We start from the raw sequence: 72,089 nt of genomic DNA on the forward strand, positions 1-72,089 counted from the left end.
AATCGAGAAGGAAGGTCACGCAGAGCAGGAACAGCTGGCTGCCCGAACGGCTCAAGCTCTTGCTGAGCACTCGCGATCCGGCTGGCCCATTGGTTCCATTGCAGGCACGGAACAGACGATCTGGCTGCTCTTGTCCTTGTGCTCTTCTTCTTCATTACAATTACTCCCGGTGCAAAAGCAGAGCCATCCTGGCGGCTTACGACGTGGAGACGAGCGGGTCATAGAATTGTTTCAGGCGGTGAACGTGAACAACATCCTGTCCACGGCGGCGCTTGTCGGATGTCAGTGTAAGCGGCTCTATCACATAGTTGACCGGAGAGGTGCGTTCGACGATGCGGTATGGTCCATCATACTGCGAGAGAAGTTTTGTTGAAAGTCCAGGCGTGGTAGCAGGCACGGACAACAAGACAAGTGTGCCGGGAGCGAAGTTCGGATTCGTAGCGTCGCCATCACGATTGGCTTTTTGTCGTTGTTGGTCGGCGGAGGTGAACTTTCGGGCTAATTGACGGCATTCCTCGGCGTATAGGGCGACGGCAGAAACGGGAGCACACTCTGACACGTCTGGTGTATAATGAAAAACCGTATCGATGGTATGGGAAGGATCGCGACCGTAGAGAAGAAAGTATGGAGAAAATCCTGTAGTACTTTCTGTAGCCGTATTATATGCGTACGTGACAAATGGGAGGATGATGTCCCAGTTTGTATGCTCCGATGAAACGTACATGGCAAGCATATCACCTAGGGCGCGATTGAAACTCTCTGTAAGCCCGTTAGTTTGAGAATGGTAAGCCGTGGTGGTCCGGTGAACTATGCGGCATTGAGCAAGCAGTGCTTCAACCACCTGCGACAAAAACACACGGCCTCTATCACTCAGCAACTCCTGAGGTGGGCCATGACGAAGTATGAAACTATGGAGCAGAAAGAATGCAACGTCACTGGCGGTCGCTGCAGGTAGAGCAGCGGTTTCAGCATAGCGTATAAGGTGATCAACTGCGACAATAATCCATCGTTTGCCAGCGGGTGTTAGCGGTAGCGGCCCGTATAGGTCAATTCCCACACGGTCGAAGGCACGAGCAGGGCACGGAAGCGGCTGTAGTAAACCGTGGGCTGGATGAGCCGGAGATTTGCGACGTTGGCATTGCGGGCACGAGCGGACATACTTTTGGACAAAAGTAAACATGCCTCGCCAGTAGTAACGTTGCCGCAGGCGGTCATACGTCTTCACAACGCCTGCGTGTGCACATTGTGGGTCAGTATGGAAAGACGCGCACATGTCGGAACGCAAAGTCTTAGGGATAACCAGGAGCCACTTGCGACTATCGGGCTGGTAGTTGCGTCGATACAAGAGGTTATCCTGGACAGCAAAGTGGGCAGCCTGGCGACGCAGGGAGCGGGAGATGGGAGATGCAGGCGAGCCAGAAAGGAGATCCAGAAGAGAAGCCACCGAAGGATCTTTGCGCTGTTCTGATGCGCAGGTGGCGATGTCGACCGAGGATACCGCCTCAATGGTGGAGAAGGAGGCCGTGTCGGCTGGCAGCGGAGAGCGGGACAGAGCGTCGACGTCAGCGTGCTTGCGACCTGAGCGGTAGATGACAGGTATGTCGTATTCTTGAATGCGCAGAGCCCAGCGGGCAAGGCGTCCAGACGGGTTTTTAAAGAGGATAACCAACAAAGGGCGTGGTGGTCAGTAACGACATGGAAAGGCCTGCCATATAAATAAGGGCGAAACTTCCCGAGCGCCCAAACAATGGCCAAGCTTTCTTTTTCTTTGACGCTGTAATTGCGTTCCGCTTTGGTCAGCGCACGACTGGCGTAAGCAACGATGTACTCGGAGTAGCCAGGCTTGCGCTGCGCAAGGCGCTGCGCAAGGACAGCGCCAAGGCCAATACCACTGGCATCGGTATGCACTTTAGTTGGGGCGGTGGGGTCGTAATGTCGCAGTATAGGCGGAGATGTCAGGAGACGGCGTAAGGTCACGAACGCTGTGTCGCAAGCAGGAGACCAGGAGGCTAGGTCATTGGCGCCACTTAAGAGTTGTGTGAAAGGTGACATAATTGAGGCAAAATTGCGAACAAGGCGTCTGAAGTAAGAATAGAGGCCGATGAAGGCACGAAGTTCTTTGAGTGTCTTAGGTTTCGGAAACTCTGTCACAGCGAGAAGTTTTGATGAGTCGGGGCAAATTCCGTCTTGTGATACGACGTGACCTAGAATCATGAGCTTGCGCACGGCAAACTGGCACTTTTTCAGGTTCAGTTGCAGGCCTGCGTTGGTCAGGCACGTCAACACTTGCCTAAGGCGAAGAAGATGCGTGCTGAAATCAGGGGCGAACACAGCGATGTCGTCGAGGTAGCACAAACAAGTGCTCCATTTTAGACCGCGCAACATATTGTCCATCATTCGTTCAAACGTAGCAGGCGCATTGCATAGGCCAAATGGCATCACATTAAATTCGTACAAACCATCCGGAGTAATGAATGCAGTTTTAGGGCGATCAACTGCTGACATCGGGACCTGCCAGCAGCCCGAACGTAAATCCAACGAAGAAAAAAATTCAGCGCCTTGCAAGCTGTCCAGAGCGTCGTCAATGCGTGGTAGAGGGTAAACGTCTTTTCGCGTTATCTTATTAAGACGGCGATAATCGACGCAGAACCGAATAGAACTATCTTTTTTTGTGACGAGAACCACCGGTGATGCCCACGGGCTATTGGGAGGTCGAATGACGCCGCGATGAAGCATGTCGTCCACGTGCTCTCTGATCACCTCACGTTCCTTGGCGGATACGCGGTACGGGCGCTGCCGCAATGGCGCGTTGGAGCCAGTCTCGATGTGGTGGCTTACGGTTGACGTGCGACCCAGAATAAGCTGAGCGATATCAAAAGAAGAACGGAACTGACTGGGCAGGCAGGTGAAGAAGCTGGGAGCACTGCTTGGAAGTAAGGTCATCGGCAATGAAAAGTGTGAATAAGTCAGGTGATGGCGGAGCAAAAGTGGAGAGTGCACAGAAGTCAATGAGTTCTGTATACGAAGCATCCGGTACGTCGGTTATAAACATGTCATGAAAAGGCTGAACTTGGGCAAGTGCTTTACCGCAAAGAGCCGTCAGGGGATTAGGAAAAGGATTGCAGAGAACGATGGCGCTGAGACCGGCTGAGATGTCAAGCGTGGCGAAAGGGAGGGGAACATCTTTGCGGGTTATGAGGAGTTCCGAAGCAGTGAAGAGGACAGTGCCTTCAGAGACAGCGCCACAGAAGACGGGAACAACGGCAGACGAGCACGGCGGTATGGCGATGTCTTCCCGAAGGACTAGCTTAGCGGTAAGAGAAGTGGCGCCGACAAGGGGTACGTCACACAGAGGCGATAATTCGACTTCAGCACGTGCAAAATTGATGACGGCGTTATTTAGCGAAAGAAAGTCCCACCCAAGTATCACGTCGTGAGAGCAGGACTGAAGAACCATAAACTCCACAATATAGAGAACGCCCTGAATAACAACTCTAGCTGTGCATGCTGCTTAAGGCTGCACTGGTTGGGCGCTTGCTGTGCGAAGAGAAAACCCAGAAAGTGGCGTCGTTACTTTTCGTAAGGCGCGAGAGAGGCGTTCGTTCAGGACAGACACCGCTGCTCAGGTATCACTTAGCGCAACGGTAGGGACGCCGTCAACCACAAGGTCGACAACGTTGGAAGGCGACAATGGAGGACTTGTACAGATCGATGGCGACGCAGTTCTTGCTTCCTGAATTGCGGCGCTTAGTTTTCCTCTTGCGTGGGTGAAGGGCGCCAACGCATGGGGGATAACGAGCGGCGACGCGGGGAAGGCGAACGACGTGTAAGGACCGGGCGCTCGGCTGGTGGCCTGTTCGACTGCCGACTAAAATAAGTGTCTTGAAAAGGTTGCACGTCGGCATAAGGAGGCGACTGCACCAACCCATCAGAGTGCAGCATGCGGCGGCGGCAGAGTCGCGCAAAATGGCCGGGAATACCGCAGGCATAACATATGGGCCTGTTGTATTGTGTGTGCCAAGGATTAGCAAACGCAGGAGCAGGTCGATGAACGGTATGACGAACGGGTGGTAGCGGCCGTGGATGTAGCGCAACGAGTGGTTGACGAGGAGGCTGCGCCGCGACGGATGCGTAAGTAGGTGGCGCGGCGCCAGGGTACAGCTGATGCTGCATTGGTAGAGCCTCAGCAACTTGAGGCTGCGCGGCGACGGATGTGTAAGAAAGTGGCGCGGCGACAGGGTACTGCTGATGCTGCATAGGTAGAGCCTCAGCAACTTGCTCTTCAATAACACGCCGGAGCGTAGGGGCGAGCTGCGTAGGAGGCTGTGACGGCAGCGGCTGCTGTTTGGGTAGCTCAGCGAAGGGCAGTAGAGAGAGCTGACGTGCGATTTCCTCCCACACGATTTGTGTGAGCAGGGGGGAGCGATCAGGGAAGACGGCCATGGAAGACAGGACCTCGTCAACCACTGAGGGGCGCCTGGTCAAATCGCGCTGCCTCCTCAACTCGTCGTAGCTTTGGCACAAGTTTATAAGCTCTGCTACAGTGCGCGGACTCTTGGCGATCAACATTTGAAAAATGTTGATCGCCAAAAATGTCATCGGCGATGCCTTTGACAAGGTGCTTCAATTTCTCATTTTCAGGCATAGAAGCATCTACACGTTTGCACAAGTCCAGAACCTCTTCGATATAACAGGTGAATGTTTCACTGGGTTGTTGCGCTCGCTCTCGTAACCGCTGCTCGGCGCGCAACTTGTGGACGGCGGGGCGACCGAAAACTTCAGCGAAACTGGCTTTGAACGCGGACCAGGACTCAAAGTCGGCTTCGTGATTTTTAAACCACAGGTGAGCCACTCCCGCAAGGTAGAAGATGACGGCATTTCACTTGGCGGTATCGTCCCATCGATTGTGCAAGCTCACCCGTTCGTATGTAGGCAACCAGTCATTGACGTCCTGCTCATCCGTACCGCTGAAAACCGCTGGATGGCGCTGCGGGACAGCGCCAGAGCAGGCAACGGAAGGTGGCGGCGACGTCGGCTGGGGAGAGTCAGGCATGACGGGAGGCAGAGTCCGAGACCGGAGTTCCAGGGTGTAGATGTTCTTGAATACCCCGCACCTTCCACCAATTGTAATGGAGTGCTTGAACAGTTCAGTTGGCAGCGTCTGTTCGTAATCGAGAAGGAAGGTCACGCAGAGCAGGAACAGCTGGCTGCCCGAACGGCTCAAGCTCTTGCTAAGCACTGGCGATCCGGCTGGCCCATTGGTTCCATTGCAGGCACGGAACAGACGATCTGGCTGCCATTGTCCTTGTGCTCTTCTTCTTCAATACATTGGCAAGATGATTGCACCTGATCTTCCGGCCGAAGCTTCTGATCTCCGCCATCTCTTGCATACTTGCCGCGACATTTTTGACCTTGACGGCGGTCGTTTAGCCCAGACATCGGTGGTCATCCATCATATTTACACCGGAGACGCCAATCCAATACGCCGCCGGCCGTACCGTGTTGAGTGACAAGTGATACAACGAGAAATCGACAAGATGGAGACTAAAGGCGTTATCGACGCATCTTTCAGTTCGTGCGCGTACCGTGTTGTCCTTTTCAAGAAGGACGGTAATTGGTGCTTTTGTGTGGATTACAGACACCTAAATAGATCCGTACGTAAGGATGTCTACGTCGTGCCGCCTATTGATGACGCCTTGGACTTCGTGCACAGAGCCAAATACTTTTCATCAATTGATCTCCGACCAGGTCATTGGCTAATCTCGGTAGATGACATGGACCGTGAGAAAGCTGCCTTCATAACACCAGACGGCCTCTACCATTTTAAGGTTATGCCACTCGGCCTTTGTGATGCTCCGGCAAGCTTCGACTGAATGCGAGACTCCTTACTTCGGGGCTATAAATGGCCTGTCTGTGTTATCTAGGTGGCGCTATAGTCTTTTCACCAACTTTCACGAGTCATCTAACGCGTCTATGAACTATACTTGCGGCTTTCCGACGCACCGGTCTGTAACTGAACTCATCGAATTTCCACTTTGGACGTCGTCAAATCACTGTTCTTGGCCATCTAGTCAGTGCTGCTGATGGTCAACCTGACCCAGACAAGATTCGCGCGGTCTAGAACTTTCCTGCTCCGTCTTACGCCGCAGACGTAAGGAGCTTTGTTGGGCTAAGCTCCTATTTGTCGTTTTATCAAGAATTTCGCCGAAATAGCTCGTCCACTCACCTACTTAAGAAGGATGTTCCTTTCACATGGGTGCTTGTTCAAACTAAAGCCTCCTTCGCCCTTGTATGCTTGCTCACGGCTCCCCCATTGCTGGCTCATTATGATCCATCTGCCAACACTGAAGTTCTCACAGCTGCCAGTGGCCATGGAATTGAGGCTGTACTTGTTCAATGGCAGCGTAACACCGAGAAAGTAATTGCATATGCCAGCCGCCTCCTGCCCCCCGCCGAGAGAAGTTTTTCAATTACCGAACGGGAGTACCCGGCATTAGTTTGGGCAGTTGCCGAATTCGATCCCTACTTGTGCAGCCGCACATTTTTCGTGGTTACCGATCACCACGCCTTCTGCTGGCTCTCCTCAGTTAATGACATCACTGGACGATTGGGTAGATGGGCGCTACGTCTACAAGAGTATTCATTTTCGGTCTTATACAAGTCAAGCCGTTTGCACAATGATACCAACTACCTCTCTTGTCATCCTGTCGACCGCCCTGAATATGATGCCATGACAACGACTCTTGCGTCCTGACCATTTCTGATCTGCACGACATGCGTACCGAACAATGGCGTGATGACTGCTTACGTGTTCGATCGTCTCAATTCTGGAGATTCGGAGCCCAAGCTGCGCGTGTTCCTGCTCCGCTACGACGTTCTCTGCCGTCGCAGCTTACGCCATGAAGGACTAGAATTGTTACTCGTTGTGCCATGTCCTCTCCGGACATCATCGTGACCAGTTGCATGACGCTCCTACTGCAGGCAACCTCGGCGCTTCGTGTACTTACGGCCGCATACGGCACCGATTGTGCTGGCCAGGCCTGTACCGCGCTGTGCACCGCTACATTGCAGTCTGTGTGCTCTGCCAGCGCCGCAAAAAACATGCTGTGCTGCCCGCTAGACGCCTTCGCCCCGTCGATGTGCCCTCAGAATAATTCCCTCGCGTCGGTGTCGATCTTCTCGGCCCTTAACTGACGTCGAAATCTGGCAATAATTGGGTCGTCGTGGCAACTGATTACGCGACCCGGTACGCGATCACGCGGGCCTTGCACACAAGCTGTGCAAGTGAGGTGGCACATTTGCACGTCATTCTACATCGCGGTGCGCCCGGCAGCTCCTCAGTGATCGTGGCCGCACCTTTTTGTCCCGAGTAATTGGACACCTACTTCGCTGCTGTTTTGCCGAGCACAAGCTTTCCACCGCCTACCACCCGCAAGCAAGCGGACTGACGGAGTGGCTCAATCGCACGTTGATAGAAATGCTGTCTATTACCGTTTCTGACAACCTCAGTGATTGTGACATTACGTTACTCTTCGTGACCTTCGCCTACAATTCGTCCCGTCACGAGACCGCTGGCTTTTCACCCTTTTAGCTTCTGTTCAGCAGACACCCTCTTTGCCCTTTGACACACTGCTTCCTTCCTCGACGAAATCTTCTACTGAACGCACGTAAGATTTCTTCACTCGGGCTCGCACGGCACGCCACATTGCCAGCTTCCGGCTCACTGAGTCTCATGGCACGCAGAATATTCGGTACGACAGCCGACATCGGGACGTTCGATTTCCTCCTGGCGCCGTTGTGCTCCTATGGGTGCAATGTCGCAGCGTCGGCTTGTCTGAAAAGCTGCTGCCGCGCTGCACAGGGCCCTACACGATGCGGTGTCAGCTTGGCGATGTCGAATACGAGCTCGCTCCGCTGGACACGCGTGTCCCAACGGACGTTGTGCACGTGTCCCGGCTGATGCCTTGCTTTGCCCCGAGTCACCTCCCTTATACTTAGCACCGAGGCGGTGCCTTCAAAGGCGGGGGTTAGTTGGGTGTAACTAAGAGTGGCGCCCGTCAGAAGACGATTTGACGTGTAGAGGTGAACTCGTTCTTGACAGCGTTCATGTTTATGCATCATTGCCTTTCATGTAAATGTTGTAAATACATTTTCATATGTGCCTTCTGCAACATAACAAGATTGACTACGTTGACGCTGCCACTTGTCGCGTTGCTTCAATAGCAATAGTTCTGACATGTAAGGCCACTTTGTGCCTCTTGAAAGTGAGAAGACAGGCCTAGTTCTGCTCTTCCTACGTTGCCGGTCTTCCGTGCTAGCGTCTCGATATGAAGGCTGTGTTATATAATTTCATAAGGTTAACATTTCGTTTTGAGGCTGCGGGCACGGATGTGCAATATCGTTACGTAAGACATTTTTTCGGGAAAAGAGACTTCTCTGCGGACCTCGATATGGTGATTATTTTGGATGTAAGGTAAAATTTCATCTTTTAGGTATATGTAAGAAAGTACTGGTTAGACAGGTAGGAGGGCTAACTGCTATAATATGCAGAAACCAGGCATTCATTTCACCACCATTGTTAACGAAGGTGGTACGTCAGCTTCATGCAAATTGTGATCTTCTAAAGACGCAGCCACATAAAGAGCTGCAATATATTTAAGAATTTTGAATACACTGCATTGTTTTTTGAGACGCAGTTTTGAATATGACGTTGATACTGTTTGGTGTCTATGTATGAAATTTTTTACCGCCGCTAAAGCTAACCTGCGCAAACGCAATGCTCCTAGAAGCCTAAAAAGCTGGCTTGAAGGTATGGTGCCGTTATCGCCTTCTCGGTTTCTGTGAAGATGGCCCAACGCTGGCCGCCAACTTCGAGGAAGGCCGAGAACCATAAATGCTGTGTTAAAAAGCCTTTTTAGCCTTATGTGAAGTTCTTTTTTTGTAGAAGTCTAATATCAGATCCCCCATATGCTGCGGCAAGACTCTACCAACAGGCCGCTGCCAGTCAGTACCAATGTACCAAAGTGATGCTCTAACTTCAAGAAAAAAAAAAGGTGCACTTACCTGATCAGCTGGAACGACCGCTCTTGTTCACTGTGGTTCCAGAAGTATGTGATGCTTTAAAAATAAAACGATAATATAAGGTGTGAATTATTGAAAGGTGTTGGAAAAGATGTAACTGTGCCATAGTAACTTCCATTGCACTGTACAGCGATTTGGAAATCATTTTTAACATGTAGTCCCAATAGCCATGGATGGTGGAAACGTCGACATACCGTAATGCCTCAACGTTACAAGCATTATGCGCATGTAGCCTGTCTATGTCGAAATTCCTGCTATTGTATCTTGAATATTAGCCATTAGGTAACCGTTCGAGCCGCCTTTTGTGTTCAACTCTTTAATTGTGTATCACGGGGTAAAATGTCCTTTAGTGCATGTTGTCCTTCCCCTGCCTTCACCATTGTACTTACTTGAGTTCACAAACTTTAAACTCTAGCGTCCCTGAAGGAAACAGAGAAATGGGTGTCAGTGCCAGGCACTCCCGCGCATCTCCGATTTCTTGAAGCAAACACATGCAAATGCAATGAATGGTATAATTCAATTCAGAACCGGGGCGCTATAACCTAAAGCTATTCCAAACTTTTCTACTCCAATTGTTCAACCAACCCTGCGCGATTGGTCAAAAACTTTTTTGGACCACCCCCACTTCACCTGTCTGTCACGCGACGTAATGAAAACCGCGATAGCTCGCCATCAGATATGATATGTACACCCTGATTATGCATGATTTACCGAAAAAAAGAAAAATTATTTCTGATTCGACGTCTTTTCGCGATTAGCCCTTGGTTAGTGGTATAAAGTTTTCGGGCTGAAACCAATTCACCTGCCTGTCACGCGACGTCACAGAACCTCAGAAACTCACCGCGTCAAGGTGACGTGTACGCGTCAAAGATGCATTAATATGCCGAACAAAACTGCATTTTCTTATAAACAGCCGCAGGCTGACCCGTTCTGAAAGGAATAAAAGACGGCTACCGCCCATCGCTCAGGCACTGGCTACTCACACCTGCCGGAGAGCGTGGGTTTATTTGCGTATAATAAAGCTTTTTGCGTGGCCGTATAACGTTTTCGAGCCCTTTCGGCACGTTTACGATCTCGTTCTGCCAATTCCTCTTTGCTGAGGATCCGTTTTAACGTTATTATTAAGGTTCCGTTGCATGCTGCCGCGATTTTCTAGCGCCACCGCAAGCTAAGTAAGGCAAAACGGACCAATCGCAGACGCCGGAACCACCCCTTCATCCGGTTATCCATTTTCAGTGCAGTGGCTTGGCGCCATTGAATGCCTCTCCACTTGAGCGTTCTCCTCGTCTCTTGTGAGCCGATTAGGTAAGACAAGCCGCTCAGTGTAGGCAATGTTATTCGTTTTTCAAACAAACAAAGAGACCCCCTATGAACGAGGAGAGAGTTTGATTGGTCTCTTCAGACAACTCTGCGGGTCACCGCGCGATGCCTGCGCCGGCAGTTGCACTAATTCTACGTCAGGAAATTGAAAAGAAGACATATTGGAATAGTTTTACGTTATGGGACCCCAGATGTCCTACCATAAGCAAAAAACATTATACTTGGGAAAATAGTCTATTAACACGAACACTCAGAAAAAAACTCTGCAATCGTACGCATATGTGGCAATCGGTGTTATTATGCAGTTTGATTTAACATTTACGAAAATGTTTAAGCGAATGTGCAAGTGCGATTCTAGTCAAAGAAATGCTCGGCAGTTTCGGTTGTAGACTTCTTTTCTTGTGGCCCCTTAATTGTTCTGTTCATTCGATTGCACACTGCATGACACGCATACACTTTCTGGGGTGTTTGCCCAGAAGAAGCGCCTACGCAGTGGGCCAAGTTGCCGTCTACTCTGCTTGATATTATCGGCAAAGTTGGAGGAAAAAGCAGCAAAGTGGACGCTATAAATATTGCAATAAAACAACAGCGTCGTAAATTGCATCTGGAAGAATCAAATAAAGCAGGCAAACGCAATGTGTGCATACAGCAGCAAAACTAATCTCAGTTCTCTAAACCGCAATAGGGTAGGGCGTGGAACGAGAGAATAAAATTTTATTCTGAGCAAGTGCACTCAGCGCTTGAGGCCGTCTCCGTGAGGTGCCGTACAAAGCTCAAGGGCGATAAAATAGTCGCCGCGCACCGTGTGCTGTATGTGCGAGAGAGAGAGAGAGAGAGAGAGAGAGAGAGAGAAAAAACATTTATTCGGACCATCGAGGTGATTGCTCTTGAGGTCGAGTGGGTGGTGTCCTCATTCCAGGACTTCACTGGCCGTGGCTGCTCGACGTACTTGCTGGACGAGAGCTTCGTGTCCCGCCAGGGTATCGCCGGTCAGCTGTACCTTCCGCCGCTCAAATGACGTGCTAGGAGTCTTTAAGTGTTGAGGTTTGCCCTCGCACCCCCACGAGATGTGAAAGAGTGTAGGGCGCGTGTCGCCGCACCAGGGGCAGATGCCGCGATATGTATGTGGGAACATTTTACTGTATCTGTGTAGGTTTGGAAATGTGTTGGTCTGTATAAGCCGGAGAGCTACGGCATCTTCAGTGCTGAGCTTTTTGTGAGGCGGAGTGAGGCGGCGATCGCGGCTCAATCTCGCGCATGCGAGGGAGCAAAGCGGTGGGGAAGCGCGCCGCCTTCCGTCGCGTGCAAGAATCCAGCGGGAAACTTTGGGAGAGGGGGCGCGTGTTCTACTCCAGGCCGCCCGGGTCATGGTGTCTTGAATGCCATCTGCGATGGGATGGCGTTCGGCCTGGGGGCGGAAACTTCCCATAATTCCCTTGGCACACTCGGTCCCATGCCGATACGCGGTGGCAGCGCCGCTTCCACTGGCGGTTGCCGGATATCAACCTCAAAATGATTGAGAATCAAATCAATGCCTCCATGACGCCACTGACGAGGTCAGTGGGCGGGCTGTCGGGAGGCTTCCCGCTCGTTTCCCGGTTCGCGTGCCAGCGAGCTGTGTTCGTGCGCTCTAGCATGTCCTCGCGGCGACGTTGGCCAAATCGCAGAACCCGCTGCCGTGTTTACGAAGCGTTTCTGCTGCGCTTACGTTGGAAGCTTCTATTCACTTTTAAAGCACTGCGACAGCGCACGTACACGGCAATGCCAAGCAACTATAATGAAAATATTGATATAGCAAACCGTCGTTATCTACCGATATTCGCAGGTGCTACGCTACATTTTGTTATTTCGTGAAAGTAGTCACTTTTAAATTCCTAACTTGTGGCTAAGTTTAGGGCTGTAGGTAAGCTAGTCCACAGACATACTGTAGAGAAAGTAACTTCCTGGCACCATAGATTGTTAATTTTGTTCGCGTGTGTCGAATTGCATGGATAAACTAAAGCTGGCCAATTTCTCAGTCAGCCAAAACTCAACACAAGTAAAAGTTGAACGTTTTTGTTTTTATTCACACATTCCTTACTGGAAAAAGACAGACGTCCACGCAGTGCGAAAGCGTCAATCTGCAGAAACAATTTTAATTCAGCTTGAAATTTGTACATAATGAGCGAACAAAGATTCCGGAAGATTCAAATCAAATGTGAAAATAAACCATCATGGGCTAGCTACACGGAACTTGACTATCACGTATGTTATGACGGCGACATATTTTGTGGCTTACAGAAAGAAGGTAGAGTACAATACATGTATTTCATTGACAGTATGAGAAGTAAGGACCCACAAAATTTTAAACTGGCTGCATGCATCTGCATGAATAGGAAGTAGCCTATAATTTCTGTCATTATTTGACCTACATGTAGAATGAGAGGGAATATTTTTATAGCGCTTACAAGCGCATATAACCTGCCTGTCGTCATGCTTTGCGTCATTTTCATATATACAGAAAAACACGGCGAGTACTCGGACGCGGTTTTGATACAACAGTAACGCAAAGAACCGACATTTCACATTCACACACAAAAAGCTTGATAGCATTCTTCATCGCCAAGGGGATTACCAAGTCGCACTTAATTAGCCTTAAATACTCTATAATGGCATTACTGGTAACATTAACTACATCTTCCCTGCAAAACAAATAACATTGTGCCTCGTCTATAATGCAGGGGCGCTATAATGTAAAACTATTCCAGACTTTTCTATTCCAAGGGTGCTATGCAGGATGCGCCGAGTTTGGCGAAACTCAAGATCTTCAAGAGCTCTGGCGACACCCCAAGATGAAAGCACGAATGGTACCGAGACACAGTTTATCTTTCGACAAGCCTCCGGTTTCATTGGTTTATCTAGATTCACTCTGGCTGGCTATCATTCCTTGGGCGTTGCCTTCTGGGCGGTCGACTAACTGGGGCTCACGTGATCATACCGTCGGTACATGGTCGTGCCTTCTTTCACTTGTTTGTCGTTCCACCGAGTGCATTACATGCACAAGCGAGTTATAATACAAACGTATTTAGTACAATATTATTAGTTAGTGTAACGTGGTTTAGAAGCATTTTAAAGCTTACAACATGTACACTGAATGTGCATTAGAATAATTTGTAATTTAGTACGCTTAGCATTATACCACGAGGGAACGCTGTGGTGGCGTCATCACCTCCATTCACCGGGCGAGCATGGCGGCTAAGCATCGGAGGCGCCCGGTGTAAACAAACTCGTACAACGAGCTTGCAGTGCGCGACGTAGTGATCAGGCTCGACGATGACCACTATTTCTTGGATAGTTCTGTTCCTCCGTGAGCAATCTTTCCGTGCACCCCGAAAGACTGCCAATAGCTTCGGCGATTTTACAGATCGCAACGCGCACCTACTGTTCACGGCGCAGTGCTGAAGAAACAACTTGTCCGGTGCTGCTTCTGCGAGCGTCACGAACATTACATAGTGTTACATTACATCTTATATAGCTACGATGCGACAAGGAGGTGGTACCGACGATGGATCTCGCTACCAACACAGTGAAGGAGACATCGACAAACTGCAGATAAGTATATTTCTACTGTTTGATATTTAGCATAATAAGAGTGCACGGATTAAGTCGCTTTCGTAGTAACGAACAGAATGTCCAGCAGTTTAAAGAAGGCAGTGAAAACCAATGAGTGTTCGTGCTTCTACATGCAAGTGGGCCCGCGAAAATATGGAAAAGAAAAAGGTAACCTTCACTAACTTGGTGAGATAACAGAAATTCATGAGTGACATTAAGCCCGCAAAATTTATGGAAGAGTATCATTATCCAGGTGAAATATCAATAGCAGGTACTGATATAAAGCAGGAAACTTATACAAAAATTTCACGGGTTGAACAGCACATGGAAGGCATTACCGAATCGTGATCGCCACGTTACCGATATCCTTGAAAAAAGTTTAGAATCATTGCATTCTACCGGTTATGCAACATGGGACATAAACCTGGAGGTTAACAACGAAACTTGAGATGTCAATGAGTGTGCAAAAAGCGAAGTAACAAAAATTGTTGGAGATAGCATTAAGGCAGGAAGAAAGTGGTGTAGTAAACCGTGGCAACTGATATGCTAGTTGAGATTAAGAAAAAAAAAAGGAATCAGCAGGTAGGCCATGCACGTAATCGATCACTTGTTGCCAATTCATAACAGGTGATTACATAAGCGTGACAGAATGGATGTCAAGGAGAGAGAACTACAGCCGAGGGTGGTAGAAAATTGCGTAATGGGACAAAAATATGATGTTTGTAGGCATAGGATGCAATCAGCTCGCATAAGACGGGATTGTAGGGTGAGACATTTGTTTTGCAGCGAGCAAAAATAGGTTTGTCGTGCTGACAGTAGAGACTCGTGAAGGTGCAGGGCCACCTTAGCTGCTGGCACACTAATCAACATGACAATTGGCTCTGAAAAAGAAAACCCCAGTTATGAAAAATAAAGCAACGTTGTCCCAACGCATTGTTTTATTATGCATACTACACTAGAGGTGTCCACAGTTAAGGGAACTTAGTACTAATAGTGCAACGAGCATTTTTCTTTGTAAATAATGGTTTGTATGCGGCTCATTCATTCCAATACACTTTTTTGCAGCAAAACATTCTGCTGCTGGAGGCACTCAACCGCCTGGTGGCAATAGGCGAGCACCAGGCACGTGCTGTTGAGAGTGTGCCAGAGGTCCAGAGGGCTGCTCTGCAAGAGTAGTATCGGTGCCCTCACTGCTCTCCTGTCGAGCCCACAGAAGGCACCTTATAAAGGAGCTTTCAGTTTAATATTTTGTTTATTATTCAAGAACATGAATAAAATTATTGCAGTAAACATTGTGATGTGCATATTAGGAGACTTGTAACATGCATTGGTGTCCCTTCAAAATAGGCAAAAACATAAGACAACCTGTGCCACTCTTGGACCATGTAAATCAGAAATACACTAATGCAGCATACACGTCATTGTGCTGTTTGTTCTTTCTATGTGCAAGAATACAGTGCGTGTTGATTAGCCACAAGATGAACGGTGTGTGTAATTCACAATGAAGACAGGAAACAGCAGGAGCTTAATAATGCTATCACCTATAGACTGTGCATATGACTGCAACACACCCCGATTCAAATGTGCCATTACATGCATGTTCGATACCACATATTCTTTAACATTGTCTTATAATTGCATGTACTGTATTTCACACATCTTAAGCCCTTGCATAGCACACTTCTGATGTATCCATTTCATAGGCCAAATAATTGTACACTTTGTCCTTTTGTGATGTATAAAAAGCAGCATCCTTTACAGTCGGAAAAAACTTCAGAAGACAGGAGGGGCCCCGCCCAGATGACCAAAAGGCAGCAGCCGATTGCCTCCACGTCTAAAGAAATAGTCCGTCTCCAACGAGCAGGTATTAGTCTGTCTGGCGGCACGATTTCAGTCTAGAGTGCGTGCCCATCGGTGCAGGCTTGTGTTCACCTGCCTTAAAGTGCAGATTCCGCAGCCTCCTAAAGTTGTATCCGACTATAGAAACACGTAATGCCTTGCACCAGTTGCATAGACTTCTGCAACTTGATAGCACACAATGATCAGGAGCAGAAATCTATAAAGGCATCCAAGCAAAGCTGGCTGGCCACACTTCCATTATGAGGGGCTGCAAAAGGTCTCGCCAAATATTCCCATGACGTCCTTGAAAAAGAGGTGGTGTTTGGCACTTCATTAGAATCAAAAACAGATTACAGTGAATGTTGTGTAGCACGTCAAAACAAACTGAGCTTGGTTGTCTGCACAGCATGTAATGGGAGGTTGTGCTTCACATAGGAAACAAACTGCTCTCTCCAGTACAATTTTGAGGCCAGTATGGCACCTGTTATATCAACAGTGTCTATATACAAATTACACTTTTCACAGGCCATTGATTTCACCATTATTTTGTATGATGGTTCTTTCAATCACTGCTTGTATAACATGAGCAGGTGGATTTGAAAGCAAAGCTTTGTTTGCAAACCTTCCGACTTCCATAATTGTGTGGCAACGCACTGGCATGTTGTCGAATAGCTCACACTTCCTCGGTCCTGCACCAAGGAAGCCCAATGCTCTATTTGAAGTGGGATCGCACAACAATTCAACGGCACAAAAAGAAGAGTAGCACACACAGCAAAGCATTCTGCTGTGTGTATTTCTCTTCTTTGTGTCCCGTCGAATTGTTGTGCAATTAAACTTCAAGCTACTATACCAATACCACCAGTCTTCAACATCACCAATGCTCTAGTTATTAGGCCACAATGGTGCACATATTTGAAATTTCCCAACACAAATTAGCTCTCCAAAAAATCACAAATGTTAAATTTTGCAGCACAGGTTTATGTATGCACGTGCCATATTCTTTACCACTAAACTCACAGGAATCAAAGGGGCAAGCATTAACCAGTCTTGCTGCTGCAAGGCTGGTTAATGCTTGCCCCTTTGATTCCTGACACCAAAGGAAATACAGTGTACGTTTAAGTAAAGGGAGTGCCGGAGGGAAAGGTGTGACAGCGAGGGCTTACAATAAAAATAATGGTTACGAGACATGTTCAATGCCAATATACGCTGCATGTCGCTCAGCCTACTTTGGCATTGCAGCAAGTGTTTACTCGTTTGAGCATATCACGTTTTGTGCAATCATTGCTCTAAAGCTGCACAAATGGTCTATTTGCTCTGCAATTTTATTTTTATCATGGTGGGTTAAAGACGCACATTTCATTGGCATCTGCCCCACATTTCTCCCTATGTGTAATTTTGCCTTGTTGGTTCATGACATCATGTACAGAGAGTTCTGCAGAGCATTGGATGCGCATTATTCTACTGCTTAAGAGTTAGAGCCCCATTATGAGACGAAAATATACAATTTATCCATCCAGAATAACGCCGCCCCTCAAAAATAAGAACATACACTGAACCTCTGGCACATGCATTGACGGTGAACAGTGCAAACAATCTGAAGTATTTTCTTCATGCAAGCCAACACACTAAGATTCTCAATGCATTTGCATTTCGCCACAAATGCATAGGCACAACCGGCTTGGCGCAACATCCACATCTCGCACTGCAACAAATTGTGCAATGCCTCGCTGTTTCATAGTGCGGTCGATAGATTACGCATGACCAAAATTCAGCATTGTGCATACTAAGTAACTTCACCAATGAAGAACCCCAAGTTCTTTATGAGATTAGGATTCATAGGTTACTTCACACAATTTGTGATATCCATTTATCTATTTATACTTAATTAACCTCTTTCCCGAGAAAGTGAGCCATTTGGAAGGCACCCTGACAGACAAGTAGTACAATCGGCAAAAAGTCATCAACCAGCGAAAAAGTCAGTATCATTAGCAGCCGCATGTGAGATGTCGCTAACACAAAATTTAAGTCGGCTACACAGAAGTGACGAATTTGGCAATATGGCGTGTCTAAACATTGCTTCAATGTTAATCACAGTAACGCTGACATTGAAGGTGCCTTAATTCCTACGTACGTTCCATCGACACACCCGACTACGTTCGTAATGTTCCCACGAAGTAGGAAGCATTCTTTTATATATGGCCGCTCAGCCGCAGTATTCTGGAAAGCTAGCCACCGCTTACGCACTGCCGCATCGATAAGCGCGTCAGACACATCTCTGACACAGTGGCGAACAGTAGTTTGATGGCGTCCAATGTAACGCTCGGCGCCGACGCTTCTCTGAAAACTCCCAGTCTCGTAGAAACGGAGCGCACAGATGACTTGCTCTACGACGGTGAGCGAATGAAGCCCGCCACGCTGTCTCCGCAGACGAGAGTCTTCGCCTAGCTCGTCGCACAGCCAGCGCACTGATGTCTTCGACAGGCGAAAATTACGCTGAAACTCCCCGTCGGTCATGTAGGTGAACGGGTCCAGACGCTCATACTGACGCTTGCTGCCGCTGGATGCAATGAAACAGGCTGCTGCTGCCGCCGCCATGTTCCCGAGTTGAACTCGGAGGGGGTTTCGCGATGTACGAGTTTAGCACGAGTTCGCCTGTCAATCAAAACCAGAGGTCACGCCCCGCGCGAGGCATGTAACTCTTGTGCGCGCACCCACTACAGTTGGGCCACGCCCAACTTATCTTCCGGCAACAGCGACGCGGTGTCGAGCTGAGAGGCATCAACAATCTTGACCGCCGGCATAAAACGCGCACAACGCACTGTCATCGGTGATGTACTGAGCACCACTATCGAAAACAAAGCGTTGACTGTCGCTGGCTTATACATCTCGGGCTGAGATGGCCGCACAACACGGTTTCATGGCCTGCATTGTGGCGCGTAGCGCACAATAAATAATTATCGGCACGTCATTGTGCTTACAAGGCGTCGATGCGGCGAGGGGGACGACGATGCTGAGGAGTGCGTATTGCAGCAGTCGTCTGAGATGGCTGCTCTGTCATCGGTGATGAAACGGAGCCACAGCGTCGTAAACACGTTCAGCGTCTGAGAATCGCTCGCTCTTCTAGACCCAGTGCAATGGCATTTCTTCATCACAAGCACTGCGCACTCAACAGTTCCAACACCTCTCTCCGTTCGAAATCTGATTTCATAACTGCACACAAGAGCCCTCACCTGCCAAAATGCGAGTGCTACGGTGTCGTTACGATATCCATCTGCGATCGCTGCTGGCTCCAGCAGAGGTAATCTGCAAGCACCTTCGACTGCACAACACACTCATATACTGCGTACATGCGCTCAGAGGCACCTTCACTGGGCAAGCGATGAATTGTGTCGCTGGGGAAGCACGCACTTTTCGCAATGCATCACAGAGGCTTCGCGCACAAAGATAAACTGGTACATTTTCACTGAACTGCGTCACTACGCACTCTACAATAACATACCGCCATTTCGCAACGACAGCCGTTGTGTCGTTTTTAGCTGGTAAACCGGGAGCCTTATTGGCCTAGTGAAGCGCCTGCGATGAACAGTCGTACCGCGGCACTGCGTTTTTATTCCCCTAATAGAGAAAGAGTGGCCATGACCCTCCATGGATCATGACCGACATTATTGAGAATAGCTCTGCAGCGCCCCTAGGCGACTTATCACCGCATGAACGCCCTCGTGCGCGCGACCCGCTTCAATGTAGCGCTTCTAAGCTTTCGCCTCACTGTCGCCACTCGCGGCAAGAAGTGCAAAATTTAATAATTTGCTCGATCTGCGTTTGTCATCACAAATTTCCAGCGTTGAAAACAAAAAACAGATACTTAGAGAAATAAAAATGTTCATTATTTTATTTGTTGTACTTTAACGTATTCGTTTGAGTGAAAGTGTGGGTGAGAGAATGCGCCGCATGTACCCTGTTCGCATTCGATGGAGGAAAGAAAGATAGCGCCCGAAAGAAAAGGCACGCCCTTGACGCGCCCGGGAAAGGCGTGGCAAGCGGCTCACGGCAAGTGTGCAAACAGGCAGCGGGACAGTCACGGTTTCGCTAAGTTGCGATAATCCGTTGAATACGTGGCGCTGGCGCGTTTCGTTGTGCAGCCTTCTGCGCTTGAAACGTGGAAGCAGCGTGCCGCGCAGGGTGCGCTCATGTTGTCATACGCGGCTTTTTGTCTACATATTTTTTTGCCTGCACCTTCGGCGCGTTCCGCGCTATCTCCGTTCACTGACTGCCGTCGAGCAAACTCGGGTAAAACTCGGGTGAACGAGAAACTCGGCGCATCCTGCATAGCACCCCAATTCTGCAATCAGCCCACCGCGTTTCGTCTAAACTTTTTTGGACCACCCCCATTTCACTTGTCTGTCACGCGACGTCACAAAAACCGCGATACCTCCTCATCTGATATCACGTGTACACACTGATTATGCATAATTTGACCGAACAAAGCAAAAATAGTTATTTCTGATTCGACGTCTTTTTCCCATCAGCCCTCGGCTGTTGATCAGAAGTTTTCGGGCTGCACCCACTTCACGTGCCTCTCACGCGCCGTCACAAAACCGCCAGAACTTACTGCGTCAAGGTGACGCGTACGCTTTAAAGATGCATTAATATGCCGAACAGAACCGAATTTTCTTCTGAATAGCCGCAGGCTGCCCCGTTCCGAAAGGAATAAAATATGGCTGCCGCCGATCGGTCCGGCACTGGCTACTCACCCCTGCCGGAGAGCACGGGTTTATTTGCGTGTAATAAAACATCTTGTGTGGCCGTGTAAAGTTTTCGAGAACTTTCGATACGTTAACGACCTCGTTCTGCCAACTCTTCTTTGCTGATGATCCCTTTTAGCATCATTCTTAAGCTTCCGTTGCATGCCGCCGCGATTGTCGACGAGCCACCGCAAGCTAAGCGAGTGAAAGCGGACCGATCGCAGACGCCGGCCCCACCCTCTTCATCCGGCCGGTTATCGATATTCAGTGTAGTGGCTCGGCCCCATCGAATCCCTCTCCAGTTGAGCATGCTCCTCGCCTCTTGTGAGCCAATTAGATAAGACAAGCCGCTCAGTGGAGGCAATGTTATTCGTTTTTCAAGAAAAGAAAAGTGACCTCCTATGAACGAAGGGAGCATTTCATTGGTTTGTTCAGACAACCCTGCGGGTGGCCGCCCCATGCTTGAGTCTGCGGTTACGCAAATTTGACGTCAGGAGATTGGAATAAAAACATATTGGAATAGTGTTATGTTATACGGCCCAAGGTGCTCAAAAAATTGCACACACCGAAGCTGAGTCTTAAGCAAGGTAACGGAGCGTATGATACCATCTATGCTCCAATATTCAGTTGAAATAAGGAGCTTCAACCTTCTTCAGTACGATATCTTTGTAATGGTGCATGAATGCGCAACAAGAAACACGTGCGTGTATCCTTTTGCCGTCATTGCTCTTGAAATTTGATAAAACATCACGGCTTTTTTTTACTTTAGCCTTGGCCATACGTGGCGAGAAAGTACAGACACCTCAAAATATACAGCCCGACAAACACGCACTCAAGCCCTTCAGTACAGGTATTTCACCGACAGTATGCAGACAGGCTACCATCATGACGAATGGGGCGAGCGACACTGCTGCTATGTCAGTCCACTCAGGCTTGCACACAACTGGTTTACTCATGCAAAATGAATACCTGCTCAGAATACAGAGCGAAATACTTGTGCTTACTTCCTGTCATTAGGAAACTTTAAAAACTTCGCAGAACTGGAATTCTCGGTGTTAGAACACCTCAGAACCCCGCAACACATGTGATGCCGCGTTTTAGCCATCTTCGTCTAATACTTGGTTGACCCTGCTTTCTGCGTCTTCCGTTCATTGCAAGCATATCAGGCTTCTCTGTCTTGTCTTTCCCATCTTCAAACTTGGGACGACAACCGAAGCAGAGATCAGGCGTTATATGGCTTTTCATATCACGGAGCTAGTGGCAAGGGTGAGAGGAAGTAAGCGCTACAGACGCACGAAGGGAACTTGCCGCGCTTAGCGCGATTTAAAATTCACAGAAAGAGGAATAAAAAAATAAGGCTATTCGGCAATAGCCTGGAGCGCGTATGTTCCTTGAAACCGAAAATATCATTCCCCTTCCGGGAGTTGGTTCGGCCGCGCGCGTTTTTCGCGGCTTAGTTCGCGTTGGGGGGGGGGGGGGTATGCGTGAAGCAATATGAATGTCAATTCACTCGCTGCTGCTTCCGCGCTTCCTCGCTTCAGTGTTCTGGCAGCGAGTTTGCGCAGTCATCGAGTGAGATGTATTCCTGCTTGCTTGTGCGCACGTTATACCATGCTTAATAATTTAGGCAGTATGCCTATGTTTACAAGTTTATACGACCATAAAAGCTACTATCTTAACTTGGTACATCTAAGTCTCGACTAATTTGCTATCACAATCGATGGTTCGCTTTTCGGGCTAGATTGTGACTTTTTTATGGCAATACAGCGAACATATGTATGCTGGGAGCACAATGCGGCATATAAAGGCCATTTCATCATCCTGTACACCAAAAAACAATAAACAGGGCCAAACGCGAGCACGAAAGGCCGAACTACTGTTCTGTTTCCTTCTTCGTAAAAAAGACTGTGCGCAGCGCAGGTGACGATTTCCCAACAGAGTTGCAAGGCGGTAATGTTTTCCGCGAACAAGGTATTTCAGCAGGCTTATTAAGGAAACTCTAGGAAATGAATTTTCACCAGAATCTTTGGGTATTCATTTATATGACACATCTCGAGGCAATCACATTTTAGTGCCCCCTCACTTCTTTACATGTTCAAAGGTGCACTTGAAGTGATCGTAACGGAATTTCAGCGTTCAGTCCAAGCAATATGGAAACCGATTGCCCCCAAAAGGCTTAATATGCAGCCCTGCTTTCACGTCAGACGGACATTGCATTAAGTTCGCGTAACGTTGCGGTAGATATGTCAAGCTTTGCCTGGTAAGCAACTGCCGTGACTTGACATCACTTGAACGTTGTCTTTCTATGGTTGCCAAGATTATCAGTACGACAGAACAATTAGCCCGAATTGCTGTCTCGGTTGTTTAAAGGGACACGAAAGTGAAAGTGATTTCTTCTGCATCAGTAAATTACTGTTCTACAACACCAAAAACACCACTCTTACAACTTTAAGACGTTTGGTAAGCCAGATAAGCGCAAGAACGAAATACGGGTTGCGACGCCGAAACTTAAGTTCCCGCACCTGGGGGCTGTGACGTCTTGGATTTTGATGGCATCTTCTAGTGCCTACTAATTATATATAGCGGTACAGATTGACTACATTGTGTTCTAAAGGAATCAAATATTAAACATGTCAAGTTTCGGGAACCTTTATTCAGCCAACGCGGCCCAACTGCAAGAACATTCTTTGGAATCCCTGACGTCACGCTGACGTACCGGCGCTGGAGTTTCGGCGCGAAATTCAAATACTGATACTTGGACCTTAATATTCTCATCTAATAATCAAACTATTTTTTGAACTGACTGCCTGCAGGGTTCTCAAACAATGATTCATTAGTCGAAACTGATTTATTGTTTCGCTTTAATGTCCCCTTAAACTTGTAATTAATGTAGCTTTTGTAAAGCGGCACATTAAGATGTACCATATGGATATTTTGTTTATCCATCATGTATCTATTATTATTACATGGATCCGTAAATAGACTTCCAATACTGATGCTATAAATTGCTGTAACACTGCAATGATCTAATGCACTAGACATAAAAAAATGTGAACAGCTTGTTCCACTTTATTTGTAGACACGGATAACACATCCATGCAAAAAAAAAAAAAAATGAATTGCCCCGTTCTCACTGGTACGATAACAGTTGATTAGGCAATAGCTTTCTGATCGAACCATCTACAACTAAAATCTCGCGGCATTACATAAAAAGCGCTGTGAGCGGCCATGTCAAGTTTCTCGCGTTTAAAGCAGAAATTTTATGTATCAATCTCAGCGTAGCAAAAATGATAGCGTGGACATTACAGGGTGACCACTCCTTGTCTCTGCGGATCTATATTTCGTGCTCACATGCACGCCTACTAAAGCGGTGCTGTGAGTGGGCGAGTTCGCTTACATCGCTCGAAGCACACTGGGGAGGGCAGTTGTTATGGCGTGTCCTATTCGGGGCATTGATCTTGAACAGCGTCCCGTGGTCATGAATTTGTTTGCTTTCTCCCGCATGGGCTTAAAGGTTACGGCACAAACGACGGCGGAAGACCGGGTGAGTGAAACGTGCTTCCTTTTCTATAGGTTTGCACACTTTCGCTGCACAGTCCATACTACCGGTGACGACGGACGTCATCTGGCCGCACCAGTTCCCATCACCAGCTTCGCTCTACACTGCACCACTTTATCTGAATGCATGATGAGTTTGCATAAACAGGGATACATTACTTTATCGACTTGAATAATGCAGACGAAACTCTTCTATAGACGTAATTATGTATAATGTTTCAAGTTTCAAGTTTATTCATCAACGATGTTAGATTTACAAGAATTGTATGCAAAATGAGCACTACACAGGGAGTCCCAAAGTTACAGACTGTCAGGGGGACTCCCATACATGAAAAAATAAAAAAAAAGACAATATAGATCAAGCATTGGTTACGGTGGCATTACAGACTAAATAAGAAACAGCGCGAAAAAAGAAGAATTCAAAACTGTTTAGTAAGACAAAAAATTGCGAAGACATCTTCTGTAGTGAACAAGCAATGCAAATGTACAATACAATAAAAATATGGGTAATATAACATGTAGTATTATAGCTAAGTCAATTATGATTACATTCACAAAAGTCAGTGGTTAGGATGAAGAGAGTTGCTGCATAAAGTACTTCTTAACCTGATTCTTGAATATATGCTCTGTGCGGGATGATTTAATGGTATGTGGAATAGAATTCCATAGTTTTATTCCCGCAAATGTGGTAGTGAACTTACCATAGTTTGTGCGCACTTTAGGCAGAAGACGATTATCGAGTTCAGAGAAGCTAGTAGTGTTAGTATTTACAAAAGTTTCAATAACAAAGCCATCTATGTGTGCAATATTACGAAATAAGTTATAGATCACGATTGTTAATCTTAACTGATGAAGAGGATGAATGTTTAAACTGCAATAAAGTGGTTTTGCATTCGATAGGAAATGGCTCAAAGTCACGAGGCGAATCACCTGATTCTGCATGCGTTGAAGTTGGCTGAGGTGAGCGAAGTATGTGTTTCCCCAGGCTGATATGCAGTAAGATAAATGGCTGTGAATGTGTGCATGATAAAGGGAATGGATAATATGTGGCTGAAAATACGAGCGGGTTTTGATTATGCGCGTATTCCAAACGATATCTTACGGACAAGTGACTGCGCATGAAGACTGAATTTCAGATGCCTGTCTAAAACTACGCCAAGAAACTTAGTGCTAACAGATATTGTTATTAAGTTGTTTTCAAGACGCACCGATATAGAGTTCGATATTAGTGTCGGGAAGGAATGAAAAACCATAAAAACCGTTTTTAGCGGATTGATGCACAGCGTGTTCTTTTGACACCAGGAAGTTATGTTATGCAGATGAACGTTAACATTTTGCTGTAGCTCGTCGACATTGTTCGCACAAGTAAAAATAGTCGTGTCGTCTGCATATAACATACAGTCCGTAGTGGTTAGAACATTAGGTAGGTCGTTGATAAATAGCAGAAACAGCAGCGGGCCAACGATCGAGCCCTGAGGAACGCCTCGATATATGTTCTTAGCAGACGAGAGTTTGCCGTCAATCTGAACAACTTGAGTACGGTTAGTTAGGTAGCTAGAAATAAGCTGAAGTGCTGGGCCAGTTATGCCGTAAGATTCAAGTTTATGTATTAGAATTTTATGATTAATGGTGTCAAAGGCTTTTGTTAAATCTATGAATACACTTCCAACCAGCAAGCCTTGGTCGATTGCCTTCTTGACTTTATCGGCGAAGGTTAGAAGCGCAAGCTCAGTTGAGCAACCTTGCGGAAAGCCATACTGTTTAGGTGATAGTAGATTAAATTTTGCTAGGTAGGATGACAAACGTGTATGAACTAGTCGTTCAATGATTTTAATGAAAAATGAAAGAATACAAATAGGCCTATAGTTATTCAGAAGTTCACGATTGCCTTTTTTGTAAACAGGTGTTATTTTACCAAGTTTCAGAGAACTGGGGAATATGCCTGCTTTAAACATTTTGTTAGCAATATCGGCTATGATAGGAGACAGTTCATTAGAAACTAACTTGATACGTGATGGGTGAACAGAGTCTAGGCCAGGGCCAGTAGACCTAAGCGAAGATATAACATGAAGAACTTCCTTTGCATTCGTAGGTCGCAAGTAGAAAGAATGAAGATGACGAGGCAATGTCGGTAATGGGGGATCTGTTTGAGAATCGCAAGTACTGCTAAAATATTCGCTGAAGGCATTCGCGATATCAGCTGGGTGGCAGTATGTATGTGTCTCAGTTTTTATTTTTGCTAAATGCTCACGGCATTCATTATTTAAGAATTCGTTAATGACCTGCCAGTTGCGCCTCGTATTATTGCCATTATTCAAAATCTTGTTCTGAAAGTAATCTCGTTTAGCACATTTAAGTGCTGCTGCAAGCGTGTTAGGATATTTTTTGAAACGAGATTTAAGTCCACAATTAAAGGTCATGTTTAAAAATAACGAAACAAAACTTATTAGGAACAATAATGATGACATGGGCGGTAACGTGTAAATAATAATTTCTTGAAAGTTACAAACTTTTATGCACTTCCCAGCATAGTTTTAGACGTCACCTTAGCACTATAACACAACTTACATAATTCGTTTATGACATAAGCACCTCTTTAGACGTAGGTGACCAAATTGATGCTTGCTTTTATAGACTTTGCAAAGGCCTTCGGCACAGTCTCACGCACGAAACTAATGCACGACCTGTTCGCTATACTAAAAAAAGTGCATCACTGGTTGGATGGATACCGGACTTTCTTTCCCAGTGTTCGCAATATGCAGGTTTCAAATGTACTAGTTGACTCTTGATGCCTGTTTCATCAGGGACGTTTCCCAAGGCTCAGTACTGGGTCCTTTTTTTATTCCCCGTACACACCTGAGTTAATATACGCCTTTTTGCAGATGATTGCGTTTTATATCACATTAATAAATCTCCTACTGATCATGTTGTCCTTAGCAATTGCTAATTGCTGTAACTGGTCCAAAGCATTGCAAATCACTACCAACTTTTCCAGAACTGACTTCATGTCTTTTACAAGACGCTCATCCCCTTCCGTCGTTGCCTTTGCCAATATTACTTCAGATAGTGTCTTCGAATTCAAATATTTAGGTATCCTACTAACACACGATTTGTCATGGTCGAAACGCATTGATGTCGCCTGTAACGAGGCCCTTATAAGATTAGGTTACTTACATCGTACGCTGCGTCTTGCTCTTTAAGAAACTAAACTTCCTACATATAAAACCATTATTCGCCCCACCCTCGAATATGGCGGCGTTGTATGGAATCCATAGAAACACTGTGACGTCAAGAAACTAGAATCAGTGCAAAAAAATGCAGTCTGTTTTGTTTGTAAGAGATATGACAAGGATTTTTCGCCGTCTAACTCCCTTTCCCTACTTGGTCTCACTGCTCTTGCAGAGAGTCGCAAATTTGAATGCATGAAATTCCTTCACACGTTAATCGATTCTCCTCGCCTCTCCTCTATAGATTACTATTTTTTCCGAACACTCATGTATGAGGAGTCACCATGCTCTAAATATCTCAGCATTTGTTGCCCGCACTGATTCCTTTAAACACAATTTTATTCCATCAACAATTGAAGTCTGGAATTCATTAGCGGGCAACATAGCTTCACTACTACTAAAACAATTCATGCAAGCTTGTTTTTAAATGTTTGTTGTTCATCCCACTCCTGCAATAGCCTAATGGAGGCTGCAATATGTGTAAATAAATAATGTATAAATAAATAAATAAATAAATAAATATATTTTTTTTCAAAACAGGCGCATGAATACAGGGTGTGTCCGGAAAATAATAAGACCGTTTTTCCCGCTTAGCAGAATAGCTGTATGGCGGCTCCTCCAGGCAAATTTGGTAAAAGTGAGTCTTAGCGACGCATGGGCTTCATGGCCATGGCAGGTGGTGGCGAAGCTGTGCAGGGAAAAAAATGTAATTGCTAAACGAAGCATCTCCTTGCTTCAATAAGAGTTGTATGGACACTTGAGGCGCAGTTCTGCCGTAGTCATCAGCGTCACGGTGAGATTCCGTATAAAGTCCAAGGGCGATAACATCGTCGCCGCGCGCTGTGTGCTGTATGTGCACGAGACAGCGTGTGAGGGGGAGCCGGCAGTCGCGGCTTAACCTCGCGCACGCACGTGACGGAAGCGCACCATCTCCCGTCACGCCCAAGGATTCGGGGGCAGGGTAGGGAGGGGGTGCGCTTAAAACCCCTTAAACTTCGTAAAACTGCCGCGCTTTGAAGAATGCGGCCTCCTTCTCGCGCCCTCTGGCCTAGGCCGACGCCGCCTCACTATTGGCCTAATAGCATCACGTGGGCCCTCGTGGCCATGCATCAGCGCCATTTTTGTTCGAGAAGCGTCTACGGAGTGGCGAGGAGCAATGTTGGCGCAGTTGCTACGGTCGAGCAGTGTAGACGGCGCCACGGTCGAGGAGGGAGCGTGAAAGAAAGGAGAAACGAGGAGGAGTGAAGGCGGAGGAGGAGAGTGTCGGTACTTTACTAAGTTTAAGGGGTTTTAGGTGCGCTCTCTACTCCTGGCGTTCCAGGCGGCCGCCGCTCCCGGCCGGGGCGCTGTGTCCCGAATGCCATCAGCGACGGGGACTGAGTCCGGCCACACGCTTTGTTTTCGCCATTTAGTTGGCGTTTATGCGAGAGGCAACGCGAAGGAGAGAGAGAGAGTAAGACATCGCTGCTGCGGCCGCGCTTCCTCGCTCCAGCATTTTGTCAGTGTTAGATCGAGACCGATGTCTTCATGTTTGCTCGTGCGCGTGACACCTTGCTGGTTAATTTAGTTAGTATGCCTGTGTTTACAAGTTTATACGACCGATAAAGCTGTCCTTACTTGCTATAGGTAGCTGTCCACTAATTTGCTATCAGAATCTATGCTTCGCCTTTTTTTTTCTTACCTCAGTCGGAGTTTTAAATGGTACTTGCCATCTTGGAAGGTATTAGGTTTTACATGGAACTACTTAGTCCCGTGAGAAATAGGGTCCACTGGGTCCGAAATGACATCCTCACTAATTGAATCTTCGTCACGACCACGCTGGAAGAACATGACAGGTTTATGAAGTGCCCTCTGAGCGACAGAGAAAGCTCGCCAATGCTTTTTGGGACAGATGGCGGGGCCCGCCCGTCGAGGTCCCGCCGCCATGGCGCGTGTGCACAAGGAAGGCATGCCCGAACATATGAAGCAGTGAAACGCATCCCAAAGCTTATTTTAGCACCGTTTCTTTCTTTCGAGTGCCGGTTATGGACTGTTCGTGCTGAGAAAAATATTGAAGCGGATGCAGGCACGCATAAATGGGCACCAAAGACATAGGTAATCAGGCAGCTGCTCCATTCCGTTGTTTGTACTACGTTAAATTACGCCCTGACGTAACAACAACGACCGCAAAGTGAAACTACAAACACAAATTCTAAGCAATGAGACGCCTATACTATACCATTAGTCGCACGAGGCTCATTCTTACACATATCAGTACAACGTGCAGATGCCATACGTTGCTCGTCTCTGGCGTGATGTGCTGCTGCAAGACGTAGCAAATGACGCTCGATGCAATTGTTTACGCGGAGACGCCTTATCTCTTTTTTTTTCGGTATTGTAACAGGTAAATTCATGGCCCTTTCACTTTTAGCGTTCTAGCGACTCCCGCAGCCTTAGTGCATCGAAGAAGCCTGGTCGGCATTTATTGATTTTGAGTATTTTACCCGTACTCAATCTCGTATTGTTGCGGGCATTTGAACTCCTGCATGTTGTTGACTGTTGCACGAGGTATTTGCTGTAGTGTCTTCTTCAGTTATGAATAATTCATAGCGTTATGAACCAAGTCATAAATTTTCATTTTCGCTAGCCACCTCGGGTCTGAACATTTTTAATCCTGCATGGTTACTCACGCATATTGTAGGAGAATGCGCCTGTCGTCACAAAGTGTTGCGTACGTAGCAATAAAATTAGCCCGTTCGGGCACTTTATTATCCAAGCCAAAGAGTGCACTTACGATGACGGAAGTACTACGAAAGTAAAAAAAAAAGTCCAATTGCCCACTTGAAATTTTCCAACTACCACCAACTGGTGTTGGGCCAATTGGATTTTCAACAACAATTCGACAATTGAATGCGAATTCTCAGTCAGCACGATGCTTTTCCATTATACTGTTCGAATAGAAGTTACCTGATTCGTTGCGACGACCTGTGACCACTATTTCCCGCGATCGTTTCTGGGGCACCTACGAGAGTACGGGCGCTTACTGAACGGAGATAGCACGAGTGTTCGAGGTGCACTCAGTGTTCGGACACCACAGAGCGAGCTGCAAAACATGTAGCAGAAGAGACTTTTATTGGTGTGACAGTATGTATTCGTATTCTTATGATGTGAGCGTGTCATCATTATAAGCAGAATCTAATTTACCCCTTCTCACATGTCGCTGCCGTGTCGACAGTCTTTCTTTATTCTATAAACTTTTCCATAGCCAGATGGGTATCCCGCCATACATTATTCCCAAAACACGCATATCTGATCGCACTAGTCATCCTCGCGTGCCCACATGCACCGCACCGTTACCTTTTCAGCGTCATTTTTTCCTCGTACAGCTGCTGACTGGAATGGCCTTCCAAGCGGCATCGCTGCCATGCCTTGTCCATCCACCTTCATAGAAAGCGTCACCAATCACCTTTCACCATAGTTTAACACATGGTTTCTGCTTATTTCTGTGTAACCCACCCCTTATGTAATACCCCATCACGGAATCCTTAAGAAATAAAAATGAAATGAAATGCAGATAGGAAAATAATTTTACGCCCTGTAAGAGTAATACTAGCTTGTTCTGTGCTTTCCCTTTACTGCTCATGACTTGGTGCTCGAAACGTTTTTCGCGGACACAGTATGTCGGCTTAAAGAGCCCCTCACCAGCACCGATAGCGAATGTGGGAGACACACTGTAAGTTGTTACATATCTTCTAGCGAGCGTTCTGCCACAAAATTTTTGTTTCAAATCGGCTCATTATCGCCGAGATAGAAATATTGCAGTGCTGCGAACCCATGATTTCAGCAGCACGCGCCGTGGTTGCTCGGTGGCTATGGTGTTGGGCTGCTGAGCACGAGGTCGCGGGATCCAATCCCGGCCACGGCGGCCGCTTTTCGATGGAGGCGAAATGCGAAAACACCCGTGTACTTAGATTTAGGTGCACGTTAAAGAACCCCATGTAGTCGAAATTTTCGGAGTCCTCCAGTACGGCATGCCTAATAATCAGAAAGTGGTTTTGGCACGTAAAACCCCATAATTTAATTTTTTAATTATTTCAGCAGGCAGGCTGCACTGTCAAGCAAGGCGCTCTCTTCACTCACCCCGTGTAGCCACCGCAAGCGAAATTCCTTCCCTGCGTTCCCCAAACCGGACATCGAGTATCGCGCGACGCATACGTCACAGGCCCCGCCTTCATTTTTTCTCCTTGCTTTTTTTTTTCGGCGCTACGCAGTTCTGCTGACAGTGTCGCGCGCGGGCTGTCTCGTTCGCGCAGCGCACGATTTTGGACGCTGTGAACAAGGACACATGACTAGCGGTACAATTCAGTCCTACACGAATACTGAGGCAGAGCAAGCGGATCGCAGATCATCATCACGCGCTGCAACACGGTAGAAAATGGCATAGTTTCGGCACCTGCGCACGTGACTGCACCACCACGGGAATAAGCAGACGAAGCGGAAGTACATCTCTCTTGCTATGGCGCGAAGTAAGACAAGATAGCACGCAGACATTCCGTTTGTGTGTTTTAGTATTTCTCTAAACTTCAATTCGCCAATTCAAGCAACAGACCACACAAGTAACAGATGGTGCCTTTAATAATTCTCGAAGTCACGTGTCACCACGAGCGACGTCACATTGCGGACCCCAGTACGTAGGTGCAGGGACGCGAGTACGTCAGCTTGGAGCGCAGCGCCAGCGAGGAGAAGGGAAAACGGCGTTCGGATTGAAATTTCAGACCTTGCCGCAGAACGTAGCGATGTAATTCTTTGCAAACACGATCGTTGAAGCGCATTGTATGCTCTGCGCTTGTCAGCTCAAAACGGCCAGACCTGTTGAGGGGCCCTTGAAGGAATCGGTCTTTCCTCGCAATTGCACGGACTGCCAGGACAATCGTCGTGTTTTAGAGAAAAAAAAAATAAAACCCAACAACAAAAACTTTTCCGTGCACGACTTGTACCACGTATTGCAATGCCGGACGAAGGATTTTTCCCCATTATGCGCCAGAAAGATCCACGCATTGCTGGGAAGGCCTGCACAATACGATTATGTGTTCTCACTTTCCCATTAGCTCGATGTAAAGAACGGCCACCCACGCGCCCCGAACTACTCGCGCCATCTAGGGGCTGCGCAGCAGGTGCTGCAGCAAGTTAGGCCCAACCACTGGTGTCGCGTGTCCCCCACAAGCGAACGCATCGGGAGAGGGGGACGCCGCCACGAGACGCGCACCGACGTTCGCTCCTCGGCTGCGGCGCGCGGTTGCGTGTTCGCCGTCCAAGTCGAGAGCGGAACAGCCTGTGCAAACTGAACTTGAAGCAATAGGTTAGTGGAATGTATGCTCTTTGAGATATACAATAGAACACATTTGATTAATAAATGTACGGGTTCCTTTTTACCTTTCAAGTAACAATAAAGCACAAGATATCGACATCAGCGCTCGCGCACCCGTCGTCGTCTGTCTACAAGATCGCTTTGCAAACACCAGCAGGACCATCACATATCATATCAAAAGCTGTCGAACGATTTAATGTTTGGTAGCTCATTGCACAGTCTATGTATACATGTAAGGATTATAGGGTAAACACTGGAAAGGCGGGAGATGGACATTCAAGACGATTAGCAAAACGAGAACAAGGTAAAAACGGGAGCGAACGTCTCGACAAGTTGACTTGCCTCTCTCAAGGCGACATACGCATTCCTCGGCAAATTATATATTGGTAGGATTCTTCTAAAGAAGAGAGGAGGTAAGGTGCGTGGGTGCGGCAACGACCGAAGTTGGGCTAACTGCGAGGGTGTAGAATTGAGAATAAAGGGGTGCTATGCACAAGGCCGGTGACACGGCCGTGTGTCAGCCAGCGTGTCAACGGCCGTCTGGACAGCACCCCTCCATTATCTGCTTCGCTAGACGTTGTGGGCCATCGTCTCTCTGAAAGGAATAATACATGGAGCGGCACGAAACGGTGTTCCTGAAAAGATTACTGAAATGGAATAAATATATAAGTAAGGTACAAAAAGAAAGGGAGGGAAAAAACAATAAGCAAACAAATGCAAATAACTAAGTTTTGTCGCCTACGCATGAGAACCCAACAAACAAACACGCCAAGGACAGCGTAGGGGAAATTACTTGTACTTACTAATTGAATTAAAGAAATAATTAATCGCAATCAAGGTGGATGAAAAAAAAACTACTTGCCGCTGGTGGGCAACGATCCCACGTCCTCGCATTACGCGTGCGATGCTCTAACCGATTGAGCTGTTCAGCAGGCGGGCACCCGCGGTGGCGCGTGGTCGCAGCCCGACTCCTCCGCTTGATTTCTGTCCGCGCCGATCTTCTGGGGATCGCCTCTCAAAGGCACATCACGATCCTCTAATTGGAAACCCTGAACGCTGTGGCTTTCCTGGCAGTGCTGCGTCCCGTATGCGTTGTCGTCTAGAATACCGTGGACAAATAGTTGTGATAAATGGCTGTCACTCAGATACACTACCCATCTCCTCAGGCGTCCCACAGGGTAGGATTCTAGGGCATTCTTTATTTAATATTTAAGTAAATGACATTGTAAAAAATAACAAAAGCGTGAAATTTATCATGTACCCTGACGACACTAGCATATTGATAGGTGGTAAAGGTATTGATCACCTTGTCGGCGACGGTAATTTCACGTACGTTAGCAAAAATAGATGAATGAACACGTAGAAATAACCTCCTGATTAATGAGAATAAAACAAAAGCTGCAACATTTTGAGCTAGAAATAAACATATTTCAAACAGCAAACTTATTAAATGCAACACCTGTAGAAATTACTTCGAGTATTAAAACATTAGGTGTCACTTTTCATGAACGTATGTCATGGGATGTTCATGTGGATGGCCTGGCAGTTAAACTTGCGCAAGGAGTAGGTTTAACGTACAGAATTCGGCATCTACTTCCACCGAAAATTATGATGTTAATGTATAATTTATTGTTTTCTCGCAAAATAAACTACTGCCATACGTAATGTCGTCTGACACAACACAGGGAAACTTAAATAGCCTTCATAAGCTGCAGCAAAGGTTTCTTAATATTGTTGAGGGCTTGCCATGTTACTGACACCCGCAGCATCTTTTTGACAAGTTCAACGTAATCCCAGTTGCCAAATTGTTCGACTACACCTTAGGCAAAGTCTTTAAAAACGAAGAAGTAAATAATAGCTCCATTTACAACGTTTAGCTAACCTACAGGAAAACACTTATAGAACAACGTATGGTCTACAGACACTACAGAAAAAACCAGAAAAAACTACCAAGTGACTTAATAGATTAAGTAATGAACACGTTAAACTTGAACATATAACATTCAAAGAGCTTCGACAGCACTTTAACAAATTCTAGGCCGTTAACTTTCTGAACTTTCGTTTCTGCAAACCACGTTTTTCTCTACCCCCTTATCCCTAACACTGTACATAGTGAGGGAATGGTGGCGTCCTCCCTTCTTTCAATTCACAATGTGCGCTTTATCTGTTTTGCTTCTCTCTACCATCATTGTATATGTATTACTGTTATTTTTTGGGCATAAGTGAAACTGCATTTATGTTGTTTCTTTTGTGACCCCTCCGTCGTTGATTGCGCTGTCTTATTAAATGAGTAAACTTGTAATTTGTATTTCCATCTCGCCTTATTTCATCACAATTTGTGTACTTTACATTGTACGCTCGGGAAGTGCTATTTCAAACGTGACCTTGTCTTATATGCTTTTTTTTGTCGTTATGTAATGATCCGTGTATGGGGGACCTACGGCTCTGTCAAGCTGTGATTCATGACAGCTTTTACTGCAGGTCTCCCATGTCGTGTATTTTTATGGGACACAAATAACGACTATATTATTATTATTATTATTATTATTATTATTATTATTATTATTATTATTATTATTATTATTATTATTATTATTTAGCATTCAGCTTGAGCCGGTGCTCCCTTCGGTTCCAAGCAAGGGGGCGCCTTCGGCAGCTCTTGTGCGGCGCATTTAACTAAGGCGCCTTTTTTTTTTACATGCGTACATGCCCCCCGCGTCCCCACGTACTGCATTTGGAAGAAATGTATACGACGGGACCATTATACCATAACTGGCCCATATGACATCGAGAGAAGTCATCAAGTGTTTTGCAGCACTCACGTACGCAATTTGTAATAACTTCCGAACACACCCTGTATGTGAAACGACTAAGTGATATGCGCGCTGAATGGAACTGAGAAAAGAACTGACATGCTAAAGGACAACAATCGTTGCTATAAAGACAAAGTACCATATTTTTACGAGGATGTTTTGAGTACCGCACAGTGTAGTAAAGTTTCACAGATGCAGCTTAAGCCTTTCTTCTTAATATGAAAGGTTTTTATTAACTCACGTGCATATTTCTGTTTTCGTTAGGCTTAAATATGGATCTAGTAAAACCGCGGTTGACATGACCAGTTATTGAAAATGGGCCAATTTTTTTGGTGGTTTGATGACGTTGCCTGTCCTAGTTTTTCATGTAGTGGCGTAGCTGTTGGTGTATTGTAGAACTTACCGCGCGACAGCAGGATTTCGTATACAACATTTGCAGGAGCGCTTCATGTAAAACATGCGGAAGAATATGCCAAGGTTCGTGTAATCATGGAGGTATCATTGTGGTATTTCGCGCGTTAAGAGGGAAACGCAGGAATAAAGTAATAATGGAGGACATCGTGCTGGCAACCACTGAATGCGACGTTTTACGACCAACAATCGTCCCTTTGGCACAGCCCCTAATTCATGAGGGACAGTTACGTAATAACTATTAAATTACTGAACAATTCGTTGACAGCAATTTTCTCGGCTGCAAAGGACGGCTAACGACCGAACACCATTGGCCGCGCGCTCATTGATTGTATCAGTTTTTTTAAAAGACCTTAACTAATGTTAAGTGTTACACTCCAGTATAGTTTTTGTACAAAATATTTCTCAACACATTCACAGAGCACAGCTTTTGCACGTGCACATGGATTCCTTCGACATTGTGGGCATAAAATGTGAAGATGAGGCCAGTTAAGGGACTCATCGTTCGGTTGACTCGCACAGATCTCCTGATCGACCGCACCATCTACTGCTCCGTGGTCCACCGCAAGGCCATCAACCTGTCCGTGTTCCTCCCCGAAGGCGTGTGCCACGCGTTCGTTGCGCTTGGCCTCATTTCGTCCGACGGCACCGTGCACGAAGGTACTGCGTCATCTGCGCCTCTGCAAAGCAACGAGCGATTGCAGCAATGACGTCCGTAACGGACAATAAATATTACAGGATGCGTTAGTGATTTGCCAAAGGATGGCGAGTCATACGATGATGACCAGCACTTTGATGACGGTTACACTGGTGCTCAGATTACCGCCGCCTCGGTCCTCCAAGAGAGCAGAATAAGACAGCGGAGAGTCTCTTTTTTATGGGGTTTAACGTGCGAAAACCACTTCCTGATTATGAGGCACGCCATAGGGGAGGACTCCGGAAATTTCGACCACCTGGGGTTCTTTAACGTGTGCCTAAATTTAAGTGCGCCGGTGTTTTCGCATTCCGCCCCCATCGAAATGCGGCCACCACGGCCAGGATTCGATCCCGCGACTTCGCGCTCAGCGGAGAGTTTCGTGAAGATATATAAAAACACTGCCAGTTTTCTTCGATAATGAAAATACTTCAAGCAGTTGCAAGGTTTAGCGGGTTCCTACTATACGTGGGTGCGCCAAAAATTTCTGACGCCAATAAAGTCTAACACTCTTTTTCCGTAATGCGATCGCATTGGCACCACTGCACTTCCCGCAAAGCGGCGCTAGTGAAAGTGCGTCACGTTCAGACTCTGGTCATTTCTGCACTTTTTAATAGCCTGAGAAGAAGAAGCATGCACTGTTAAGAAAATGTGCCATTGCTTGCGCGCTTCAGTTGTCAAAAACCTTTCGGCTGACCGCTTTTCACCGTCTGACAAGTGTTATCGTTAACAGCGGGACGCGCCCTGTCATATCGAAAGTTTCTCCAATGTTATCGACGGTTCTTTATGCTGTCTGTTGTCACCTAGCTATGTGTAATCTGATTTAATGTATGCAGGACGCCAATGGTGTTGAACTTTCTGGACGACACGCGGACACCAGCGATTACTCTGGAACCTTCGATAACTGATGTATAAAAGCCGACGCGCTTGACCCTCTGATCAGATTTTCGATGATCGCTGGCTGTGTTCGCCGCTGTCGCCGTTCTTTACTTCTTTATTTATTTATTTTCAATACACAAAAGGCCCCGAGGGGCATTACATAGGGGGGGGGGGATAAAATTCACACATCATATTTCAACGCAATAAAAATGACTGTAGGCAACAATCAAGCACAGATTTCGGTAGAAGATACACTTTGTAAAAAAAAAAGAAAATGAAAAATGAAAAGAAATTGGGGTAAGAGTACGTGGTACAATTCACATTTGCTGTACATGGCACTTTTCAGCAAGGCACAAGCGGCAGCTGGGTGTGGGGAAACTGCACATTTAAAAATTTATGCATATATATAACACAGGCCAGTCAAGAAGTGGCAGCTGAACATTTTATACATTTAAAAATGAGCACAGTGCTTATTGGAAGGCAGACGGGTCAGTGATTGTTACAATGTCTTGGGGTAATGCGTTCCATTCATTCACTGATAACACCAAAGGGGAATTTTGGAATTTTTTCGTCCTAGCAAACATGGGAGACACTTTGCATACATGGTCATTGCGGGTGGACAGATAATGGGCGGGTAAGGTGGGAGCAGATGAAAAAGACGAACCGCAATAGTAAAGGGAGCGAAAAAAAGACAGACGGAAATATTTCCGTTGTGTGTCAAGATCCGGAAGATTAAGGGTCTGCTTTAACGCCGACACACTTTGATATGGAGAGTAGGAGCGCAAAATAATGTGGGCAGCCTTATTTTGAATTGATTCGATTCAATCGGAAAGGTCAGCTGTGTGAGGGTTCCAAATAATTGAGGCGTAACCGAGGGTTGTTCTGATAAGGCAAGTGTATGCACTAAGTCTTGTGTCACTGTTTGCAAGGTACAGCCGGCACTTTAAAAAGCCAACTTTTTTGATTGCCTTGTTAGTAATATGCTCAACATGCATGTCCCAACTTAAATCAGATGTTAGAATAACGCCCAGATATCTAAAAGAAGAGGTTCGTTCGAGTATGCAAGTGCGTAGAGTGTTAACGTTAGACGGAAAGCTTAGCTTGGAAGCAAATGTCATGACCTTAGTTTTATCTGCATTAATTTCCGTCTTCCATACGCGACACCAGTCAGCTAATGTGGTTCAATCTTTTTGTAATATGGCAACGTAAACAGGGGTGCTTATCTGTCTATAAGTTACACAATCATCGGCAAAGAGCCATATTGTTGAAGTTATATTCGTAGCTATGTCATTAATATATATTAGGAATAATGAAGGACCTAACACTGTCCATTGGGGCACCCCTGACTTAACGCGGAAGAAAGTAGATTGGTTGTTATTAATAGTTACTAATTGAGAGCGACCAGATAAGAACTCGTTAATCCACTGGGTAGTTTTCTCATCTAACTTAAGGCTGTTTATTTACATGATAACCCGTTGATGGGGAACACAATCGATGGCTTTCGAGAAGTCAGTAAATATTGCGTCAGTATAAAGCAAATTGTGCAAAGAGTCATGTAGTTCAGTGGTTAGTTCGAACAACTGCGTTTGGCGAGATCATTTGCATCTGAAACCATGCGGATTTTTGAATAAGAGATTGTTTGCATTAAGATGGACCCATAATGTGGGATTAAATTATATGCTCAAGGAGTTTACAACAAGCTGCTGTTAGTGAAACCGGGCGGTAATTGCTTGGACATGAGGGCTCACCAGATTTATATATAGGTATGATGTGGCCAGACTTCCAATCATCTGGAACACAGCCGGTATCCCGTGATTGTCGGAAAACGAAACACAGGAGAAATGATGATACGTAGGCAGTTAGTTTTAGTAGTTTTGAGCTGATGCCATTCGGTCAGGGACTGGAGCTAAGCGGGAGCCTGTCAATAGCCCGTGAAGCACCTGCTGCAGTAACGGGGATGGGCTCGCTTGGATGAGTTATCGTAGAAAGAGAGACATTACAAAACTGGTCGAGTGGCGGTTTGTCTGTAAAAGCTTGACTGAAAGTGTTGTTCAAAAGGTCACCACATTCTTCATTGCGCACCATGCAGTCATATGCGTCCTTTAGGGTTATTACAGTGTCCGTATCTTTAGGGTTAATTTCACGCCAAAACTTTTTGGGATCAGACTTTAACAATGTGGGCAGGGTATTTTTGAAATAATGATCCTTAGCTTCTTCAATTGTTTTTTGTGATTCGCGAGCTGATTCTTTATATTTTTTTCCACACATAATCAGTTTTGGTTCGCGAGGCCTTATAATACGCTCTTTTCTTTTTATTCAGGCAATGATTCACTTTTTTCTAAACCGGGGATCATTTGTTCTTGATGTGAATGAAATCTCAAGGCTGCACGTATATTCGATTTTCATAAGAAAGTCACTGAACACTATCCAATTGTCATTAGTTGTACGATTAATAAATTCGTTTGAAGAGGAGCTTGCAAACTCGTTTAGCATGCTATTCATTTTTCCAAAATCTTCCTTTTTGTAATTGAGTATTTATTTATTTATTTATTTATTTATTTATTACAAATACCTACAGCGCCCGAGTTGGGCATTATCGTAGGGGGGTTAATTACAAACATAAATGTCAACTTCGCGAACAACGGCATCATATCATCTGTGGTATTAGAAATACAATAATCGTAATTAGTAAAGAAAGACAACACATCCAATACTAACAACATCCGATTATAAAATTTGCTACAGAATACATAAAATGGCACACTGGAAATATTGTCTAAAACAGATTCACATAAAGTTCTCTATAGCAGATGAGAAATTGGGTGCTGACACTATCTCAGCCGGGAGCAAATTCCACTCTGCAATTGTTCGCGGAAAGAGTGAAAGCTTAAATACATTAATACGACTTTGGTAGGCCCTTATTTTCTTGGAATTGTCGCGTCTTTTAGATTGATAATGAGGTGGTTTTAAATATATGTTCTTATCGATTCCTGTGTTACCGCTGTTAATGTTGTGTAAAAGCTTTAACCTGGTTATATTTATGCGTCTGGACAGCAACTTCCATCCTGGATTTTCCCTGATTTGCGAACCTCTAACTGTGTAGTCGTATATGCCCGTGACGAATCTTGCAGCCCTTTGCTGAACACGCTCTAACTTATCTTCAAGAACTTTTGTGAAAGGGTCCCAGGCTGCGCAAGCGTATTCTAACACCGGCCTAATATTTGTAAGATATAAAGCTTCCTTCAATGGTTTTGGCGCATAGTTGAAGTTTCTGTGGAAAAGGTGCAAAAGGCGGCACGCTTTAGCGCTTGTTGTGTCAATGTGGGATGTCCAGTCTAATCCCGCAGTTAACGTGACGCCCAGGTATTTGACTTCGTCAACGCATTGTACTAAAGCATTATTTATTGAGTATGAACTGGGCACCTTTTTTTTTGTTCGTAAATTTAACATGATAACACTTTGCTACGTTCAAATCCATTTTCCATTTAGCACACCAGGAACAAATTTTTTCGAGATCAAACTGCAACACACTCGTATGTTCGGCACAAGACATAGGATGGTACACAACGCAATCATCCGCATACAGTCTGATATTTGAAACACAGCCTTCGCTTAAGTCATTGATAAATATGAGGAACAGCAACGGCCCAAGGACCGACCCTTGAGGCACACCTGATAAAACATTAACCGTTCTCGACGTGGCACCGTTCAGAACCACTTTTTGCTGCCGTTTATACAAATAATCTTGAATCCAACCGCAAAGTGAATTGGGGAAGCCAAGAAATGATAGTTTGTGCAAAAGTAAGTCATGCGGTACTACATCAAACACCTTTCGAAAATCAATAAATATAGCATCAATCTCTGTACTATTGGTAAAGCCGAGTGCAACGTCATGTATGAATTCAGTAAGTTGAGTGGTACAGGATAATCCCATGCGAAATCCATGCTGGGTCGGGAAGAAAAAATTATGGTCATGAAGATGCTTAATAAGACCAGAGTAAATAACATGTTCTAGTGTTTTACAACAAACAGATGTCAAAGACACCGGTCTGTAATTGCTTGCCAAATCACGACGACCACTTTTAAATATAGGAGTTACATTGACCATTTTCCAGGTAATTGTTGAGAATTTATTGGCTTGGTAAATAATTCAACTAAGATAGGAGCAATACTGTGGGAACAGCGTTTCAAGACGTGATTTGATATACTATCCGGACCATGAGCAGAATGAGGATTAATGTGGCACAACAGAGCCCTAATTCTAGCCTCATTTAAAACGATGTCATGCATTTGGGGTAATTGTTCGTGTAATTCAGGTATCGGAGTATGACGACATGCTGTGAAGACGGAGTGAAAATATTCGTTAAAGCAATCAGCCTTCTTTGTGTCGTCAGTTAACATATCACTTTCATGCCGGAGAGCCGGAACGCCGACACTGTCTTTTCTGTTGCTTTTGACATATCGCCATAGCTCCTTAGGCTTAGATCTTATTTTATCAGCTAGCGGCGACAAGTATGTTATTTTTGCTGCCTTTAATTCTTGTTTCAAGTTTTTAGTTAGAGTTCTAAGCTTGTCATATAAGTTCTGACTTGGTGCTATCTTGAATGCCTTGTATACTCCGGCCTTCTTTCTTATTGACAGACGCAGTTCTTTGTTAATCCAAGGTTTATCCATTCTACGTCTAGATGATATCACTCTCGAGGGCATGTATTTAGCGACCAAAGACAGGATTTTGTCTCTGAACAGAGCCCATAATGTTTCTATGCTGTACTGACTGGTGTATTCCAGCAATACTGGCAGGAATAAGTGTAACTCTTCGTCTATGGTATTATAATTCCCCTGTTCATACATAAAATTTTTCTCGGGCCATTCTTGCTAACCTGTAACTTCTTGCACACTATTATTGCATTTACGACCTCATGATCACTTATTCCTGGTGCTGCCGTAACTGCTTCAACTAAATCATCATTGTCGCTAAATAACAAGTCCAACGTACTGTCCTTAGCTGAACCATAACGCGTTGGAAAATTTACAAACTGAGCAAGTTCATTGTTACGTTTAGTTCAATGAAGGCCAAGTGAAGTGCCGAGGCGCTCGTCGCTACAGGATAGCGGTCACGCCATACAACGTCAGGCATGCTAAAATCGCCCCGAAGTAGAATAGTTTCCGATGATAAGACCGACAGTGATCGTGCAAGGCTGTGAAATGATTCTACGCTTGTTGAAGATGGTGGCCTGTAAAACGATCCCACCACAAGGCTGTTACCACCAGAAACCAATATTCTGCACCAAACGCATTCTGAAGAAACATCACAGTATAACGGTACACTTCTGATTCTGTCATGTACAAGAATGAACACACTTCCCCCCTGGTGATTACGGTCTTTTCGATAAGCTATGTATTCCGATGGAAATACTTCACAATCCGATATGCCAGGGTCGAGCCACGATTCTGTTTCGATGACAATATCTGGTTGTGAAATGCGCAGAAAGCTAGAGAATACGTCTGTTTTATTCTTCAGGCTCCTACAATTGATAACGATGACGGACAGGCGATCCGCTGAGTTTCTGCTGAGTCGCGGCGGCTCACGCTTTGTTTGCTATTGAATGTACTCGCCGGAAGAAGTAAAGAAAGCCTTAGGAGATATGCAAAGGGGGAAGGCAGCTGGGGAGGATCAGGTAACAGCAGATTTCTTGAAGGATGGTGGACAGATTGTTCTAGAGAAACTGGCCACCCTGTATACGCAATGCCTCGTGATCTCGAGCGTACCGGAATCTTGGAAGAACGCTAACATAATCCTAATCCACAAGAAAGGGGACGCCAAAGACTTGAAAAATTATAGACCGATCAGCTTACTGTCCGTTGCCTACAAAGTATTTACTAAGGTAATTGCAAATAGAATCAGGAACACCTTAGACTTCTGTCAACCAAAGGACCAGGCAGGATTCCGTAAAGGCTACTCAACAATAGACCATATTCACACTATCAATCAAGTGATAGAGAAATGTGCAGAATATAACCAACCCTTATATATAGCTTTCATTGATTACGAGAAAGCGTTTGATTCAGTCGAAACCTCAGCAGTCATGGAGGCATTACGGAATCAGGGTGTAGATGAGCCATATGTAAAAATACTGGCAGATATCTATAGCGGCTCCACAGCCACCGTAGTCCTCCATAAAGCAAGCAACAAAATCTCAATAAAGAAAGGCGTAAGGCAGGGAGATACGATATCTCCAATGCTATTCACAGCGTGTCTACAGGAGGTATTCAGAGACCTGGATTGGGAAGAATTGGGGATAAAAGTTAATGGAGAATACCTTAGTAACTTGCGATTCGCTGATGATATTGCCTTGCTTAGTAACTCAGGGGACCAATTGCAATGCATGCTCACTGACCTGGAGAGGCAAAGCAGAAGAGTGGGTCTAAAAATTAATATGCAGAAAACTAAAGCAATGCTTAACAGTCTCGGGAGAGAACAGCAATTTACAATAGGCAGCGAGGCACTGGAAGTCGTAAGGGAATACATCTACTTAGGGCAGGTAGTGACGGCGGATCCGGATCATGAGACGGAAATAATCAGAAGAATAAGAATGGGCTGGAGTGCGTTTGGCAGGCATTCCCAAATCATGAACAGCAGGTTGCCGTTATCCCTCAAGAGAAAAGTATATAATAGCTGTGTCTTACCAGTACTCACCTACGGGGCAGAAACCTGGAGGCTTACGAAAAGGGTTCTACTCAAATTGAGGACGACACAACGAGCTATGGAAAGAAGAATGATAGGTGTAACGTTAAGGGATAAGAAAAGAGCAGATTGGGTGAGGGAACAAACGCGAGTTAATGACACCTTAGTTGAAATCAAGAAAAAGAAATGGGCATGGGCAGGACATGTAATGAGGAGGGAAGATAACCGATGGTCATTAAGGGTTACGGACTGGATCCCAAGGGAAGGGAAGCGTAGCAGGTGGCGGCAGAAAGTTAGGTGGGCGGATGAGATTAAGAAGTTTGCAGGGACGGCATGGCCACAATTAGTACATGACCGGGGTTGTTGGAGAAGTATGGGAGAGGCCTTTGCCCTGCAGTGGGCGTAACCAGGCTGATGATGATGATGATGATGATGATGATGAATGTACTCCCGTACGGAATCCGTTGTATCATCGCAAACATAAGTCTTGCCCTCATAAGTCATCTTGTTGTACTTCAGCTTATATCTAGCTCCAGAGTTCTGTTTTCGCGCATAAGCAATCAGTTTGCTTCTACATCGCCGAACTTGCTGGGAGTAGTCTTCACTCAGTGATATTCTGCTGCCTTTCAATTTCGAAGCCGCAGAAAGAAGACGCTGTTTGTCCTTGAATAGCCCAAACTTCAAAATAATGGGCCTTGGTTTATCGTTATTATGTTTCCCCATCCTGTGAGCTCTCTCAATTGTTTACGGTTCAACAGTAATACCCAGTTTGGCCGAGCAGACAGATATGACCTTCCATTCCGATTCATCCCATGTTTCCTTCTCGTTTTCATCGTCTATGCCGAAAAACAGTAAATTATTCCTACGTGAACGATTTTCGAGTTCGCCCTGATTGATCAATACGTTTCGCATAGCTTTTGAGAGCTGGTTATTCTGCGCTTGCACTTCTTCTCTGTCCCCCCAAGCGCAGACAAAACAGATAAATCCTCAGCTAATTTGGAAACTTTTGACGTTAGATTCCCAATTTTGTCTTCGATTTGCTTGCGCTCAGTTCACAGTGTTTCTAACTGTTTAATTATTTTGTCTTGACCTGCCAATATCTTTGGTAACGAACGTATTGCTTCCATTAGTTCACGTTCTTGCTTTTCCGACAGAGGGCCAGGGTTCTCTTCGACGTCACCAGCTAATAGTAATCTTAGTCTAAACAAAAAATCTATCGCACCAGTACAGAGACAGATACCTGCACGAACAAGAACAAACCACCGTAATGACCAGGTGGGCTCCGGTACCGAGTTTTCATGCGTGCTAGTTGGCTTATAACGGTAAAAAAGACCAACCTGAAGAAAGAGCAGCTGTGAGTGTTTCGACCGCATCTCGGCACGAGAACCCGAAGGCGTTGTCTGTAGCAGGCGTTTAAATAGTCTTTCCTCGAACAGCGAGCGCCCTCGGTAACCGGTAGTGACAACTGCTATCACGCTGGGTACTGAAGATGCATCCAGATATGGCCATAACCACCAGTCAGTGATTACAGCCGGGCACTGTCCTCCGGGGAAGTCGCGGATGTCGTTAGTTGTGCACGTGTGTGTAAGCACCTGTTGTTCCTGTTGACGTTCCGTCACTTCATGCAGACGAGGCCACGCAGTCACTATGTTTACATTTGTGCATGCGTTGTAGACCTCGCCACATCTTTCTAGGTGTCTTGAAACGAAACCAGTGCCGGACGTTGCTACGAGGATCTGAAACAACTGAAGAAAGAGCAGCTGTGAGTGTTTCGACCGCATCTCGGCACCAGAACCCCAGCACCAGAAGTATGCGTTTTAGCTTTGTTGGTTATTAGGAGTGTAGGAGTTTATTATTGAGTGTAGCCTGCTTTTGAGGGCACAAGTTCGCCCAATAAAACGCTAGTTTCGTCATTCCCAGTTTTTCTAATTTCTTCATCGTCACTACTACGTGACATCTCATAGAGGTGCTAGTGCGTTCATGTACCGAACGCCCCCGCAAAGCCGTGATCCAAGCCCGGAGTCCGAGGTCAACAACAACGTCGCCCAAGACCAACGTGCTAGCCGAAGACTGCAAGGACTGCCCCTGGACGACCAGGAAGACCACAGCTAGCTCAACAACCACAATGGCAGCCCCAGCGTCACCCATCGTGCTCCAACAACCCAGAGAGCCCCCTAACTTCCGTGGAGCTACGTCGGAACATCCGGGAACGGGGCTCAAAACCTTCGAAAGGATCTCGAGCTTCAACAACTGGACCTTTGAGGATAAGCTACGCCATGTGCATTTCTATTTGGAAGATGCCGCGAGAACTTAGCTCGGGAACTCGATGTCCCCCCTTACAACATGGGACCTGTTCCGCAGTAACTTCCTGTGAACCGTCACTAGCGTTGTCCGAAAAGAAAGGGCCGAAATACTGCTCGAAACCCGAGAGCAACTACTCAATGAGACCATCGCCATCTTCACGGAAGAGATGACAGACATTTTCCAGCACGCGACCCGGAAATGTCCGAAGAGAAAAAAGTCTGCCTCTTGATGCGAGGCGTAAACCAAGACATTTTCGCCGGGCTGATGTACAATCAGCCTCTCTACATGGCTGTCATTGATTTTGAAAAAGCATTTCATTCAGTAGGAATACTAGCAGTCATAGAGGCATTACGTACATAAGAATTACAGACCGCTTAGTAAATATCCTGGAAAACATCTACAGAGATTCCACAGCTACCTTAATTATGTACAAGAAAAGCAGGAAGATACCTTTAATGAAAGGGGTGAGACAAGGAGACACAATCTCTCCAATGCTATTCACTGCGTTCTTTGGAAGAAGTATTTAAGCTATTAAACTGGAAAGGCTTAGTAGTAAGTATTGACGGTGAATATCGCAGCAACCTTCGGTTTGCCGATTACATTGTCCTATTCAGCAATACTGCAGACGAGTTACAACAAATGATTGAGGACCTTAACAGAGAGAGTGCAAGAGTGGGGTTGAAGATTAATATGCAGAGAACAAAGATAATGATGAATAGCTGGGCAAGGAAGCAAGAGGAAGCAAAGAATACGTTTACACAGGTCACTTAATCGCAGGGAACCCTGACCACAAGAAGGAAATTCATAGAATAAAAAACGAGTGGTTTGATTGCATACGGCAGACATTGTCAGCTCCAGACTGGAAGCTTACCATTATCATTGAAAATGAAAGTATACAATCAGTGCATTTTACCGGGGCTGACATATTGCGCAGAGGCTTGGAGACTGACAAAGAAGCTTGAGAAAAGGTAAGGACGACGCAAAGAGCGATGCAACGAAGCATGCTCGGCATAACGTTAAGAGACAGAAAGAGAGTGGTTTGGATCAGAGAGGGAACGCGTATAGCCGATATTTTAATTGACTTTAGGAGAAAAAAATGGCGCTAGGCAGGTCATGTAATACGCAGGTTTGATAACCATTGCATCATTAGGGTTACACAATGGGCTCCAAGAGAAGAGTAGCGCCGTCGAAGACGGCAGAAGACTAGGTAGGGCGATGAAATTTGGAAATTTGCGGGTGCTAGTTCGAATCGGTTGGCGCAGGACAGGGGTAATTGGAAACCTTAGGGAGTGGCCTTCGTGCTGCAGTGGACATAAAATAGGAGGGTGATGAAGATGATGATAGGCAATTTTAGAGGTTGGATTGCGCAACATTTTGACGAGACACACAGAAGAGAAACACACACCACAGAGCGCTGTTTCTCTTATGTGTGTCTCGTCAAAATGTTGCGCAATCCAATCTCTAATATGCTATACCAACACGCCCACTCGTCAACCTTGATGACAGGCATCACACCGAAGAGCGTAGCTGAGTTCTTGACAGAGGAAACGAAGATTGAGAACACTCTAGAAATGCGCTCTAGGCAATATACAAAGTGCGCACGCCGCATTGCCCTAACCTGTCCCATGCTTTCTACGCCGATGATATCACCCTCTGGGTGACCACCGGAAATATTGGAGAGATGGAGGCCGTCCTCCAGGCGGGCGCGGACGCGGTTGCCGGTCATGGTCGCGCAGTCGGGCTGGCCTGCTCCCCGTCAAAGTCGGAGCTTCTGCTCCTCCCAGCTCGAGGCACGGCCGCCGCCTCATCTCCCACCCTTGGCATCATTATTGACGCGCACCCCGTGCCTTCTGTCTCCTGCCTCCGCATACTGGGTCTCCTTCTCCAATCCAATGGCAAACACACTGCCGTCCTTTCCCGCCTAGCTACCACTGTCCACCAGACCGTCCGACTTATTCGACGTGTCGCTAACCGGCACCACGGCATGCGTGAGCACGACCTCCGTCGTCTTATCCAGGCCTTCGTTCTCAGACGCTTTGTCTACTCTCTCCCCTATCTCTTTCTCTCTCGCACCGAGGAAGACAAGGTGAACTGTCTCATCCGCCAAGCTTACAAGTCAGCCCTTGCGCTCCCCACCTACACCCCCACTTCTCGTCTACTGGCGATGGGCGTCCACAATACTCTTTCAGAGCTTGTGGAGGCCCATCGCACGGCACAACTCGACCGCCTTTCTCGCACCCCCTCTGGTAGAGCCCTTCTCTCTTCCCTCCGCTTGACCCCTGTGTCCCCTGCCTGTGTAAGCCACCCCTTACCCTCCTCTGTATCTTCCATGCTCACTGTGAACCCTCTTCCAAGGAACATGCACCCTGAGCATCACGCCGCCCGCCGCTCTGCTCGCGCCTCCACCCTCTGGCGCCAGTATGGCTCACAGTGTAATGCTGTGTATGTCGATGCGGCACCATACGATTCCCAGCCGGCCTACGACCTTGCAGCCACTTCCCATACACTTGCTCCCCTGACCGTTGCCACTATACCTGCCCCCACCTCCACTGCCGCCGAGGAAACAGCTATTGCGCTCGCCATTGCCACTACCGCGGCCCGTTTCATATTCAGCGACTCCAAAGCTGCAGTCCACAACTTTGCGAAGGGTCGCATCTCCTTCTCTGCGCTCAGCATCCTTGAGCACTCCCCTCCCCCTTCTCGTCGTATCCAACTCATCTGGGTTCCGGCTCACGCGGGGCACCCAGGCAACGAGGCGGCAAATTCCATCGCTCGCGAGATGACAAACCGAGCTCGCCCCCTCCACTCCGGGATGGACACGCGTGACTTCTCCTCACCTTCCATGACATTACCCTTCATTACCGCAACTTTCGCCTAGCCCTCCCTCCCCTCACAAATCCCTCTCTAAGCTCCAACAGAGCACGTGGCGCCATTTACAGGCCCACACTTTCCTCTCTCCTGCCCGACTTGCCCTTATGCACCCCGGGGCCTGCTCACCCGAATGCACGCTCTGCAGTCACCCACGAGCAGACTATGCTCATATTCTGTATTCGTGCCCTAAACACTCACCCCCTGCCTCTTGGCATGTATCTAGTCCGCAGCTGTGGGAGGCTGCTTTGGCCAGCTCGGAGCCGGATGTCCAGCTACGGCTAACGATCTGGGCAGCGGAAGTCGCCGCCAGGCATGATCTGGTGGCCACGACCGGCAGCCTGAAGGCCACCCACGGAACGGCGGCACCTTAATTTTCTTTTCTTTTTTTGGCCTTCATTAAATAAAGTTTATACCACCACCACCGCATTGCGCCATCCAAGCGCTGGGCTCCGGTGACGCCTAAGAGTCCATCAGGACTATTGTGCGCGAAGAGCTGCGCGAAATGTTGCCTTCGCCGCAACGTCAGCTGTCCTCGGTCACTGACATGGTCAAGTACGAACTTCGACGGTCACTGGGTGTGTCCGAGGTGCAGCCCTAATCGCCGGCTACCATGCCGGAAGCGATGACTTACGCCACCGTTTCCCGCCGTCAAGGTCCCGCTCTGCGTCGGCGCTAGAGGCCTGTAACACAGCAAATCCAATGTTCCCAGCCGCCGCCAGTACGCCCACCCATTGCCCCGCGCAGCTACGCGAGGACGACGGACATTTCGCAAGCCCCAGACCGCAGTCCGCTCCGCTATCACAGCTGAGAAGCCGGCCATGTCTACCACCGGTGCCCATCTCCGTCCCGACCCTCTCCACCCCACCCTGGGACGGAGAGCGTGAACGCGCTGCATCCACAGTTAGGAGAGCGCCCTTGACATCGCCATCTACGTTGCCGCCACTCCGTGGAGCTCTCGACCACCGTCCCGTTCGCCCTCACCAATCCACTACCTGTTGCGGCCCTACCCGGGGCCAGTCTGCGAGTTCATACCCAGAAAACTAAAAGCAGCAACCGATGGAGATGCGGTTGCTGTTCGTCGAACTGACGAAGATCCGCCTCCGCCGACGAAGACGCCGAAAATCTTGCTTCGACGACACATCAACGAGACGTCTCCATTTCGACTAAGTCTAGAAGCAAGGAATACCCCGCTGATAGACGACCTGACCACGCCACGTACCAGCAACCGCTCAACGTGACGCAGCCGTGATGCGACAACAAGGCGTAACTGCAACGCAAGGCAAAGAACCACCGACCTCGACGTGCTTCTCGACGACCACGCAGTCACAGTCTTAACGGACAGAAAAGCCGACTACTCCGCCATGAATGGACCCATCGCCGCACAGTTGAAAAAATCTAAGACTGCACTGGAAAGCGTTCAAATTCGGACCGATGGAGGACACCTGACAATGCCGACTGGAATCTGCGCGGGAAGAATTACCGTTAATAGGACTTACCCTGCCACCTTTGTTATCCTATAACAGTGATCACGAGACGCAATCCTCGGCATGAACTTCCTGAACCAACACGGCGCAATAATCGTCCTGAAGTCGAAGTCGATAACCAAGTCGGAAGATCAAGCGATACCGCCTGAGAACTCTAGTATTCACCATGCCTTGAGTGTGCTCGAAGATCAAGTGAGCATCTCGCCTCACTCCAGCATTGTATTTCCATTGGCACCGAAGCACCCGCAGCCGTAGAAGGCCACATCGAGGGCGACCAACGTCTATTGCTCAACTACGAAATTTCCGTCGCGAGAGGTATCGCTCGACTGTACGGAGGGAACGCGGAAGTGATGCTGACAAATTTCAACTAGTAGTTCAAGCACATCAACAAGGGCACGACGATCGCGTACATTGAGAAAATTGTGGAAACCAGCAATGCGTTTGTCCTCTCGAATTCTGCCGCATCAACTCCGACGACCACAGTACCCGAACCATACTTCGATATTGACACGTGTACTTGTTTATCGAATAATCGCGTTGCATCGTCTAACAAATGTTATCGCTCAGCGAAGGACGTGCCTGCATGTATAGGAAGTTTCTGGAATGTTATCGATGGTTCTACCTGCTGTCTGTTGTCGCCGAACTATGTTTAATCTTATTGCATGTATGCGCGAAGCCAATGGCGTAGAACTTCCTTGAAAACACGCGGGCACCAGCGATTACTCGGGAATGTTCCATGGCTCATGTATAAAGGCTGACGCGCTTGACCCGCTGATCAGATTTTCGACGATCGCCGAGTGCGTTTGCCGCTATCGTTGTTCTTTGAGTGTAGCTTGCTTTTGAGGGCACAAGTTCGTCCAATAAAACGCTAGTTTCGCTAATCACAGTTTTTGCTGCCTCATTCAACGTCACTACTACGTGACAATATAAATCCAAGTCTCCCCATGATTAAGCAGCAACAGCTCAGAAGTCTGCTCCGACGATACAAAGAATGCTTTCCGACGTCATCGAGGATCTGACAAACACCAGTCGCAAAGCATCACATAACCGATGAGCGCATTGAACTACTCCGCCAGAGCCCTTATTAAGTTTCGACGCGAGAACGTGAAGCGATTAGGCAACAAGTCGACTAAATGCTACACGACGACATCATCAAGCCGTCGAAAAGCACCTGCACATCTCTTGTAGTCTTGGTGAATAAAGAGGACGGAACCCTACGTTTCTGCGTTTATTATGGTCAACTGAACATGATCACGAAGAAGGACGTATACAACCTCCCAGGGATGGACGACGCATTGGATCAGTTCTGCAACGCTAAATACTTCTCGTCGATGGTCCTCAAGTCAAGTTACTGGCAAATAGAAGTCGACGAGAGAGATCGCGAAAAGACCGCATTCACCACTCCATACGGCCTCTATGAGTTCAAGGTTATCTTATTTGGACTGTGCTCCACGCCTGCGACGTTCCAATGCATTATGGACACGGTTTCAGCAGGATTGAAGTGGGAGACCTCTCTTGTTTACTTGGACGACGTCGTCGTCTGCGCCGGAAATTTCGACAATCGCCTTAGGCGGCTTGCGACAGTACTAGGGGCCATCAAGTCATCAGGGCTCACTCTGAAGCCGGAAAGGTGCCGCATCGCTTACGATGAGCTTCTGTTCCTAGGCCTCGTCATCAGCAAATCTGGAGTCCGCCTCGCCCCGCAGAAGACACCTGGCATCGCAATGTTCCAGCAGCCCATCGACAAGAAGGCAGCGCGTAGATTCCATGGCATGTGTGCTTTGTCAAGATTCCATGGCATAGGTGATTTGTCAAGAACTTTTCACGCATTGCTGAGCCGCTGACAGATCTAACTAAATGTGATGTCAAGTTCACATGGGAAACACCCCAGGCCGATGCATTTCAATAATTAAAACGATGCATGCAGTCTCCTCCGGTACTTGTACACATTGATGAGGACGCCGATACCGAAATCAACATTGACGTCAGTTGCCTAGACGTCGGAACTGTCCTAGTCGAGAAGAAAGACGGACTTGAACGGTTTATAGCTTGCGCCAGCCTGTCGCTGTCAAAAGCGGAAAGCAATTATTCTAGGACCGAAAAGGAATGCCTCGCCATTATGTGGGCTACAGTGAAATTACACCAGTACCTATATGGCATGCCATTCAAGCTCGTCAGCTACAGTCACGCGTTGTGTTGGGAAGCGAACTTAAGGGACCCCTCAAGGCGGCTGGCGCAGACGAGCCTCATGCAGCAAGAATATGGCATCACTGTAACCTAAAAGTCCGAGCGAAAACACTCCGATGCGGACTGCCTGTCACGCGGTCCCATTGACCTGCTGACGCAAGACGACGAGGATGACGACGGTTTCCTTGCAATATAGAGGTGGAAGACTTCGCTGAACAGCAACGAGCAGACTAGGAACTAAAAGGCCTCGCCGAGGATTTGGAAGGGCACACCGACGTTGTCCCTAGGACATTTAAGCGAGGATTGTCTTCGTTCTCGCTTCAAAACAACCTACTCGTAAAGAACAACTTCTCACCAGTCCGCGCCAACTACCTTCTTGTTGTTCCCTCAGGGCTGCGTCCAGAAGTATTGCACGCCCTACATGGCGATCCGAACGCTGGACACCTCGGATTCTCCCGGAAACTATCGAGGTTGCAGGAAAGGTATTATTGGCCGCGCCTGACCGCCGACGTATGGCACGCCCTGCATGAAGATGCGACCGCTGGGCACCTCGGATCCTCTCGAACGCTATTGAGGATATAGGAAAAGTATTATCGGCCGCGCCTGACGGCCGACGTCGCCCGTTACGTCAAGACATGCCGAAACTGTCAGCGACACAAGACACCATTGACAAGGCCAGTGGGATTACTACAGCCGAACGAGCCTCTTTACCGACCATTTCAGCAGATCGGGATGGACTTGTTGGGGCCCTTTGCGACCTCGACATCCGGAAATAAGAGGATCGTTGTGGCGACGGACTATCTCACCCACTTCGCTGAAACGAAAGTTCTACCGGTAGGTCAGCAAAAGTGGTAAAATTCTTGGTCGAGAACATCCTGCTGCGACATGGCGCCCCAGAAGTCTTCATCACTAACAGAGGAAAGACCTTTAAAGCGAAGCTCATCCCATCTATTTTGCAATACAGCTAAACAAGCAAGATAGCCACAGGAGGGCAACTGCCTGCCACCCGCAGAGGAATGCGCTTACGGAGCGCCTGTATAAAACCCTTGCCGACATGTTAGCAATGTAGGTCGACGTCGAACAAAAGGCCTGGGATGCCGTCCTGGCGTACGTAACCTTCTATTACAACACGGCGGTGCAAGGAACCATACAGATCACGCCGTTCCTGCTAGTTTACTGCAGGAACCCGACGACGTCTCTCAAAGCCATGGTGCCGCACGTCACTGACGAAGACAATTTTGACGTCGCCACCTATCTCGAGCTCTCCCAAAAAGCCCGACGGCTCACCAACCTGCAGATGAAGAACCAGCAGAGCATCGACAGCGGACACTACAACCTTCGACGCCACACGTCGAGTACCAGCCCGGCGACCATGTTTGGATTTGGACCCTGATACGCTGACGAGGGCTTAGTAAGAAACTATTACGCCGCTATTTCGGACCCTACAAGATCATCCGGCGCATTGGCGCAGTCGGCTATGAGGTCGCGCCAAACTGATTTTGGTCACACAGTGGCGACGCTCACGACTAGAAATCTATGTTGTGCGGCTTAGGCTGCTCTAGCAGTGCTAGCGAACTTTTGGTGGAACTCTTCACCTTTTTGGACTATTTTACTTTGGACTTTGCTTCTTTGTTGTTTTATTGTTTTTGTTTAATAAGTGTTCCTTTCGTTTTTAGCTCTCCTGCTTGGCTTGCAGCATCGGGATGATGCTTGTGCGCGGAGCCATTGAGAGCTGTGCTGGTTTGGTTTTTTGGGGTGACCGCTTTTCACCGTCTGTCACATGTTATCGCTCAGCGCGGGACGTGCCCGCACGTATCGGAAGTTTCTCGAATGTTATCGGTGGTTCTTTTTGTTGTCAGTTGTCACCGAAGCTTGTGTAATCTGATTTAATGTATGCACGACGCGAATGATGTAGAACTTTCTGGAAGACACGAGGGCACCAGCGATTACTCTGGAACCTTCGCTGACTGATGTATAAAAGCCGGCGCATGACCCGCTGATCAGACTTTCGAAGATCGCCGATTGTGTTCGCCGCTGTGCCGTGTCTTTGAGTGTAGCCTGTTTTTGAGGGCACAAGTTCGCCCAATAAAACACTAGTTTCATCATTCCCAAGTTTCCCTGCTTTCTTCACCATAACTGGTACATGACAATATACAGACCATCACGGTTACGGCGACGCGGAAAATTCATCTGGAGTGTCCAGACCCTGTCCAGGTCTCCAGTTACAGGAGAACTGGAATGTGAGCTAGCTAAATTTAGGCATTACTATTAGAAAATCAGTTTGAAGTGGCGAATACGAAGCTAGCATCACATCGGAAATTTCAACCTCCGTCGTCCACTATTTCCGTTGGCGATGTGATTGATAGCCTTTTTTACAGTAAACAAGGCTGTATGCATGCACGTAGGAAGGCCAAGCCGTTAAGGCGGGTTTCAGTCATCTGTGATCGCAGCCACATTTTTAAGTGACTCAGTGGGGGAGAAAGACTTTTCGCTGCTGGCAACGTTTAGATGGAGTGCGGCCAGTATTTGCAAAAATGCCTTGAGCGAAGCGGAAGTGTAACCGTCGCACATGTAGAGCACTTCAACAGCAGTCGATGAGATGCCCGCTTCATCTCCTTCGCGCTTCCACTTTTCCTGCCATGGAAGAGTAGTTCGGCTTCAGTAAAACTTGCAGTTACCGGGGAATGGCTTCCAATGGGTGAGCCTTGTTCTTTTTTCTTGGCGAAATGGCGCAATCCCCTCTGCGGCTTTCGCCAATTCATGAGTGAGGCAAACCACTGAGCAATCTGCGTTACTGCTTTTGCATCGTTTTATCCAATTTAACCACCAACGTTCTACAGATATCCAGCAGAGATCGGAAACGGAGATTCGAACGCCACTAGGACATATGTAAGAAGACGGTGGACCATTCCTGGATGCCCATGCACGCGAATTGACGTTCATGGGAACGTCCCACAAAAGTCATAATGGAATATTCGGACATCCAAGAGATGTTTAAATATACATTATTCTTATTGCAGGTTCGCGAATACGTCCTAACTGCATTTTGTGAGGATGTAGGACGCTTTGTGACAATTTGTGTTACCAATCATCCCAAGGACGTTTGTAGGGCATTTGGTTGTGGATTTTGGATATCCACAGGACGTCCATATTGATTATAATTTAACGTAATGGGGACGTTCGTCATAATGTGCCGTAGCAGTGCAGCATGCCCTGCAGCATTTTACATACCATTAACAAACTAAAGTCGACTTGGTTTTGTATCGGCTTGTGGAGCAATGATGAAAAGGAATTAAATGCCTTTTGAAGATCCATCCCAGCGATCCGATAAGGCGATGAAAGATTTTTGTCATGCAAAAGCTGAAACACGAGGAGACAGACAAGGAATGCAGCCCACTGCATTTCAAAGCATGCATAAGACTGCAGTGCCGGTAAGCATTGTGGGCATAATTGCCTGCTATGGTAAGCTAATACATAAAAATTGATAAAAATGCAATAAATCAAAAGATATAGACATGCAAGATATATTTTTTTTGAGCTAACAGGAACGAAGCTAGAAAACTAAGTTCTGCTGCCTGCTGAATCTGTTGACAATCTCATCAAAAATACAGCATTCATTTTAATAAAACAGTTGCAGGAAAATCATGAGTTGGACTATCAAATTCACTCAGCATTTTTTAGTATAGCGCTTAATAACTTCATCGTACAAGATCAGTGCTTACAAGTTATTTATGACGTACCATGTTTAGTAAAAGTGCACATGAAATAAACTATTTACAAATGCACTTTGGGTAGCAATCCAGGTAAAGCATGGGAAAGGCGGGTGATGGAAATTCAAGGCGATGAACAAACGAGAACAAGGTGAAAGCAGGAGCCAACGTTTCGACAAGTGTACTTGTCTTCTTCAAGGCGACATATGCTTTCCTCGCCATAGGGTAGGTAGGGTTATTCCAAAGGGGAGAGGGCATAAGGCGGGGGGGTGCGAGAAAGAGTGAAGGTGTGTTAGCGGCAAAGGTGTCGAATTGAGAATAAAGGAGTGCTGCACACAAGGCCAGTGGCACAGCCGTCCGTCAATCCCGTCTCAACGGCTGTGTCTCTCCCGGTGTGTCAAGGGCGGGCATTTTTCCGGAAAGGCAGTTGTGAAGAAATGAGAGGCGACTAACTTTTCTATGGGCTTTCAACGTCGGCAAATTATTGAGTTTCATTAAATCTCAAGGGGAATCTAGGTGTTTGTACTTTTGAAAAATAAATCTAACAGCTTTCCTTTGAATTTTTTCAAGTTCCATAATATCTTTTTTGTAATGCGGATCCCATACGACGGAAGCATACACCAGTTTTGACCTTGATGATATGTGGTGTTTTATGGCGCAAAGCCAGGTTTGGCCAAAGAACGCCAAGCCATTGGTAATTAGATCAAAGTGAAGCGCTAAATTACGAGCAATGAATGTTACAGGGCTGCAAATGGGCCTAGAGGACTGTCACTATAAAGTGTGCAAGAGCAACATGTAATAAAACTACGAAAATAACTATGAAACGTGCCAAGGATGCGAAAGGTGCATTGTAAAAGAGTAACAATGCCAAAATTGGTCATTTGGGAAAAAATCGGAAAAGCACTACTGCCCTAACAGAGTCCTGGAAGCGCAAGGACCTGAAGGCGTGTGCTGTACAAAGAATACTGTCACACAGTATCTTCCAGAGAGAGGATGCGCTACGATGCTATTGGGCTACTAACATGTAAAACCACATCATTAAAGAAACCTAGAACAGCTTTGGTGGTAAAAAGGGGTTCCTTACCAAGAAACGTACCGGGATGGAGAGGGAGACAATACCGGTATGCTAGAGGAAAATGTTTCCTTCTTTCTCTTTCCACGAGGATATGGAGGACGGTGAGCGCTTTCACCACATCTACTACAGATAGAAGGTTCGTTGCCAGTAAGCAGAAAATTGTGAGTACTATATGTGTGTCCTATTCTGAGTCTACAGAATAGGACATCAGTCCGTCTTGTTTTTGTAACGGGGGGCCGGAAACCTATCCTTAGCTTAATCAAATGCTGCTTATTATTTCTTACATTGTCCCAAATGCTTTGCCAGTAGCTTCGCTGTTTCGTTCGCAATAAAGGCTTCAGGTCTGCGGCAGGAATAGCAGTGGTGGAATTACCAGCTTGGAAATGTAATTGATGTGGCCATTTGGTCGGCCAGCACATTAGCTTCGATGCATCTATGACCAGGGACCCAGCGGAAGTCATGTCTACGAGACGAATAAATATTTCACACGAGCGAGTAAAGCTTAATGACAATATTATTGTGTTTTCTTAAGGACATTAGTGCTTTTACAACACTGAATGAGTCCGCGAATATTATAGCTTTCTCCAGTTTTAAGTTCTTTGTGTTTTAGCACAGACAATACTGCGTAGGCTTCTGCAGTAAAGATGCTTGTATGGGGGTTTGGTACACCTGTCTCAGAGAAAGAGGGTCCGACAGCCGCGTGATGCACACCAACATGTGATTTTGATGCATCGATGCAGAACTCCGAACAACAGTACTTCAATTGGAGTTCATGGAAATACATTCGTATTTCGAGGTGTAGTGCGTATTTTGTAACTCTTATAAAAGATATATCAGATTCTATCACCTGCCAATCCCAACGGGGTAGCTGCTTCGCTGGAGGCATTAAGCGGTGTTCGAAGAGTAGGACATCCATTTCCACGCTAAGCTCCCTCACACGGAGTGAGAAAGGCTGTCTCACAGAGGGTCGATTACGGAAAAGTGCAGTACATGTCGAATCGTTAGTAGTTTCGCAATACGTATGTTCATGATTAGAGTTCACTTTAAGCAAATATGAAAAAGCTGGTGTAAGATCTCTGCAGATTGAGTGACCACTCATTCGATTTTCATATAAGCTCTCAATGGGGCTGGTTCTGAATGCGCCTGTGGCCAGACGGATACCCAGGTGGCGGACGGGATCCAGCATCTTTAGTGCGCGTGGGGCGGCAGAGTTGTATACTATGGCGCCAAAGTCTAACCGTGATTGAATGAGGCTCTTATAAATATTCATTATACACTTCCTGTCGCTACACCATGTTGTGTGTGATAATATTTTGAGTAAGTCCATTGTTTTTAGACATTTAGCTTTAGATATTTTGTGTCGGATAAAAGTAAGTTTAGAGTCAAGTATTATACCTAGAAATTTGTGTTCTTGGTTGGCAGGTATTTCTTCTACGGATTTCTTGCACGGATTTGGAACCAGGCCTCTCTTTCTCGTAAAGAGAAGACACGAACTTTTGTGGGGGTTGATTTTAAACCCATTTTCATCTGCCCACTTAGATGTCTTGTAAATCTCTGCTGTACTTGTTTTTCACACACTGCAAGGTTACAGGAATTAAAACCTACCTGTATGTCATCTACGTAGACGGAATAAAATACAGCTGGTGGTAATGAAGCGCGGAATGTGTTCATCTTAACTATATTGTCAGGTGGTATTGGCTCGTCTCAGGTAGAAGTCCGTGCTCTGGGTGCAGTCCTTGCAGTCGGCGGCTAGCACGCTGGTCTTGGGCGACGTTGGTTTTGTCCTCGTGCTTCGGGCTTGGATCGCGGCTTTGCGGGGGCGTTCGGTACATGAACGCACAAGCACCTCCACCAGATGTCACGTGGTTGTGACGTTGAAGAACACAGTGGTAATACTGTGAAAGACAAAACTAACTTTTATTGGGCGAACCTGTGCCCACAAAAACAGGCTACACTTATAACACAACGATAGCGGCGAACACGGTCGGCGATCGTCGAAAATCTGATCAGCGGGTCAAGCGCGTCGGCTCTTATAGAGCAGTCATCGAATGTTCCAGACTAATCGTTCGGACCCGCGTGGCTTCCACAAAGTTCTACACCATTCGCGTCAGGTGATGAAATCAGATAACATAAGGTTCGGCGACAACAGACAGCGGATAGAAGCATCGATAACTTTCCAGAAACTTCGGATACATGCAGGCGCGTCCCACGCTGTGCGATTACATTTGTTAGGTGGCGAAACGTGGTTGCCCGATGAAGATAAGTACACGTGTCAATATAGAGTGTGGAGCTGAGCAGACCTCCCTGGGGTACACCAGTTTCCTGTATAAATGGACGTGAGAGTACATTCCTGACTTTCACGTGGAAGGTACGATTGGACAGATAACTTTCTACCAGGTTTAGCATATTGCCACGGATGCCCATTCCCGACAAGTCTCGCAAGATACCGTATCACCACGTTGTGTCGTACGCCTTCTCCATATCGAGGAATATCGATAAGAAGAACTGTTTGCGTACAAGCGCGTCACGAATATTCCCCTCAATGCGCCCGAGAGAGAGGGAGAGAGAGAATCAACTTTTGTGCTGAGCCCGTAGTGACGGTTGGTGCGCGCTGGCACCAGATGGGGTGGAACCTTCTTCTCAGGTCCCATATGCGTCCAGCAGTTCCTGGCCCCTAGCCGCCAGCGCGAGCTGGGTCGGTAGGTCGGGGCTGGACAACAAGGTCTCCCATCGCTCGGGGGGGTTGGCGCCCGAGATGTTCGGTTGTGGACCGACCCTCTCTGAAGCCACACTGGTAGGGATGAAGTATTTTGTTCATTTCAAGAATATGTATGAGTCGTCGGTAAATCACTTTCTCAAACAGCTTACAAAGGCAACTCGTGAGAGCTACGGGCGGTAGCTTGGCGCTGACGAAGGATCTTTACCTTGCTTCAAAATGGGGACCACGATCGCTTCTTTCCATGCAGATGGAAGATATCCAGCAGCCCAAATAGTGATAAAAAGTGCAAGTAGTGGCAGTTGTGTGTCAGTGTGTACGTTCTCAATGATGTCGTACATTATTCTATCAGGTCCCGGCGCAGAGCTGTTGCATACGATCGAGGCAGCTCTCAGCTCGGCAATGAAGAAAGCACGGTTGTATGGTGCGTTTTATGGGGATTTCCGCTAAAATGCTTTACGTTCTTTTATTTGTCTGTACTTGATGAAGCATTTTGTGTAGTGAATTGAGCTTGACACATGCTCAAAGTGCTCCTCTAGGGTGTCTGCCTGTTTCTCTAGGGTATTCCCTTGATCGTTCACCAGAGGTAACGGATTTATTTGCTGCCCTTTTACCTTCCTTACGCCATTCCAAACTTTCTCCTCCTGTGTGTACGAAGTTATACCTGAAAGGAACCTCGCCCAGCTTTCTCTCCTCGCCTGACGTCGCATCCGCCTTCCCTGCGATTTTATGTGTTTAAATTCTATTAGATTTTCTGTATTCGGCGATCTGCGCAAAATTCCACATGCCTTATTCTACCTCTTTCGCGCATTTCTACAGTCATCATTCCACCAGGGAACACGCCTTTTAGGTGAACCACTGTTCGTTTTTGGGATAAACTTTTCAGCAGCATCACAAATAAAAGCGGTAAAATATGTGACAGCATCATATATACTAAAATTGTTTATAAAATAGCGTGATAAATGAGCAGCCTCTTTAAAATGCTGCCAGTTAGCCGATGCTAATTTCCAAATGGGAACACGAGGAGGGTTTTCAAGCTGCGTTATCGAGTTTAGAGTTATAGGGAAATGGCCACTTCCAAATGGATTATTCATCACATTCCATTCCAGATGAGGGAGAAGGGAAGCGGAGCCTGTTGCGAGGTCTATGGATGAATATGAATTGTGTTGAATGCTGTAATACGTTGGTTCCTTCTTATTAAACAGGCAGGCACTAGAGGTCAGAAGAAAGTTTTCAATCAGTCGGCCTTTTGCGTCGCAACGCGCCTCTCCCCACAACGTGTTGTGGGCGTTAAAATCGCCCACAAGTATGTAAGGTTCCGGGAGCTGTTTTATCAGGTTATAGAAATCGGCTTTTTGGAGTTGCTAGCTTGGGGATATATAAATGGTACAGACAGTTAGCATCTTATTGAAAAGAACCCCTCTAATTGACACTGCCTCGAGGGGCGTCTGTAGGGCTACGTGGCGACAAGCTACAAACTTGTCTGCGAGAATTGCTACACCGCCGCCCGAGGTGTTAGCCTCATCACACTCCTTGCGAAAGATGGTGTACTGGCGAAGAAAGTTTGTTTATGTACGTTTAGATGCGTCTCCTGAACACACAGCAACTTTGGATTATGTTTGTGTAGGAGTTCTCTAATATCGTCAAGGTAATGCAGAAGTCCTCTAACATTATATTGTAATATTTGTCTATCCATTATGTTACTTGTGTTTAGTGCTGTGTGTTTAAGAGACGATTATTAGCTCACGGGCCCTTTGCAGGCGCCGTGACGGGAGTTTTGTCTTTTTTGGAGCGATCGAGAGAGCCTCGCCGCTACTTAAGCGCTGGTGGCGCCGTCTTGCTGGTGGTTGGGTCCATCGCCCCTTGCGAGGCGCTGGACACTCGCTCTTCCGAGCGCTTTGTTTGACGTGAAGGCCTCGGCACGATGGACGAGGCGTTTGAGGCCACCTGCCGGGAAGTGGATGGCCCCTTCTTCCAGTTTGGCAGAGCAGCGCTAGCTGCAACTACCGCGGGGCCAGATGGCGTAACTGCAGACTCACTGCTTGTGAGTCGGACAGCCACCGGAAGCGGTTCTGTCGCTGCCCCTTGACGCGTCACATCGGCAAAGGTGTACTTGGGCTGGTATCAAACCCACCTGCGTGCCTCCTTGAAACTTACGTAGTGTTCTACTTTGACTGTCACCATTCCCTTTTCTTTGTTCCAGGATGGGCACGACCGCGAGTACGCGGCGTGCTCCCCATCACAATTTACACAGTGGAGAGTGTTCTCGCAAGATTCGGAGGTGTGTTCATGGGCACTGTATTTCGCACAAGTTTGGCGGCCTCAGCAGCTCTGCGAACTGTGGCCGAAACGTTGGCATTTGAAACATCTGAGGGGATTGGACACGTATGGCCCAACACGGAGCTTGACGTACCCTGCCTCAATTGACTCGGGCAGGACACTTGAACCGAAGGTGATTATCAAGTGCTTGGTTTGGATTTCTTTGCCATCTCGCCTCATCTTAATTCCTTTGACATTAATAACATTCTGTTCACTGAAGCCCTCCAAGAGTTCAGCCTCAGTGAGCTCCAGCAATTCATCGTCCGACACAACGCCGCGGGTGGTGTTCATAGTACGGTGCGGGGTTATTGTTAGTTGTGTCTCCCCAAATGACACAAGTTTTGGCAGTTTCTCGTATTGCTTCTTATCACGGAGCTCCAGGAGGAAATCAGCGCTTGCCATCCCCCTAGCCATATCATCATCATCATCAGCCTAGTTACGCCCACTGCAGGGCAAAGGCCTCTCCCATACTTCTCCAACTACCCCGGTCATGTACTAATTGTGGCCATGTTGTCCCTGTAAACGTCTTAATGTCATCCGCCCACCTAACTTTCTGCCGCCCCCTGCTACGCATCCCTTCCCTTGGAATCCAGTCCGTAACCCTTAGTGACCATCGGTTATCTTCCCTCCTCATTACATGTCCGGCCCATGCCCATTTCTTTTTCTTGATTTCAACTAAGATGTCGTTTACCCGCGTTTGTTGCCTCACCCAATCTGCTCTTTTCTTATCCCTTAATGTCACACCCATCATTCTTCTTTCCATAGCTCGTTGCGTCGTCCTCAATTTCAGCAGAACCCTTTTCGTAAGTCTCCAGGTTTCTGCCCCATATGTGAGTACTGGTAACACACAGCTGTTATACACTTTCCTTTTGAGGGATAGTGGCATCCTGCTGTTCATGATTTGAGAATGCCTGCCAAACGCACCCCAGCCCATTCTTATTCTTCTGGTTATTTCAGTCTCATGATCCGGATCCGTGGTCACTACCTGCTGTTACGTTTCGCCTACGACGCGCGGTTTAGCCGGCGCGACTGCAACAAAGCGGCAGACATTTTGGCCCGTTCGGCGTCGCCGCTACGCTCCCCGCCAAGCGCGTCCAGGCATGTTCCGATGCCACGTGCCTTCATGTGCGTGTGTGAGTGTATGTGCCATTGTGCCCGACCGGAGGCGCTACGAGAGTAGAAGTCACCTTCTCCTCCCAGCCATTGTGCCCGACCAGAGGCGCTACGAGAGTAGAAGTCACCTTCTCCTCCCAGCCATTGTGCCCGACCAGAGGCGCTACGACAGTAGAAGTTACCTTCTCCTCCAAGTCTTTGTGCCCGACCGGCGGCGCTACGACAGTATGCGTCACCTTATCTCATTGTACAATCACGTGCTCGTCTATTGAGGGGTTCCTTCTTGCCCTCAACTGCGAGAGTATAAAAACAGCTGCCCCCGGACGAAAAAAGAGGGCTCCGATTTCTTCTGTTGAGTAACGTGCTCTCCCGTCTCTCTACTTCGGTCAACCTGACCGCCAACTCTTTGCGATGTTAAAATAAACAAGTTGTTTTGTTGTTACCAGTCGACTCATGCTTTGCCGGGACCTTCGGATGCTTCCAGTTGTACCCCAGGCCGCCAGGCCAACGCTACCCTTGGGGCTTGCGACCCAGGTACAACCACGGGCGTCAGCGCCGAGTTCCCAACAGGTCGTACCATCGGTGCGACCACAACAACCGATGCCATCGGAGGGATTCAAACAACTGGTGGCAGCGGTGGGATCGCGACAACGGAGGCCAGCAGCGAAGAGATGCAGTTGACTGTATGCTGAGTAGCTCAGCAACGATCCGGGAGCAGTGCAACGAGCCCTGTGTGATGACTGGTTGCCTGCAGCGGAACGACTGCGCTGGACTCTTGGCTGCGAGGTTTGGTGAGTGCGGGACTTTCTTCTTCTGAGCTTTGCCAGGCTTTTGTTAGTGTCAGAAACAGAGCTGGTAATTGTGGTTGTCGTTGCTGCCGGGTTAGTTTGCGGCAAGACAATAGTAAGCAGTAGAGAAAGCAGCATTCAGAGCAGCCATGGATTTGAAGTCGTTGCGCGAACCGAAATTGTTGGAGCTTGCAAGAGAGTTGGGTCTGGATGTCTCGGACAAACTCAGAAAACCAGAACTGCTAAAGGCTATTCTTGAGTTAGAGGCTGAGGATGACGAGCTGTCGGAATGCCTTGAGACTATTGAGGAGAGGTCAAAAAGACAGGAGCGCGAACTTAAAGAGCAAAAAGAGAGACATGAGCGCGAACTTAGAGAGCAAAAAGAGAAACAGGAGCGCGAACTTAAAGAACAGAAAGAAAAAGAAGAGCGTCAACACGCTTTGGAAATGAAGCGTCTTGAGGTAGAGATGGAACGCGCTCGTAATGGAAGTCAGGCACACGGTGCAGGAGAACGCGTATTGTTCAAAATGACTGACCTGATGCGGCCGTTTAAGCTTGGAGAGGACATTGGTTTGTTCCTGGTTAACTTCGAGCGAACGTGCGAGAAGCAGGGGTTCTCTCGGGAAACGTGGCCACAGCGCTTGCTCACTTTGTTACCCGGCGAGGCGGCCGACGTAGTCGCTCGCTTGGATAGAGAGGAGGCAGAGGATTTCGACACAGTGAAATCGAGTCTTCTAAAAAAGTACCGGCTGTCAGCGGAGGCGTTCCGTTGGAAGTTTCGGGAAAATGAGAAAAGCAGAAGTGAGTCATACACAGAGTTTGCGTACAAGCTTATGTCAAACATGCAGGAGTGGCTCAAAGAAGAGAAAGCGTTCGGTGACCACGATAAGGTTCTGCAGTGTTTTGGGCAAGAACAGTTTTATAGTCGGTTACCGGAAAACGTGCGGTACTGGGTCTTGGATAGGCCAGACGTTTGTACGGTGGCTAAAGCCGCTGAGCTAGCCGAGGAGTTTGTGACGCGTCGGGCTCGCGGAGCTAAGGCCGGTCAAAAGGGTGAATTTGGCTCGAAGTTTGAGAGGCCGAAATTCACGCCCATGAGATTAAAGGGGGACACGCGTAGTGAGGATGCGAGTGAAAGCAGTCCGACCAAACGTAAAGAGACGGCGGCAGCCAAACGCAGAAAGCGGTTCGAGATGAGGCAAGCGCGCGTTTGTTATACGTGCCAGAAGCCGGGTCACTTTTCGGCGCAGTGTCCGGAAACAACACCAAAAGTCGTGTTTTTTTCATTATGCAGCACTGACGAGAACATGAAGCTTCTCGAGCCTTACATGCGAGACCTCCTCGTGAACGGGAAAGAGTGCCGAGTGCTTCGCGATTCCGCAGCTACGATGGATGTAGTTCACCCGTCTTACGTAGAACCCCATATGTTCACGGGCGAGTGCGCATGGATCAAGCAAGCCGTGGAAGCTCATAGCGTGTGTCTGACAGTAGCAAAGGTGCTTATTGAAGGACCTTTCGGAGCGCTTGAGACGGAGGCGGCCGTGTCATCTATGCTGCCCCCCCAGTACCCGTACCTATTTTCAAACAGGTCCGATCACCTCCTGCGCGAGAAGGGGCTTTTGTTTGGTGAGGCTAGCGTTCAGGCCTTAACCAGGTCGAAGGTTCGGGAGCTCGCTGCAAAGGCGGTAGTTGCGGGGCCGACGTTATCGAACAATGAAAAAGGGTCAGAGGTGCAGCAAGCTGACGAACTGAATAAAATTGAGCCTGTAGCGTTGAAGGCGCCAGATACTGGAGAGGAAAGGCCCGATAAGGGAAAGTTAGAAGAGCTATCTGCAGATTTGCTCATCGCGCCTACGTCAGACGGACTTAATAGGTTGCTAAAAGTCAGCCGGTCGGCTTTGATAGCCGAGCAAAAGAAGGATGGTAGCCTAGAAAACATACGCTGCAATGTCAAGGAAGGTATCGCCAGGAAAAATGCGCGTTTTGTGGAAAGAGGTGGAGTCCTGTACCGGAAGTATCTAGACCGCAGAGGAGTGGAGTTCGATCAGCTGATCGTTCCTCAATGCTATCGTCAGGATCTGTTGCGCTTGTCGCATGGGGGTTCGTGGTCCGGACACCTTGGAGTTAAGAAAACTAAGGACCGTCTCTTGCAAGAGTACTATTGGCCAGGGTGTTTTCGGGACGCAGACCATTTCGTGAGGACATGTGACACCTGTCAGCGGGTTGGCAAACCAGGGGACAAATCAAGGGCGCCGTTGAAATTGGTACCTATCATTACGGAGCCTTTTAGACGGCTCGTTATTGATGCAGTGGGACCTCTGCCGGTAACAGCCACGGGGTACAGACACATTTTGACTGTGATCTGCCCAGCGACAAAGTTCCCTGAAGCAGTGCCGCTTAAAGAACTCAGCTCAGTTGAGATAGTCAATGCACTACTGTCCATATTTGCGCGAGTTGGTTTTCCTGCGGAAATCCAATCAGATCAGGGCACAGTGTTTACTAGCGCTTTGACGACAACTTTTCTCGAAAGGTGTGGGGTAAAGCTGCTACACAGCTCAGTGTACCACCCACAGTCGAATTCCGTTGAGAAGCTCCACTCCGTCATGAAGCGCGTGTTGAGAGCATTGTGTTTTGAACATCGAACTGACTGGGAGCTGTGTCTGCCTGGGGTGATGTTTGCATTAAGGACCGCGCCGCATGCGGCTACGGGGTTTTCGCCAGCTGAGCTGGTGTACGGTCGCTCGCTTCGGTCTCCGCTTCGCATGCTTCGAGAATCGTGGGAAGGCAGGGGCGACGACCCAGTCGTGGTGGAGTACGTGCTTAAGCTCCTCGAACGCTTAAGTAGGGCACAGGAGTTGTCAGGTGAAGGAATGGCAAAGGCCCAGCAGAGGGCCAAGGTTTATTATGATCGGACAGCCAGGGCCCGTCGTTTTGAGGTGGGCGATGAGGTCATGATATTGCGCACATCGCTAAACAACAAACTAGACGTGCAGTGGGAGGGCCCAGCACGAATTGTTCAGAAACTGTCGGACGTTAACTACGTGGTGAGTCTGCCAGGAAAGCGGAAAGCACAGCAAGTTTACCACTGTAATCTGCTCAAACCTTATAGACAAAGGGAAGCAGTGGTGTGCATGATGGTAAACGTTCCTGAAGAGCTTCCGGTCGAGCTTCCGGGACTAGGCTCAGTGACGAACAGGGAAGACATCGGTCAAGTCATTAGTGACCTTATCAGTAAAGCACCGCTGTCGCCTGAGCAGAAAACCGAACTACACCAGCTATTACAAGAGTTTCAAGGTCTGTTCTCTGAGAGGCCTGGTAGGACTTCTGTCCTTACTCATGATATAGAACTTACCTCCCCAGAGCCAGTACGATCCAAGGCGTATCGGGTGTCACCCCGCCAGAGCGATATTATGGAGGCTGAGGTAAAGAAAATGCTACAGCTCGGTGTTATTGAGGCAGGTGAGAGTGATTATACCTCCCCTTTGATTTTAGTTGAGGTACCGGGCAAGGAACCTCGTCCTTGCGTCGACTACCGCAGGCTTAATTCCATCACTAAGGATCAAATTTATCCGATCCCTAACATCGAGGAGCGCCTTGAGAAAGTTAGTAGCGCTCAGTTTATTTCCACCCTAGATCTTGTCAGGGGTTATTGGCAGGTTCCACTTACAGAAGAGGCTAGTAGGTATGCGGCGTTCATTTCACCAATGGGAACATTCCGTCCTAAAGTATTGAGTTTTGGTTTGAAGAACGCGCCATACTGTTTTTCAAGCCTCATGGATAAAGTGTTGCGGGGACAGCAAGAATTCGCTTTACCGTATCTAGACGACGTAGCGATATTCTCCGCATCCTGGTCTGAGCATATGGCACACTTGCGGGCAGTGCTAACCCGCCTGCGCGAAGCGGGCTTGACAGTCAAGGCTCCTAAGTGCCAGTTAGCACAGGCCGAGGTTGTCTACCTCGGTCACGTGATTGGTCAGGGTCGTCGCCGCCCCTCTGAAATAAAGGTGGCCGCTGTGCGAGACTTCCCGCAACCGCGCACGAAGACCGATATTCGGTCGTTCTTAGGTGTCGCCGGCTACTATCAGAGGTACATCCCCAGGTACTCTGATATCGCGGCTCCCCTGACGGATGCTCTAAGAAAGACAGAGCCTCAAACAGTCGTCTGGGACGAGACAAAGGAAAGAGCTTTTAGCGCCCTAAAGAGTGCCCTAACAAGCCAGCCTGTGCTACGATCGCCAGACTATACAAAAGGGTTCGTTGTTCAGTGCGATGCTAGTGAGCGAGGCATGGGCGTTGTACTGGGCCAACGGGAAAATGGAGAAGTAGAACACCCCGTCCTGTATGCTAGTCGTAAGCTGACCAGTCGTGAGCAGGCGTATAGCGCCACCGAGAAAGAGTGTGCATGTCTCGTGTGGGCCGTTCAGAAATTGTCATGCTATCTAGCCGGCTCGAGGTTTATCATTGAGACGGATCACTGCCCTCTCCAATGGCTGCAGACCATCTCTCCCAAAAATGGCCGCCTCCTGCGCTGGAGCCTCGCTTTGCAACAATATTCCTTTGAGGTGCGTTACAAAAAGGGGAGTCTCAACGGTAACGCCGATGGCTTAAGTCGAAGCCCCTAACGTAGGAATCAGCCTCAAAATTGTTTGTTACTGATGTTTTTCTTCCTGAGGCAGGATTTTTTTAACATATTGCTTTTGTTTAGTGTTTCAAAGTGATGATATGCTTTCTAGTGCAATTTTCCAATTTGTGGACGCGTTCTGAGTGATGCTAGACTACTGTAAGGAACTAGGCAGTGGTATAAAAGGGGAAAGAGCCTGGCAGGGCTTAGTGAGGATTGTGCCGTGCTTGCTGACTGAGCGGTTGAGTTTCAGCGTAGTTCTAACGCTTGCCGGGAACGAGAACAAAAATGTGAACTCTCCCGAAGTCACTTTGCAGTGTCCCGTGCGAACCTGAACGAGAGAACGAGGCCTTCTCTGTGCGCTGCGCTCAAGAAACGTCGAGGGACGCCCGACTTCGGTTATGAGCATCATCGAGCGACATCCCTCCGGACAGCGGATGCAGTCCCCTGTCCATCGGGATCTCCTTCCCCCGGCGGGGCGGTCTTTTACGTTTCGCCTACGACGCGCGGTTTAGCCGGCGCGACTGCAACAAAGCGGCAGACATTTTGGCCCGTTCGGCGTCGCCGCTACGCTCCCCGCCAAGCGCGTCCAGGCATGTTCCGATGCCACGTGCCTTCATGTGCGTGTGTGAGTGTATGTGCCATTGTGCCCGACCGGAGGCGCTACGAGAGTAGAAGTCACCTTCTCCTCCCAGCCATTGTGCCCGACCAGAGGCGCTACGAGAGTAGAAGTCACCTTCTCCTCCCAGCCATTGTGCCCGACCAGAGGCGCTACGACAGTAGAAGTTACCTTCTCCTCCCAGTCTTTGTGCCCGACCGGCGGCGCTACGACAGTATGCGTCACCTTATCTCATTGTACAATCACGTGCTCGTCTATTGAGGGCTTCCTTCTTGCCCTCAACTGCGAGAGTATAAAAACAGCTGCCCCCGGACGAAAAAAGAGGGCTCCGATTTCTTCTGTTGAGTAACGTGCTCTCCCGTCTCTCTACTTCGGTCAACCTGACCGCCAACTCTTTGCGATGTTAAAATAAACAAGTTGTTTTGTTGTTACCAGTCGACTCATGCTTTGCCGGGACCTTCGGATGCTTCCAGTTGTACCCCAGGCCGCCAGGCCAACGCTACCCTTGGGGCTTGCGACCCAGGTACAACCACGGGCGTCAGCGCCGAGTTCCCAACAGGTCGTACCATCGGTGCGACCACAACAACCGATGCCATCGGAGGGATTCAAACACTGCCCTAAGTAGATGTAGTCCCTTACCCCTTCCAGTGCTTCGCTACCTATCGTAAACTGCTGTTCTCTTCCGAGCCTGTTAAACATTACTTTAGTTTTCTGCAGATTAATTTTCAGACCCGCCCTTCTGCTTTGCCTCTCCAGGTCAGTGAGCATGCATTGCAATTGGTCTCCTGAGTTACTAAGCAAGGCAATATCATCAGCGAATCGCAAGTTGCTAAGGTATTCTCCATCAACTTTTATCCCCAATTCTTCCCACTCCAGGCCTCTGAATACCTCCTGTAAACATGCTGTGAATAGCATTGGACATATCGTATCTCCCTGTCTGACGCCTTTCTTTATAGGGATTTTGTTGCTTTCTTTGTGGAGGACTACGGTGGCTGTGGAGCCGCTATAGATATCTTCCAGTATCTTTACATATGGCTCATCTACACCCTGATTCCGTAATGCCTCCATGACTGCTGAGGTTTCGACTGAATCAAACGCTTTCTCGTAATCAATGAAAGCTATATATAACGGTTGGTTATATTCTGCACATTTCTCTATCACTTGATTGATAGTGTGAATATGGTCTATTGTTGAGTAGCCTTTACGGAATCCTGCCTGGTCCTTTGGTTGACAGAAGTCTAAGGTGTTCCTGATTCTATTTGCGATTACCTTAGTAAATACTTTGTAGGCAACGGACAGTAAGCTGATCGGTGTATAATTTTTCAAGTCTTTGGCGTCCCCTTTCTTATGGATTAGGATTATGTTAGCGTTCTTCCAAGATTCCGGTACGCTGGAGGTTATGAGGCATTGCGTATACAGGGTGGCCAGTTTCTCTAGAACAATCTGACCACCATCCTTCAACAAATCTGTTGTTACCTGATCCTCCCCAGCTGCCTTCCCCCTTTGCATAGCTCCTAAGGCTTTCTTTACTTCTTCTGGCGTTACCTGTGGGATTTCGAATTCCTCTAGGCTATTCTCTCTTCCACTATCGTCGTGGGTGCCACTGGTACTGTATAAATCTCTATAGAACTCCTCAGCCACTTGAACTATCTCATCCATATTAGTAACGATATTGCCGGCTTTGTCTCTTAACGCACACATCTGATTCTTGCCTATTCCTAGTTTCTTCTTCACTGTTTTTAGGCTTCCTCCGTTCCTGAGAGCCTGTTCAATTCTATCCATATTATAGTTCCTGATGTCCGCTGTCTTACGCTTGTTGATTAACTTAGAAAGTTCTGCCAGTTCTATTCTAGCTGTAGGGTTAGAGGCTTTCATACATTGGCGTTTCTTGATCAGATCTTTCGTCTCCTGCGATAGCTTACTGGTTTCCTGTCTAACGGAGTTACCACCGACTTCTATTGCGCACTCCTTAATGGTTCCCATGAGATAGTCGTTCATTGCTTCAACACTAAGGTCCTCTTCCTGAGTTAAAGCCGAATACCTGTTCTGTAGCTTGATCCGGAATTCCTCTAGTTTCCCTCTTACCGCTAACTCA

The 72,089-nt window shown here is 47.4% G+C and overlaps 1 pseudogene; it reads right to left on the reverse strand.

The window, feature by feature from the left end:
- Positions 1-37,187: 37,187 nt before the first annotated feature.
- Positions 37,188-48,217, reverse strand: LOC142557960 (uncharacterized; annotated as a pseudogene).
- Between the last annotated feature and the right edge of the window lie 23,872 nt (positions 48,218-72,089).

Source organism: Dermacentor variabilis, chromosome 9, assembly GCF_050947875.1.
Source record: "Dermacentor variabilis isolate Ectoservices chromosome 9, ASM5094787v1, whole genome shotgun sequence".
In the NCBI taxonomy this organism is placed as follows: domain Eukaryota; kingdom Metazoa; phylum Arthropoda; class Arachnida; order Ixodida; family Ixodidae; genus Dermacentor; species Dermacentor variabilis.